Source organism: Arachis hypogaea, chromosome 12, assembly GCF_003086295.3.
Source record: "Arachis hypogaea cultivar Tifrunner chromosome 12, arahy.Tifrunner.gnm2.J5K5, whole genome shotgun sequence".
NCBI classification, from domain to species: domain Eukaryota; kingdom Viridiplantae; phylum Streptophyta; class Magnoliopsida; order Fabales; family Fabaceae; genus Arachis; species Arachis hypogaea.
The window spans coordinates 31,566,455-31,638,543 of NC_092047.1; the positions used below are offsets into that span (position 1 = coordinate 31,566,455).

At 36.5% G+C, this 72,089-nt stretch overlaps 1 protein-coding gene and 1 non-coding gene across 3 annotated transcripts; both read left to right on the forward strand.

Moving 5' to 3' along the window:
• Nucleotides 1-25,004: 25,004 nt before the first annotated feature.
• Nucleotides 25,005-35,784, forward strand: LOC112727270 (ABC transporter G family member 24). Of its 2 annotated transcripts, none has more exons than XM_025776948.3 (14): nt 25,005-25,635; nt 26,598-26,674; nt 26,979-27,251; nt 27,603-27,666; nt 27,761-27,907; nt 28,548-28,582; nt 28,694-28,767; nt 29,278-30,200; nt 30,374-30,670; nt 31,648-32,136; nt 32,377-32,525; nt 33,887-34,176; nt 34,294-34,427; nt 35,456-35,784. In XM_025776948.3, the coding sequence occupies exons 1-14, from the start codon at nt 25,418-25,420 to the stop codon at nt 35,610-35,612; spliced, it is 3,327 nt and encodes a 1,108-aa protein (XP_025632733.1). In that variant the 5' UTR covers nt 25,005-25,417; the 3' UTR covers nt 35,613-35,784. The 2 variants fall into 2 exon arrangements, 1 of the variants encoding a protein (XP_025632733.1); XR_011868456.1 differs by having other exon boundaries at nt 25,041-25,635; nt 32,377-32,521.
• A 15,106-nt stretch (nt 35,785-50,890) lies between these two features.
• Nucleotides 50,891-50,998, forward strand: LOC112730771 (small nucleolar RNA R71). The gene has a single exon (XR_003166581.1). It is a non-coding gene; the product is annotated as a small nucleolar RNA R71 (small nucleolar RNA).
• The last annotated feature ends 21,091 nt before the right edge of the window (nt 50,999-72,089 follow it).

Genomic DNA, 72,089 nt, shown 5'->3' on the forward strand with positions numbered 1-72,089 from the left:
AGGATGTTTATGTCAAATACAGTCCTACTTAATTAGGTGTCATCACCAATATCCAAAACATTCCCTTCACATAACTTTACTAGAAAAATAAATAACTACAATACATGGACTGTTGAAAAATAATTGTGTTAACTCGTGATTAGTGGTCATACGCATCACGTAATCGCTCGGCACCTATACCAAACAAAAAGTGATAAAAGAAGCAATACCTTTTGTAATAAAATAATAACATAATATAATAATAAAAAATGTCATCTATGAAACATAAAATAATAAAACAACTAATTACACGCTATGTAAAGATTTAGTAATATATACAAAAATCAGTTGAGCATATCTAAATACAATAGATCTATTTTGGTCAAATATTATTTTTCCGTCATAATAAATCGATAACAACAATATTTTAGATGCTTTAAAAATATATGAATAAGAAGTAAAGAGATGAATAGAGTAGAAATGAATGTAATTTTTAGCGTGACTACTACCTTTCACGTACTGAAATTTATAGGATAGAATGGTGCTTTTGCCAAATCGCTTCTAAGGTGGGCAAAATGCATCAGAAGAAGCCAATTCGCCTCTGCCTTGTTCGAACTGCTTAAAAAAACTAATTCGCCGGTCACTTAGGCCCACTGCTACAAACGACCAAAAAAAGGATATTCCTATATAAATCCTCTTTGTTTTGTTTTAGGAAATAATAATTTTTATTAATTTATTTAAGAAAAATCCTCCCTATCTACGAGGAGGAATCTTTATCTATGAGAATAAATATAAAGAAAGGAAAGCAGGCAATAGATGAGATAAAGATTAAGTGTAAGGTTTGGAGAAAGAATTTTCCTATAAGGTGGGAGCATTATATGAAGATCAGTTGGTAGTATATTGTGATGTGAAAGTACATGATAAAATTTGTAATTTAATTCTTAAGACATACACCGTATGGAAACTCAAATTATGTGAAAGATTTAAACTCAACAAAGTGTTTCCAAGATGATAGAAATATAGAAGAAGTCACTGAAGAAACTCAATTGATTTCCAATATGACCCAATTAAGGAAACTGTAGTGAATGATAAAATTAATAGCAAGGAGGTTCATGATGACATAAAAAACGTATCCATCTTGAATCTTTTATTTCCACCGAGTTTTGAAAAAGTTATTCGGAAAAACGTTAACTCAACCTATTCTAGAAAAGTAAAGACAATACAAGTGAAGATGAGAAATGTGAGAAAGTGCGATGTGAAGGGAAAAAAGAGCCTTTGAGCAAGACCAAAAGATAGAAAAGGAAGATCAAAGAATAAGAAAATGTTGTTGATGAAAAAGGGTCCACTCAAAAGTGGATGCACAAAATACTGATGCGTCCGCATCTTTACTAGTTTTATTATATTTTTCTTATGTTTTTCTCTTATTTTCATAGGTTTAAATGAATAATCTTCTCTTAATTTCATTAATTTCAAATGTCAGTTTTTATTAAACATTTTCAAAGTATTTTAAAGAAAATATAGGATTTAAAAAGATGAAAATCAAATAACAAAAACAGAATGATCAAAGAATAATACAACAGAGTTTCTCAAAAAAATAGAATGTTGTGTATACGCATGCTTTATGCGTACGCACAAGTTCCAAAATTGTCTTGTTGTGCGTATGCATGTCTTGTGCATACGCACGAGTTCACCGCAAGGAAGGGAGCCTGCCACGCTAGGCAAGGGCGTGACACGCCCTATGAATAAGCCAAGCTAAGGTGTGTAACGTGAAACCAAGGTTTGGCACATCCAGTAATGAAGAAGGCCCAACGTGCAATGTGCCTAGGAGGGCGTGCCATGCTTGAAGAAAAACCAAACCTGGGGGCAACCAAAACTAAGGCGTTACACACCTAGGAGAGGGCATGCCACACCCCAGGCTTGCCAGTGAGGGCGTGCCACGCCACTAATGAGCGTGCCACGCCAAGCCCGAAACACAAAGCCCCAGTGCAACACCAATCAGTTTACGTGCAATACCCATTATGATCCCTCCAAAGTCCAACCTTGAAGATTAAATTTCTGTTAGAAGATTATAAAAGATTCTATTTTGATTATATTTGAATTCAATTTAATTCTATTTTGATTCTATTATTTGAATTATGAGCTATCTTAATTATTTTGATTAAGATAAGATTTAGTTTTGAATTTGAACTATAGAAAATACTAGTATTTAAATAATTGAAGTTGTTCATAGAGAGGAGGTAGGCCGTGGGGAGGGGGTCTTCAGATCCAATTCTACACCCTCCTCTTCTTTTTTTTCTTTTGTTTTTCAATTTTTTCATGAGTCACTAATCATCTTGTCAAAGGGTTAAAAGCTCTGTTTATGTTTCAATAGTTTGTTAATCTAAGTTTTTTTTTGTTTTAAAGCTTTGCATTAATCTATTTATGATTGAGTATTTCGTTCTTCATCACTAAAGGATTAGTAGTATTGACAGGTGTATTAATTCTGTCTTGAATTTGTTTACTGATTCGACATAACTGATTTTTAAATCATGCTTGAAAACTCTTTCACGTGACTTTTTAAATCAACTAGATATAATGATTTTCTAAGTGTGTGACAATACATGATTTTTTATTACCCTAATTTTAAATACGTGACATATTATTCAGATTAGGACAATTATTGAAAATTGTGTTTTTTCATTGAGGAACTGAATTGGATTTTTTAACTTAACTTTTTTTTATTAATCAATTGGCCAAGACATTGGCGGTTGGTTAATTAAAGAGAAACCAAGGAGACGAGACATTAGAAAATGGTTACTTTAGATTCGTCATGATAGAGATTTCCAAGCTTTAGAATTAGGTTAACAAAGTTTGATTCTCCTGAGAGCATCAACATCTCCGAAATTCTAGACATTCACTACCATTGATTCCTCTCAGTTCAACAATTACTGTCTCTGAAGCATTCAACCTTCAAGACTCCAACATTCAAGCATTTTAGGGCTTTTCAGCATTCCTCAATCCAGCTTCTATTGATCTAATTAGTAATTTAATTTGATATTTACACGCTCAACCCTTTAATCCTCGTGGGAACGATACCCACTCACCTTGGTATTACTTGAATGATCCGGCCATTTGCCGGTATCCGTGAACTTCACTTTTCGCTCATTAAATTTTTGGAGTCATTATCGGAGATTAATTAAGATTGACATCATATATTGGGTTGAATTACTAAATTAGATCCTCTATTTTATTTTTATTTTATTTTTTTATTAGTATCTTTTTTCTCGTTGAAAATTTTTTTTCTTCTTCTCTATTTTTCTTTTTTCTCTCTTCTTTGTTTTCTTTTTTCCTTAAAGTGATTTTAATCAAGTTTGGTATTTGTGTATAAGAAAATAATAGATCCCATGAACACAATTTTTATACTCAACAAGCACATGCTTCAACAAGTTTCTTTACTCACAACACAAGTAGAACAATTGCATACCTCACAAATCCCTGACTATGATTTTTATAGAGGAGCACACATGGATTATTCCTTAAGGTAGGGGAGTAATTCCTATCCCCTCAGACAGAAAAATTATCATGATGATGATTAGTTTGGCCATGGCTAAGGGTGTTCCAATTTCTACTACCAACAGTAAGGGGAGTTAATACAATCACAAACTTTTTTTGAGCTTGCCATAGAAAGTTTGTCTCAATCCACTCAAGATTTTGTTTAACAAACTCAAGACTTCATGAAAAAGACCAAGGAAAACTTGCAAAATCAAGGCGTATCCATCAAGAGTATAGGGATTCAATTAGAGCAAATTGCCAAGCAATTAGCAAAAAGACAAAGAAAATTTCCTCACAGTGATGAATTAGAAAAAGGCAGGCAAAGTTGTGTTATTCAACAAATCCAAGATTTTATGCGTAAAACTTTAGATTTTGAAAAATTATTGATAAATTATTTATAATCTATTATATTTAATTAAGATTATATTTTTAGAGATTTTTGTATACAAGTAGAGTAATTCCGCTTTTTATTTTTATTATGGAAAAGGGATTGGGATAGGACCTGTATATGGAGAGCATGTGAGCTTTACAACGGTGTGGGATCAGGTAAGGACAAATTGGACGGTCCGAAATCTCCATTACAAATCGGACGGTCCGCATTGAAAAAAAAAAACAAAACGAACGGTCCGATTTGTTACATCCAAAATTCGAATTTTCCTCTATGCAAATCGGACCATCCGATTTGTCCCTATTATTTTCCTTCTCATGCAATTCACATGGTTCGTTTTGTGAGCTTAGCATGTCAGAAAATTCTGCCCCACATTGATGTTAAGCACCATCATAGTAACATAACTCAACACAACACATTCATTACTCCAATATGAAAAAAATGAGCCGAGTAATTCTTATAATAATAATAATAATAATAATAATAATAATAAATATTTTTATATGTCTTAATTTAATATCTATATTTTTAACCTTATTTTATAAATAAAAGAGAATTAATTTACTTATCTTTAATTTTTATTAAATTAGCATTTGAATGAAAATAATTTACAAATTGTAATTAAAAGGTATTTTAAAGATGAAAATTTTATATTTAATTTAATTTTTAATTATTATTTTATCTTTTTAATTATTTTATGAAATTACACTACTAACCCTATCTTTAATAAAAATACCTAAACTAACCCACACCACCCTAAATCCTAACACTACACTCATCTCTCTCACCCACAGTCACCCTCACCAACACACACACACGGTTCTGAAGAAAGAAAGAAAGAACAGAAGGAAAGAAAGAAGGAAAGGAGAGGAAGGAGAGGGGGATCCGAGAGAGAGGAAGGGAGCACCGGGCCATGTTCGATCCTGTCGCCGCCACCATCGCGCTGTTTCCACCGTCACCATCGTGCAGTCGTCATCACGAAGCTACCTCGCGTCCGTTGTCGTCTTCGAGTGGATCGTGTTGCCGCGGTCGCCCTTGCCGTGAAGTCCGTCGCCGCCGCTGCTGTACCCGTGCCATCGTCGTCCTCGTTGTGGAGTCAGTCACCGTCACTTATGGCGGAGCCAGAGAGAAAGAGAGAGCTCGGGAGCAGAGGAGAGAGAGGGAAGACCCGTGCTCAGCCACTACCGTGCCTCTGCCGCCAATGAACACAGCTGCCACCCGAGACCCGCTGCCGTCGCCAGAAAAGCACTGCCGGTAAGGTTTTAAGTATTGGGTTTCATTTCTTTTGAGTTTTCAGAAGCGTTACAATCATAGTTTTAGTTGTCGTCGCCGGAGTCCAGTCGCCGCTGCCGCTTGAGGTGGCTGCCGGGGCTGCCGCCAAACTGGTTCAGAGACCGCCGCTACTTCGTTTTATCATTACAATAAGTATTTTTGTTTCAAAGACCCCGCGTTAGTGTTCTATTACGTTTATTAAAGTATTTGCAATGTTAATGGTTTTAGGAATTAGAATCCGAGTTTGCATGTGGCGTTTGAGGCTGTTTCTGCAGTTGAGAAAGCAAGCGGAGCTGAGGTTTTGGTTGTCGTCGATTCGGGTCAAGAGGAAAGTATTTCTGTGAGGCGTTTGGGTTATGGTTTTGACTTATCGAGGTAGGGGCTTTTTTTAGAAACTAATTTATTTTAAATTAGAATTGTTATAAATTGATATGATGTGAAAAATGTATTTCTGGTGATTATGTAAGTCTTATGAATTGTCTGATTTGTCTTGGATGAATATGGTTGTCTGTTTGATTAAAATATTGTCTAATTTTGTTAAATTGGAGATTTTCAATTGGTTTGATTTGAAATGATTTTAATATTTGAAAGTCAGAGTTCTGTTTTATTGGAAACTGATTTGGTCTTAAATTCGTTGGAAAAAGTTGAGGATTGGTTTGGTTGGAACCCAAAAAGGGTGGCAAAGTCTAAGTTTTTGGGAGGTGCTGTCGAAATTTTTATAAAATTCGAGACTTTGTTTAAAACGTTATTTTAAAAATAATGAATGATGCTTTGAATTAAATTATTGATAAATGAATTATGCTTGAACTTATTTTATTAAGAAAATTATTGTGTTTTGAATGTGATTTATTTAAGCAGACTTGGAGAAGTTTTAGTGGATTTAAAAGAAACTTGAATTTCGATTGACTAATTTCACTTTACGACTTTTTAAGAAAAGTTTGAAGTGTTCTTTGAAATTTTGATTTAGCAAAACTAAAACAATTCCGAGCCTTTGGAAACGCTACAGCTTTAAGAATGAAATTGAAATTGGTTTTCGGTTTAAATAATTTGGTTTTGGTTTAAGTAAGTTGGTTTTGAAATTGGTTCGGAATATTTGGATACTTGACTTGGTTTTGGTTTAAATTCTCTTTTCTTTATTCAAATAAAAAAGCTAAGGTTTTAGAGGTTTTCAATGAATTTAAGAAAATGAGTTAGGTGAATCTCTCCAAAAGTCTTGAGACTCTGTTGAGGAATTTTATGACCAAATTCTGATTTAGAACGAATGATCTTGAGTTTTTAGAAGAGAATTTAAATTTGGCTTGGTTTTGAAGTCGTTTGGGAGTTTTGGATAGATATTGTGCAAAGTGGCTCTGTTTTGAAAGGAAATTAAATTGAGGAAAAATGGTCCTTGAATGTTTGTTATTGAAAGTAAATGGGTCAAGAATGATTTTTTTTGAAATAAGATTTTAAACCTGATTGATTGTGGATATTACTGAGAATATGATGAGGGTTTCTGGCCTGGCAAGGATGGTGGTATAGTCCCGCTTGCTCAGTGCGTAAACTGTTATACAGGGATGGTGGTTTTATCTCGCCTGCAGTGAGGACGGTGGTTTTATCCCACTCACGTATTGATGAATTGTTTAGCAAGGACGGTGGTGTGATCCCGCTTGCATATTGTTTTGTGTGCCTAGTAAAGATGGTGGTTTAATCCCGCTTACTGTGGAGGCAAGGACGGTGGTTTAATCCTGCTTGCATGTTCTGGGCAAGGATGGTGGTTTAATTCCGCTTGTTTATGGAACCTATGGATAAAGATGGTGGTCTAATCCTGCTTATCCGAGTCAGGTTTGACAACATAACCGACGCGTGAGCTCATGGCCAGTAGGACAGGCATGCATCATTTGCATCTATGTGACATTGATTGGGTGTGCCTATTGTATATGTGGTTTGCTTATGTGAATAATTATGTTTAACTGTTAATTGCTATACTTGATGTAACTGCTTTGATTGTGTTTGAACCTCCTTACTTGTGTTTGTGACTGAAATTGGTTGGATTATGGTGGATTGGATGTTGATTGAGTTGTTTGGGCCTGAGGCCATGTTTGATTTTGGATGGGCCTGAGGCCATGATTGGTTTTTTTTTTAGGTCTAGTTTTGTATGAAAAATCAAACTGGTTCAGCATAGACTTAATGAATCTATGTGTGGAACAGGTTGGTCATTCATACTGTTTAGGAAAACTTTTAAGTTTTTACAAGAAAGGAAAAAGGGTTTTGAATTTTAAGGAATTAACCAAGTTCTCTTTAAAAAAGGACTTTTAGATTTTTGAATGTGAACATTTGGCTTTTGAAAAGGCACATAAGACGAGCAATGATTACTGTACTTAAAAAATAGTTTTATTTTACATATCTTATTATAGCAAATTCTGTAACCCTATAGTGAGAACCAGCGAGGACGATGTTCTCACTCCCCTACAGGTCTTTTCTTTTCAAGTTATGGACGACGAAGTTCGGAAGAGCCTATTTTATTTCTTTTCTATTCAAACGATGTTTTATGTCGTATTAGTTACTTTTTTTCTCGCCTTTATCTGTACAAGTTTTTATCAGAGGGATAGGAATTTGATTATGTAATGCTGGTAAATTTATAATATGTATATATATGTGTATTCTTTGTAAGTTTTGTAATTTGTATTTTAAGTATAGATATATGTTTTGAAAAATTCAGTTTAAGTTTCAAACAGGCTCATATTTTAGTACTAAATATTTTAAAATTCATCGTAATACCCAAGCGATCAGAGTGGCGCAGCCAAAAATGTGACATTTTGATGGTTAGGGTGTTACATCATGTAAGAAACAACAACAAACTTCAAAATTCAAGAAGCATCCATAAAAAATATAGAGGTGCAAGTAGGATAAATTACTAAGCAATTAGCAAAGAGACAAGCAAATCCCTCCTCAAATGATACCATATATAACTTTATGGAGGAATGCAAGGTAATCAATAACTCTATACAACACCCAAATTTTGAAAAAGAAGAAAAACTAGAAGAGGTGCAGTCAATAAAAGAATTCACTGAAAAAATGATCTTATAGTCAACAAACAAAAGTCACTATCTTGGAGAAGAAGAAAGTCAACAAAAATTAATATATCTGCTCTCCTAGAAAGCGGTATGAGTCAGGCTAGTGACATTAAAAGAGCATTTGTTGGTAGACAACCTAGTCGGTTAGTATCATTTTTCTTTCCTTCTCCATTAAGGTCCTTTCTTTTAATTAATTGGAAAAAGAGAAAAAAATATTTTAATAAATAAATTAGATCTTAGTTGATTTTTGCTTTCTGCTCATAGTTTTTCTTTATCAATTTTAATATTTAAAACTAGTTTTCAAAAATTTCACTACCATCACTATTTTCTTTTTCTCCCCCTGCATGTATATTCAGTTCATCATTCATGTTTATTCTCTACATCATCTTTCGTTTAAGCTAAATTTTATTTTTATATAAAAAAACCTCATGTATGCATCACGTAACATAACTTATACTTAGCATTCTATGTTCTTCCACACTCTTCGCTACTTTATCATATGATCAAACCCTAAGTTTGGTGTTCACCAATCTGTATATAGCCACACTCTAAGTTTGGTGTTGCAACTTAGACCAAGAATGAGGATGAAGAGGCCAACAAAGAACAAAGAATGAATCTAGTAACAATCGTGTATGGTGGTTAGTAATTCTTTCATTCTTTAAGTTCTCTTTCATTTTTTTTTCCTTTCTTTGCATGGTGTCTGTTTCCTTGTTTTATTTCACTACCCATGCTTAACACTACGCTTATCCTCTAAGCCTTCTATTCACATAGAAAGGAAGTGTTTTGGTGGAAAAAAGTTGAATCTATTAAATAAAGTTCGGTTATATAAAGTGATGGTGCATAAACCGGTGATCACATTCCATGGAATGTGGTAACATGTTGACGGTCTTGAATGAAAGGGAAGAATGATCCTTTATGAATAGAGGTTTAGAGAAATATTATGAGATCCTTAAACAAACTGAAGATCCTTGGATTAATGTGAAAAAGGGAAAGAAAGACAAGAAACAATAAGAAAAGAATGAAAAATGAAAATATCAAAAGAAATTCAATGTTACAAAGCTCTGAGCAACAATGGTTAGAGCCCGGTTATGTGCATGTCATGTTTATTGTCCAAGAAAAGGCTTCGGTGATTAGATCAGAGGAGTGCTTCGTCACTCGGTAACCTGGACCAACTGGTTTAGGATTATCGATCAAAAACCCACAATCAAAAGCCGCCTTGAGACAAAATATTTAGAAATCCAAAGAGGCTCTGGGCATCGATGTCTGGGATCAAATCTTTAGCTACATGATTGTGGCGCAACCGTGTCAAGGAGAGACTTGGGTAATTAGATCCAAGATGTGCTTTATCACCCGGTAACTTGGGCCAATTGGCCTGGAATTATCGATCGAAAGCCTATTATCATGAGTTGCCTTGAGACGAAGTGCTAAGAGTTGACAACTTAAATAATCTCTCTCGGTTGAAAAGAAGAAACTAAAAGATTCAAGGATCAATCAAAGGCTAAGAAAATAAGGATCTCATAATATCATCTGAGCCTTAGCTCTTAAGAATTCTTCACGCCCAAGATCTCAAGATTCATTAAGAAAGAAGAAAGAAGAGAATCCGTTTAAGATCACAAGGTTAGTAAACATCATTATCAATATGGACATGAGCTTCGTGTATTATGTATGCATATATAATGACTGCTCTAAACATATATCTCGTCCTTAGTAAGGTTAAGATTGTTATGAACGTATCTCGTCCCTGTGATAGACGAGATATATTCAAAAGGATCGCACTATCTTATCTTTTTTGTAAACTAAAAACACTGCCAATAATTTCTTACATATCTCGTTTATAGTAGGGATGGGATACGTTTATAACAATCTTATCTTTACCAAAAATGAAATATGTAATAAGATGTATAAACATTAATTTACTGACTAAATTCTCATTTTGGTCCTTGAGATTCACGCAATTATCTATTTTGGTCTCCGAAATTCAAAATTACCTATACTGGTCCTCCAGATTTAGATACGGACACCAACGTGGTCCCTCGACTATTTCCGGTGGTGACTACGTAAACAAAGTGTTGAGATGGCACCCTTCCTGCCACGCTGGACGATGAATAAATGGCGTCGTTTACCCTTTGGCTCCCAAAGAAGTAAAAAACATCGTCGCTTTGCATATGAAGGGAAAAGAAACGGTTTTGACCCAATATAAAATATTCATCATCTTCTCTACCTCCATCATTCTTCTTTATCTCTAATCAATGGTGCCAGTGAAGGGTTTTTGAAATCATTCATCACCCAGGTTGAACTAACGCACGGCTAGGTTAGAGTGGAAATCAGAGTGTTTCAAAGGAAGGAGATTGTTTTCCTCTCATTCTTAGCCAAGGTAATCGTTAATGCTAGAGTTTAGTGGTTTTAATTTTTTTAATTTATTTTTGAAATGCATGTATGATTGTGCTCTATAGTGATGGTGTTCTTGTGGATGGAGAACCTTTATGCTTTCTTGCTACTATTTTTTCTAAGGTTTCTTTGATTGCTTATACGTTTGGTTGGGTTATTGGGGGTGCTTTGTTTTAATATTTATAGTGTTTGGACTACTTTTTCTTTTAGTATTATTATCTCAATATTTTCATATTTGCTAGATTGTTGTAGGAATTCCCTGTGTACATGCATGTGTTTGCCTTGTTTAGGGTGAACATGTCACCAGAAGATTTTTGTCATTCATTGGTGACCATAGAATCATACAAGGCAACATATAACCACCACATAAATCCAATACCTGGACAACCTTTGTGGGAGGTTTCAGAGTTCAATAAGCCACTTGCACCAAAGGTTAAGAGGCCACCAGAAAAATTGAAGATGAAAAGAAGAATGGACTCTGATGAAAAATATGGAAGCGGAAAGAGATCGAGACTTGACACTAAGGGAAACGATAACACTCATTTGAAAAGACAGCTTGAAAAATTTACTTGTAGTTACTTTGGTGATAAAGGTCACACCAAGAAGGGGTGCAAAAAGAAGAAATTGGTTGATGCAGTTGCTGCAGCTACTGTTGTTGCTGCGGCTGAGGCTGCTGAAAAAAAAACACAAAGAACGAAGGGGGAAGTGATCCACTAGTCGATCAAACATGTGCTGCTGCCTCTGATGGAACCAACCAAGAAGCTGAAGAAGGAAATATGCCACCTACTGATGCAACACCTATTGCTGAAGCAGCCAGTGATGTCCAACCAATAGAAATTTAGTTGTTTCAACCCATCTATTTTGAACAAGAGGACTCTCAGCAGGTAAAGATATAAATGACATTATTATATCATAACCTATTTCTGTAAGCTGACTTCGAAACCTGAATATTTTTACATCATATAAGTTGCTGGAAATATAACGCCTGCAAAGTTGTCGACAAGAAGAAGAAGTTCTCCACCGGCAAGTTCTGCCACAGTCAATCCGTTGCAGGGTGCTAGCTCAGGAACAACATCAAGAATGGCAAGTATCATGAAGTTCGTGCCTACTCCCGGTTTCAAGGCACCAAAAAAGAAAATTTGAAAAAATTAATTAAATGTATTTAGGAAAGTTATGAACATTAGTATGTGGCACTAGACCTTTGATATTTTGTTAAAATTTAGACAATTTAGACAATGACTACTTATATCAGCCCCTCTTAAGATATGATTGTTTTGTTATCACACTAGATCTTTCGATGCTAATACTCATGATGTTTGTTTTTGCATCTCTTTTGTTCAACTATAATAATTACTTTAATATAAGTCAGGATTGGTGATTTAAGTTGCTTTATATAATCCTATTGAAATATAAGTTAGCTTTGTTAGTTTATGTATCTTTTTTGCAATTTTGTTAAATCATGTGTGAGTCACAGAAATTGCACAAATTAAACTATTCATTCAATTCAAATATTCATCATACAATACACTTTTTATTACATTATATTATACATGAATCTCTCCATCACTTTTACTTCAAAATCTTTAACAAATCAATAACAAAAACACCACCATCATGAACACAGCTACCAGCAATAAATGGATCATGAATTTTTGACTCCTTACATCAACTTTCAAACTCCCAACCCTTCATGCTAGGTTCATCTTCATTTAACCATTAACTCTGTCAGAATCTGCTATCAGCACCTTCATCTTGTCTAATATCAGTCCAAACAAACATACCACACAAAGTCTTTCCTCTTGTCTGAAATTAACCAACCAAAGATGAAATGAAGCAGACAAGAACAAACAAACAAAATTCACATATGTTTAACTTACATTATAATTGGGACATCCAAAAAATGGCTTGTTTAGATTTGATTTTGTTTCAGACCATCACAGAATTGGACGGCTGCCGCACTGATGAGCGGATATTTATACGCTTTTTGGCATCATTTTCATATATTTTTTAGTATGTTTTATTTAAGTTTTATTAAGTTTTCATAGGTTTTAGTGCAAAATTCACATTTTTGGATTGTACTTTGAGTTTGTGTGTTTTTATGCAACTTTAGGTATTTTCTGGCTGAAATTGAGGAGCTGGAACAAAAGTCTAATTCAGAGGCAGAGAAAGTACTGCAGATGCTGTTTGGATCTGACCTCCTTGCACTCAAAAGAGCATTTCTGGAGCTACAAAAATCCAAATGGAGCGTTCTTAACGGCTATGAAAATCTAACTTCCAGAGCTTTCCAGAAATATATAATAGTTTATACTTTGCTTTTGAATTGAAGGCTCAAAACTGACGTCCAACGCCAGCCTCCTGCCCTATTCTGGCGTCCAGCGCCCACAAGGAGGAGACCAGCGTCCAAACACCCATAAAGGACCCCCTAGGGAGCGTTCAACGCCCTAGAGGTCCCCTAGCATGTGGATCTCAATCAATCTCAGCCCAAACACTCACCAAGTGGGCTCCGAAAGTGGATTTTAACACTAAAAGACTATTTTATCCTTTTTATATAATCCTTAGTCAGTAGATTAGTATATATAGAACAAGGATGACCCTTGTTCAGGACCTTTTGACCTTTTGACACTTTACATGTTTAAGATTTTATTTTCTATCAGTATGAGTTTTTAAACCTCCTAGGTTGAGGAGAGGAGCCCTGCTGAGTTTTATGGATTAATAAAAGTATTACTGTTTCTCTTCAATCCGTGATTGATTCTCTATTCTAAGATGTATCTTCATTCTTCATTTCAAGACCGCATGCCTGAAAACCACCCGTGTTCTTCTTGGGTTCGTGTGACTACGTAACTGGAAAGCATTGAACCACTAGCTTGATTATACATCTCTTAGACGGCTAATCCATGACTTCATTGGGGACTTCTCGAGACATCAGTTTAGCCGAGGTATGGGGAGATTAGAGTCTCTGTGGTAGAGGCTAGAATCCAAAGGCGCAGCATTCTCTGATCCGGAAGATTCAACCTTGTCTGTCGCGTTTTGAGTAGGATCATTAAGGAGAATGGACTGCAGGAGCTTCACCCTCAATCAGAATGGATCCACACTAACCCTGGGGTTCAGATCTGGAGGAGTATTGACGACCTGTCAACCGGCGTTGATCACATACAGCCTGCCATAGAAGAAGTCATCACAGTTGAAGAAGATAGTAAGACCAGAGTTAATCCAGAAGGACAAAGCATCTCCAAGCCTTAACCATCTTCTTATCATTGCAAACATATCAACCTAGTTAAGTTCTCTTTATTTTCTTTTATGCATTAAACAAAATACCTACTTCTCCTATTCACCTGACTAAGATCTACAAGATAACCATAACTTGCTTCAAACCACAATCCTCGTGGGATCGATCTTGACTCGCTCAGGTATTTCTTGGACGATCCAGTGCACTTGCTGGTTCAGTTGTACGAAGTGTGGGAATTCGTGCCACCAAGTTTTTAGCGCCGTTGCCGGGGATTGTTCGAGTTTGGACAACTGACAAATTATCTTGTTGCTTAGATTATGTATTGTCTTTAATTTTATTAGAGTCTTTTATTTTCTTCTTCTTTTTTCGAAAAAATAAATTTTTTTTTTCAAAAACCTTTTCTTTTCTTTGTTTAATCTTTGTTTTTGATTTGAGTCATTTGTTTTTGTTCTTGTTGAATTTTCGAATTTCTTTGAGTCTTTTTCTAAAAAAATTTCAAAAATAGTATTCTTTGTTTGAATCTTGTGTCAATCTTTAAGTTTGGTGTCTTCTTGTGTCTTTTCTTTTAAGTTTTCGAAAATTTTGTCTTCAGTTTTTAAAATTCTTAAGTATGGTGTCCTTTGCATGTTCTTGTTTTCTTTGAATTCTTTGACTTTTGTTCTTGGTGTTCTTCTTGATCTTCAAAGTGTTCATGTTTTTTCTTTTGTTTTGATCTTAAAATTTTTAAATTTGGTATCTCTTTGTGTTTTTCTTTGCAATTTTTGCACACTAGGTGTCTTTAGATCTAAAAATTTTAAGTTTGGTGTCTTCTAGTTATTTTTCTCTTTCTTCAATAAATTCAAAAATAAAAAATATCTTTTCTATCTTTATTTTAATTGATTTTCGAAAAATCAAAAAAACTTTCAAATTTTAATTTCAAAATTATTATCTTATCTTATCTTAATTTCAAATTTCAAATTTCAAATTTCAAATTTCAAATTTCAAATTTCAAAATCAAATATTTTTAAAAAATCATATCTTTTTCAAATCTTTATTTTACCTTGTTTCAAATTCAAAATTCAAAAATTTAAAATTCAATTTTCAAAATCTTATCTTATCTTATTTCAAATTCAAAATTTAAAATTTAATTTCAAAATTAAAAAAAATTTAAAATTTCAAATTTCAAAATCAAATCTTTTTCAAAAATCAAATTTCAAATTTTATCTTCTTCAACTTCTTTTCAATTCTTTTCTTTTAAAATTTGATTCTTTCTTATCTTATATTTCTTTTAAAATTTAAATTTCAAATATTTTTAAATTAGAAACTAACTTTTTCCATTTTGATTTCAAATCTTTTTAATTTAAAACTTATCTTTTCTTAACTTCCTTATCTTATCTTTCTTACCTAACTTATCTTATCTTTTCTATCTTATTTTCTTTTAAATTTTAAAATTAAATCTTTTTAAAATCTTTTCAATTCTTATCTTATCTTGTTGACTTTTTCAAATATTTTTAAAATCAAACCTTTTTCTAATTTTCTATCTTATCCTGTTTTCAAATCTTTCTTAATTAGTAACTTGTTTTCTCTATCTCTTCTTTTTCAAAACTTCCTAACTAATTCCTCTCTCTTCTAATTTTTGAAATTTTTTCTTCTATTTCTCTCTCTTCTTTTTTGAAATTAATTAATTAATTTTCAATTCTTTTTAATTAATTAACCTTTATTTTTGAATTAAATAAATAAATAAAATAAAAAATAAAAATATTTCAATTCTTGTTTATCTTTTCTACTTCTAATTATCGAATTTTTCTCCTCTCTTTATTCAAATTCTTCTTCTCCTTCTTCTATCTGCATTCTTATTTCCTTTCTTCTTCACATCTCACAGGGAGTCCTCTGTTCTTGAACATAGAGCTCCCATTCTCCTTCTTTATTGGTTTCTTTTTCTTGCTTATGACCAGAAACAGGGATAAAGAGCCTCTCTTTAATCTTGATCCTGAACTTGAGAGGACTTTAAGGAGGAGCTTACAACAAGTTAAGGCACAAAACTCCATAAGAAACCTCTCAGAAAATTTCGAACAGGAAATTGACAACATGGCAGCCGAACCTAATCAGGAAAGAGAGGCAAGAAAGGTTCTTGGTGACTTCACCATGCCTACCTCTAACTTCTATGGCAGGAGCATCTCTGTACCTGCCATTGGAGCTAACAACTTTGAGGTTAAGCCTTAGTTAGTCTCTCTTTTGTAACAGAATTGCAAGTTCTATGGACTTCCACTAGAAGATCCACACCAATTCATGTCGGAATTCTTGCAAATCTGTGACACTGTTAAGACCAATAGAGTGGATCCTGAGGTCTACAAACTTATACTTTTTTCCTTTGCTGTAAGAGACAGAGTTAAGATATGGTTAGATTCTCAACCTAAAGAGAGCCTATACTCTTGGAAAAAGTTGGTCAATGCTTTCTTGGCTAAATTCTTTCCTCCTCAAAGGACGAGCAAAATCAAAGTGAAAGTTCAAACCTTCAGACAAAAAGAAGGTGAATCTCTCTATAAATCTTGGAAAAGATACAAGCAACTGATCAAGAGGTGTACTCCTGACATGCTCTCAGAATGGTCTATCTTAGGAATTTTCTATAATAGTCTGTCTGAGATGTCCATAATATCATTGAACAGCTCTGCAAGTGGATTACTTCACTTGAAGAAAATGCCTGCAGAAGCAAGAGAACCCATTGAGATGGTTGCAAACAACTAATTCATGTACACCCCTGAGAGAAATCCTGTGAACAATGGGGTCCCTCAGAAGAAATGAGTTCTTGAAGTTGACACTCTGAATACCATATTGGCTCAGAACAATATGATCTCTCAGTATTTGATTGGAATGCAAGCTGCAGCTGGCAGCACTCAGGAAGCTTCATCTGAAGAAGAAGCTTATGATCCTGATCAACCCACCATGGAGGAGATGAATTACATGGGAGAATCCTATGAAAACACTAACAATCTTTCATGGAGGAATCATCTTAACCTTTCATGGAAGGATCAACAGAAGCCTCAACAAGGCTTCAATAATAATCAAGGTGGAAAGAACCAGAACAGGTTTAACAACAGGCCACCATTCCCATCTTCTCAAGGGAATATGGAGACTCCTAAGTAGAGTCTTTTTGACGTAGCCATTCTAGTCTCCAGCCTCTCTAAGACCACTCATAATTTTATAACTGAAACAAGATCCTCCATCAGAAATTTGGAGGTACAAGTTGGTCAACTGAGCAAGAGGATCCTTGAGACTCCTCATGACACTCTTCCTAGTAACACTGAAGTGAACCCAAGAGAAGAGTGCAAGGCCATCACCACTGAGGTTGAGGCCGAATTTGGAGAGACTGGGAAGGCATTGAATGCCAGTGAGGAAGATCTCACTGGGCGTTTAATGCCCAAAATGGATAAGAGCCTGGCACTGAACGCCAGTGAGGGCTTCCTCACTGGGCATTCAACGACCAAACAAGCAGGGAGGCTGGCGTTGAATGCCAGCAAGAACAGCCCTGCTAGGCGTTCAACACCTAAAATGGTAAGGGAACTGGCGTTGAACGCCAGTAAAGGTGTACATCATGGGCGTTCAACGCCCAAAGAGCCACCAGAATTGGCGTTGAACGCCAATAATGGCACACCCTCTGCTTGTTCAATACCCACTCAAGAAATCTCTATCCAAGAACTAAAGGAAGCCAAGGCTCATGTAGAGACCATAGAGGTTCCTTTGCATGCACTCCTGCAGTGCATGAGTTCTGATGAACACTCATCCTCTGATGAGGATGAGGACACTAGGGAAGAGCAAGTTTCTTAGTACCTAGGAGCTCTCATGAAGCTGAGTGCCAAGCTATTTGGTACAAAGCCCTTGGAGGAAGAACCTCCAGTGCTTTCCAAAGAACTCAATGCTTTGGTTCAGCAGAAGCTACCTCAGAAGCTTCCAGATCCTAGACGCTTCCTAATTCCTTGCACCATAGGCTCCATGACCTTTGAGAAGGCTTTGTGTGACCTAGGGTCAAGCATAAATCTCATGCCACTCTCTGTAATGGAGAAGCTGTGAATCTTTGAGGTACAAGCTGCAAACATTTCACTAGAGAAGGCAGACAAATCAATGAAAAAAGTATATGGCTTAGTAGAGGATGTATTGGTAAAGGTCGAAGAGGTTGAAGACCTTTAGATCCCTGCAAACTTTATAATCTTAGATACTGGGGAAGATGAGGATGAATCTATCATCTTTGGAAGACCTTTCCTAGCCATAGCCAATGTTATCATTGATGTAGCAAAGGGAGAACTGATTTTATAACTAGGGAAGGATCACATCTTGCTCAAGATGCCTCACCCCAACTCTCCCTCTAAAAATAGAGAGAAAACTATGGAACACTTAGTGTTCCAACCATTTCTTTCAGTGCAGAGCTTTACTAAGCCCCCAAACATCAATTCTAAGTTTGGTGTTGGGCAGCCATTAATAGGCACTGAGAACAAAGGTACTAGAAAGAAAGTACCTAAAGGCTGGAGGGACAAGAAAGTCCCAACTGAAGGCCTCTCACCTGGCATGAGAGTTGTCTTCACCAAGAAGTCAGTCATACCACATACAGTGAGTCGTGTCCTGTCTCTAGAGCATGTGGAGCTCATTCATGAGAAGACAGGAAGAAAGTTCACTGTAAGGTGCAAAATTCTGAGCCCATATCCATTTCTGTAAGGAGCTAACCGTCAAGCTAATAACGTTAAAGAAGCGCTTGTTGGGAGGTAACCCAACCCTAATTAATTATTTCTATTTCTTTTGATTCCTTAATTTTGTTTATCTTTAAGTTATTTCTTTAGGTTCATGATCATGTGCAGCAGTCAGAACAGAGACAGAAAGGTTCAGCAGTGAAAATAGAACACTCTGGATGGAGTGTGTTGCTGGCGTTGAACGTCAGCCAGGGGCAGACCCTGGGAGTTCAACGCCCAAACTGGCAAACTTGCTGGCGTTGAACGCCAGCTAGGGAGCACTGGCTGGGCGTTCAACGCCTCAAATGACAGCAAAGCTAGTGTTAAACGCCAGCCAGGGAGTAGACCCTAGGCGTTCAACGCCAATGCAGAGGGCAGAAAATCTGAATTTCCTAGCCTCTCAGGACCAGTGGGTCCCACAGCATCTTTACCTACCCCACTTCTTTCTTCTTACTTTCACACTTCCCCGTACATTCTTTCCTATAAACCCTAGCCCAATCACATCCATATCACTTCCCCAAAACCATCCTAAATCCCACCAACCCCCACCCACTTCAAAATCAAATTTTTCTCCCATTTACCCCACCCATGACCGAACCTAACCCTAGCCCTCTTCTATAAATACCCCTCATTCTAACCCTTCATACACGCACCTCTCATACACTCTAAATCCCCCTTGGCCGAATTACCTTCTCCCTTCATCTCCATCTATTTTCTTCTTCTTCTACTCCATTCTTCTCTTTAATTTATTTTTGCTCGAGGATGAGCAAAGCTTTTAAGTTTGGTGTGGGAAAAGCGTTGCTTTTTGCTTTTCGTTACCACTTATGGCACCCAAGGTTGGAGAACCCTCTAGAAAGAGGAAAGGAAAGGCCGTAGCCACCACCTCCGAATCTTGGGAGATGGAGAGATTCATCACCAAAGTCCATCAAGACCACTTCTATGAAGTAGTGGCAGAGAAGAAGGTGATCCCTGAGGTCCCTTTCAGGCTTAAGAAGAATGAGTATTCAGAAATCCGAAGAGAGATCCGGAGAAGAGGTTGGGAAGTCCTAACCAATCCCATCCAAGAGGTTGGGATCTTAATGGTGCAAGAGTTCTATGCTAACGCATGGGTAACAAAAAACCATGACATTAGTGTGAACCCAAATCCTAAGAATTGGAGCACCATGGTCCGAAGGAGAATCTTAAATTTTAGCCCAAAAAGTGTGAGGTTGGCGTTCAACTTGCCTTTGATGCAAGGAGATCCACATCCTTACACTAGAAGAGTCAACTTTGATCAGAGACTGGATCAAGTGCTCTCAGACATCTGTGTGGAAGGAGCACAATAGAAAAGGAATTCTCATGGCAAGCCCACTCAACTAAGAAGGCTTGACCTTAAGCCCGTGGCTAGAGGATGGTTGGAGTTCATCCAACGCTCTATTATCCCTACTAGCAATTGGTCAGAAGTGACCATTGACAGAGCCATCATGATTCATTACATCATGATTGGGAGTGAGGTGGAAGTACATGAGGTGATACCTTAAGAATTGTACAAGATAGCTGAAAAGCCTTCTACCAAAGCAAGGCTGGCATTCCCTCATCTTATTTGTCATCTATGCAATTCAGCTGGAATTGTCATAGGAGGAGACATCTTCATTGAAGAGGATAAGCCCATCACTAAGAAGAGGATGAAGCAAACTAGAGAGCATGCACATGAGCCTGTGCAACCGCCTCAGCGTGAGATCCCTGAGATGCCTCAAGGGATGTATTTTCCTCCTCAAAGCTATTGGGATCAGTGGCAGACTTCCGTGGGAGAATTAAGCTCTAACATGAATCAGTTGAGGATGGAGCATCAAGAGCATTCCACCATCCTCAATAAAATTAGAGAAGATCAAAGGGCTATGAGGAAAGAACAACAAAGACAAAGGAGTGCATTGAAGAGATCAAGTATTACATTGGATCCTCAAGGAGGAGCACTAGCCGCCATCATTAAGGTGGATTCATTCTCTTAATCACTTTTCTTATGTTATTTTTCTGTTTTCTGTATGTTTTATTATCTGTTCTCTTGTTCTTATTGCATGATCATTTCTATCTATGTCTTAAAGTTATAAAATATTCCATATGTCTCTCACCATTACTTAAAAGAAAATTTTATTTGAAAAGAACTGAGAGATACATGAATTTCAAGTTATATAACAAGAATAGTTCAATTATCTTGATGTGGTGGCATTGCTTTTGTTTTCTGAATGTATGAATAAACAGTGCATATTTGAAATTGAAATTAAGAATGTTGGCTCTTAAAAGAATGATGATAAAAGTGAAGTATTATTGGTAATCTGAAAAATCCAAAAATTGATTCTTGAAGCAAGAAAAAGCATCAAAAAGAAAAAAAAAAAGAAAAAGCATGTTGCAATAAAAGAAAAAAAAAATATAAAGAGAAAAAGCAAAAAAAGGCAATAGCTCTTTAAACCAAAAGGCAAGAGCAAAAAGCCAATAACCCGTTAAACCAAAAGGCAAGGATAAAAGGACCCAAAGATCCTAAGAGTGTGCTTAAGAACTTTGGACACCTTGATAAACTACTATTTTATAGTTTATCTTGTGCTAATTTGAGTGGTTTTTATCAAGTCTTTGCACACTTATTCATACAATTTGCATGGTTTTATAAATCCTTCCCAATCTTATTCTATGATTGAAAACTTACTTCCTAAGCCTTTAAATTGTGTATTTTTAATTCCCCTTTATACCGTTCGATGCCGTGATCCATGTGTTAAGTGTTTTCAGGCTATATAAGGCAGGAATGACTTAGAGGATGGAGAGGAAGCTTGCAAAAATGGAAGGAACACAAGAAACAAAGGAGATGACCAGCGAACATCGACGCGCACGCATGGCTCACGCGTGCGCGTTGTTTGGAGATTACAGTGACACGTGCGCGTACCTGACACGTACGCGTGATAAGCGAGACTGCACAGCGATGCGTATGCGTGACTGACGCGTACGCGTGACATGCGCCATGTGCAGAAAATGCAGAAAATGCTGGGGGCAATTTTGGGCTGAGTTTGGACCCAGTTTTCGGCCCAGAAACACAAACTAGAGCCAGGGGACAAGCAGAGACTCAAGAGACATTCACATTTACACAGTTTTAGTTTTCAGATTAGAATCTTAGAGAGAAATTCCACTTCCTCTAGGTTTTCTTCACATTCATAGTTTTAGAATTTTATGATTTTGATTTGGATATTGAGAAGAGTTACTCCTCCGTTGAAGTTTCTATCATTCTAGTTTGTTTCCTTATTCCTTTACTCTTTTAATCTCCCATTAACCCTGTTCAGATATGGATATTTATGGTTTTGGAATTTATTAATGCAAAGAACTATTTTTACCTTTAATTAATTTTCAGTTATTGCTTTATTTAGTTTACCATGTCTCCTTTTTATTCCCTTTATATGTCTATAAGAATGGTATTCATGTCAATGGAGTAGACTCCTAACTTGACTTGGGAGTTGATTAATAGGAGACTATTGAGTTGGAATACTCAAGTGTTGATTTTAATTGGAAGTTGTTGGCTAATTCTTTATTCACTAATGCTAATCCTTCCATAGGAGAAGACTAGGACTTATGAATCAGAGTTAACTCAATTACTTGACTTTCCTTTATTCGGTAAGGGTTAACTAAGTAAAAACAACAACCTCTTACTATTACACTTGGAAAAATTCAATAAGGATAGAACTTCCAATTAATCTTCTCCCGGTCAAGGCTTTTTAATTTGATTATATAAACTCTTTGTTAATTTTCATTGCTCTGATTTACAATTATTTATTTTTCTGTTCTCTAACTCTTAAAATTTCTCGGGAAATTTTTGACCCATAAAATAGCACTCTTTTTGTCAACTCCTTGAGAAAAGACCTGGAAATTCTACTTCCAGTATTTTATTCGTAGTTTGTGACAACTCTTTCTAAATTGATAAGCGGAATTTTAGTCGGTTAAGAAATGTACTTGCAACTCTATTTTCACTATAAATTCTTAATCGGCAATTTTCTGCCCGTCACACCTCTATTTGGGGATTCTAGCAAAGCTGAATCACAATCCGAAAGGGTTCACCCAATTAAGTATCTGTGGCATTAATGTATCCGGTGGTAATACTAGAAAACAAAGTGCTTAGGGTCACGGCCAAGACTCTAAAAAGCTGTGTTCAAGAATAAAAAAGAACTAAACTAGGAGAGTCAATAATATCATCTGGATTCTAAGTTTCCAAAGAGACCAGCACTTCTAAGTTTCAATGGATAGTGAGATGCCAAAACTATTCAGAAGCAAAAAGCTACTAAGTCTCGCTCATCTAATTGAAACTGAGCTTCATTGGAAACTCTGAGATTTATTATATCTTAATCTTCTTTTTATCCTACTTTGTTTTTTGTTGTTTAGGGACAAGTAACAGTTTATGTTTGGTGTTCTGATGAGCGGATATTTTATACGCTTTTTTCATCATTTTCATATAGTTTTTAGTATGTTTTGTTTAAGTTTTCATAGGTTTTAGTGCAAAATTCACATTTTTAGATTTTACTTTGAGTTTATCTATTTTTATAAAATTTTAGGTATTTTCTGGCTGAAATTGAGGAGCTGGAGCAAAAGTCCGATTCAAAGACAGAGAAAGTACTACAGATGCTGTCCGGATCTGACCTCCTTGCACTCGAAAGAGCTTTTTTGGAGCTACAGATATCCAAATGGAGCTTTCTCAACGGCTATGGAAAGGTAACTTTCAGAACTTTCCAGAAATGTATAATAGTCCATACTTTGCTTCAGAATTGAAGGCTCAAAACTGGCGTCCAACGCCAGCCTCCTACCCTATTCTAGCGTCCAGCGACCACATGGAGGAGACCAGCGTCCAAACACCCATAAAGGACCCCCTAGCACATGGACCTCAAACAAGCTCAGTCCAAACACTCACCAAGTGGGCTCCGGAAGTGGATTTTAGCACTAAAAGACTGTTTTACCCTTTTTATGTAATCCTTAGTCAGTAGATTAGTATACATAGAACAAGGATCACCCTTGTTCAGGACCTTCTGACCTTTTGACACTTTACACGTTTATGATTGTATTTTTTATCAGTATGAGTTTCTAAACCTCCTACGTTGAGGGGAGGAGCCCTACTGAGTTTTATGGATTAATAAAAGTATTACTGTTTCTCTTCAATCGGTGTTTGATTCTCTATTCTAAGATGTATCTTCGTTCTTCATTCTAAGATCGCGTGCCTGACAACCACCCGTGTTCTTCTTGGGTTCGTGTGACTACGTAACTGGAAAGTATTGAACCACTATCTTGATTATACATCTCTTAGACGGCTAATTCACGACTTCGTTGGGGACTTCTCGAAACATCAGTTCAGTCGAGGTATGGGGAGATTAGAGTCTCTGTGGTAGAGGCTAGAACCCAAAGGCGCAACATTCTCTGATCCGGAAGATTTGACCTTATTTGTGGCGTTTTGAGTAGGATCATTAAGGAGAATGGACTGTAGGAGCTTCACCCTGAATCAGAATAGATCCACACTAACCCTGGGGTTCATATTTGGAGGAGCATTGGCGACCTCTCAACCGGCGTTGATTACATACAGCCTGCCATAGAAGAAATCATTCACAGTTGAAGAAGACAATAAGACCATAGTTAATCCAGAAGGACAAAGCATCTCCAAGCCTTAACCATCTTCTTATCATTGCAAACATATCAACCTAGTTAAGTTCTCTTTATTTTCTTTTATGCATTAAACAAAATACCTACTTCTCCTATTCACCTGACTAAGATCTACAAGATAATCATAGCTTGCTTCAAACCACAATTCTCATGGGATTGACCCTGACTCGCTCAGGTATTACTTGGACGACCCAGTGCACTTGCTGGTTCAGTTGTACGAAATGTGAGAATTCGTGCCACCACGCACCCACACCATTCCTGTACTTTTGCACTTCTGTTCCGGCTTTGCGACCTGACCCAGTTACCATTCGAAGGAGAGCAAACCGAGCTTCCAGATGCGGTGCTTCGACCACCCGTCATGGTGCCTCAACTAATAGCGACGAATGACAAATCTTTAACAAGGAGAAGGGCAACAACAAGAACATAAAGAGGAATAAAAAGACAAGAGGGAGGAAGAGGAGGTTGAAAAAGAATCTAACTCAGATAAATAATAAGATAATTAAGGTTTCAAAGACTAAATTGAGTACAAATATAACTTTTGCCATGTCAGCTAGCTATTGCAGTGTCTAATGTGGCAAGGAGAGTGCCATTTCAACACTCCATTTACTTAATCATCGTTGGAAAGAGTCGAGAAATCACATTGATGTCCGGATCTAAATTTAGAAGATCAATATAGATAATTTTAAATTTTGAAGATCAAAATAGGTAATGACATAAAATGTCAGAGACCAAAAGGAAGATTTAGTCTTAATTTACTCGTAGGTGTTTATAGGCGTAAATTTAATATTTATTTTATTTATTAAAAAAAACTTTTTATTGATCATAGATCAAGACATTCTCAAGTCTCGACTAGACGACTAGTGGCAAGAGTTGTGTCCGAAGTCAGAACCGAAGACTGCGTGATTTGATATATTTTATCTGCTGCATTGGGGAGATGGTCTACTTGCCCCAAGTTGGACGCGGTCCGGGTCTCCCATCCTCGCAAGTCCCACTCACAAATCACCATCTTCCAATTTCCACATGCGCCAGCCTGCAGTACTAACGTTTAAAGCAGCTTCTTGGAATTTCAAAACACTCCCCCTGTTCTCCTTCCAAATGGCTCCTAATCTCAACCATCATTGACTCATTGACTCCATCCACCGAATAGAAATAAGGCCCCCCCGGGCGTTCTCCACATTTCCAATTCCCAAACGCCTGTTCGGTCCCATTCTTTTCACATTCCAACAATATGCCCAGCTGGAGCACCAAGGATTTGTTAGTGGTTCTTGCTTTGGCAGTTACGGCCTCGAGCTTATTGAATGGGGTGAAGTGCCAGCAAATGAGTGACCTTGACAACCCTGCTGTTCTCTCTGTTTTGACACAGCTTGTTTACAGCCAAGTCTCCAACGTCACCTCTTTCCTCAGTCACGAAATTAGCAACCGCTCCAGTTTCTGCGTCGAAGATCTGTTAGTTTATTTGTACTCAATTTTGGTTTTAGAATAATTGTTTTAGTAAGGGAACACTTTTTTATGCTCAAAAGAAGCTTAAGTTTGTAGTTTCGTTAACTTCCATGACTAGTTTTAAACACTGCATTAAATTTTGAAAACTGAAATTATTTTTGGAGTTTGTTTAAAGCAATTAATGATGCATGTGCATTTGTTTCCTTCGTTTTATTCCCCTTCTAATTTAATCCTGTTTAATCAGTGTCAGCGAAACAGTTTCATTTCACCTCAAACTGAATTTGCTTTATTGGCGCAATCATAAATCAATGAATTTGTGTTGTATACAAATAGCATCCAAATACATCAATTTATAATTGTATTGGAAAAGTCATGACTCTTTTTTATGGTTAAAAGAAGCTTGAAGTTTATAGTTTCATGAAGTTTCATTTTACTGAATATTACTAGTGTTGATGAGAAACTGCAGTTGATGTTAATTGTTAAAGCAACTTATTTGAATCAGTTCTTAGTTTTAACTTTTAAGCATTGTGCTTCAAATTTTCAATTGAGATCATTTTTTAAGTTTATTTAAAGAAATTAATGATGCGTGTGTATTTATTTTATTTCTTTTCTCTTCCAATTTAATCCTGTTTTGACTGCTTATGTTAGTGCCCTTAAATGAGCTTGCGCAATTGTCTGAGTAGTTAACTTCTTCTATTATTATGGCATTGGTTAAAGAATCAAATGAGGAAAGTTTATCCTTGAATAGTAAGGCACTGGTTGAAATGCCACTGTTGAAATTAAAGATTTTTAAAACTATTATGTGATCTGATTCATTGAATGGTTACACTATCTGATAACACAAGCTGGCTTGCTGTTGGTGATGTGCATTTATTACTTGAAATTATAAATCTTTTTCTTAGCCAACGGCACCTTATAAAATCATTTAGAAACTTATTTTGATATTAAGCTCGATTTTCTTATTCTAGGAATGCTGATTGGAATAATGCATTTAACTTTTCATCTGACTTGGGCTTCTTGACTTCTTGCATTCAAAAGACGAAAGGTAAGAATACTAACATCATATATTGTGATAAGAATTAGACAAAAAGAAATGGCACAGGTTTTATCCAGCAGAATATAAACATGTTGGTTTGGAAAATCTGGATGTTTTCATCTTCATTGTGCTAGATGTTATGAATCTACATACCATCTATTAATGCTGACTATTTCTATTCTGTTCATACCAATATTGTGCCTTTTCAACTATCATTCCATTCAATAATTTTCTGTTATTTACCGGAAATCTGTTTTACTTCTAATATGACTCTTAATGCTTTTGGATTCTGGTGGTTTTGATGTATTAACAGGGGACATAAAGCAACGCATATGTAATGAAGCCGAAATAAAGTTTTACTCAAATAGTTTATTGGATAGATCTAATGGTATTAACTATTTGAAGCCTAACAAGAACTGCAATTTAACCTCATGGGTATCTGGTTGTGAGCCAGGATGGGCCTGTAGTGCTCCCTCGACCGAGCAGGCTGAACTCCAAAATTCACAGGATATGCCTTCAAGAACTACTGACTGTGAACCATGTTGTGAAGGTTTCTTTTGCCCTCATGGTATCACATGCATGATACGTAAGTACATCAAGAACGTCTGAGATGGTTTTTTCGTCACTGATTTAAATAGCTTAGTGTAGTTTTCCTTTGATTTAAACAGCTTAGTGCAAGCTCAGTTGACTCATGTAGACCAGTCGACCTCGTCTAGAAAATTTGTTGTTGTTTTTCATATGTTTCTGGATATAGATGTGATGTTATTCTAGACAAGAAGGTAGTATATTTCGCTCGGTGGTTATTTCAGCAATACGTTGGAAGGTTGAAACATAAGGAAAATCCGTGTAATGGTGATATTTGTTGCCAATTTTGATGCTAAAAGATATCTCTAATGCTTTTATCTTTTCATGGTATTTGAAATATTTGTTCTGGAAGCTTGCCCTCTTGGATCCTATTGTCCTCTTGCAAAACTCAATAACACAACTGGTGTATGTGAACCGTGAGTTCTAATTTTCAAATCTCTCTCTTTTTATTTATAGAATAATCGCTTGCATGCTTTATTTATAAACTAATCCTTTGACACTTTTTTGAAGATATCGTTATCAATTGCCTCCAATGCGGCCAAACCATACCTGTGGAGGTGCAAATATTTGGGCTGATGTTGATAGCGGTAGTGAGACATTCTGTCCAGCAGGATGGTATTGCCCAACAACTACAAAACGTATTCCTTGCAGTAGTGGGTATTACTTTATTCATTGGTTTACTCCTTATCAACTGCTAATATATAATGAAATAGCATTTTATAGTAGCATTTTAATGTCCATACCTTTTTTTAATTATTATTTGTGTTTTTATTTATTTATTTTTGTGATGAAAGAAGAATAGCATTAAGACGGGAAAATGGATGATACAAGGAGCAGAGGAAAATAGATCCTCCCACAAAAAGAAAAAATAGAACAAAACATTAGTGAAGTGATGCTTATGATCTCTCAACATGTCCGAGAAGGAAAGTCCTCAAAAGAGATCATGAGCTTTACATCGTACAGAGTTGAAATGCCTAAATGTATCCCATAAAACTTGTTTATCTGAAAACCTATCATTAAGTTGCATTAATTGTGCTATGCCATGTACTCCAACGAGTGGCATATACTGCATAATGGTACAAAGGTTTTGCCTCTTTTCTGCTACCACAACCCTTGTGAACCTAGTCAATAAAAACTGATCCAAGGATGTGGGGCACAACCAAGATTCATGGAAGACACCAAACAAAGTATTCCCCAAAGAATCAGTTATTGAATCCTATAAAAACAGATATAATAATACTTATGTCTTCAAAATTTGTTACTCTAATACTTTTAATGTTCTCTCTTGGAATTTCAGGCATTACTGTAGGATGGGTTCTATATCTCAGACAAGTAAGATCGCATGAATTGTGAATTATTATAGCAACAAACTGGTGTCATTATTTTCCTCAACTGTTTCTGACCCATGCTGAGACATATTACCATTTACTGATTCTCTTGTAGGATGCTTCAAGTTGACTTCATGTAAATCGAAAGCTGAGACCCAAAACATGGGTGTGTACGGAATTATGCTCATTGTAACTTTCTATACCTTAACCTGATTATGGATTAGTAATAATAGTGCCTATTCATATATTTATTTAGGTTCCCTTTTTATTTGGACATCATGATGATTTTTGTTTTGATGACTTGGGGCCTACTTGGTGCTTTTAGAAGTTTGTTTGCTTTCTAATATTCCTCTTCCTTGCTGTTTTGTTTCCCTTTTTCTTCTCAGTTATATGTTATATGTTCAATATTTGATCTTTCATTCAGTTCCAATTGTTTGCAATTGTTCAATGAGGAATTTGTACCTATAAGCCATATCTTGTAACAAAAGTAGCCATATTGGATATATGCTCAGCAAAAAATTAAGAAATGAAAACAGATAAGATATTTTATGGTCCTTTTTATTTCTTAATTTTCTTTATCTACATAGGTGATATGGTTGATGCTTAACACCATGTCACATTTAGAAACATAGAAGTTATAATCTGTGATACAGACCATGATCATAGAAGTTAGTTAACACTCTTCAACTACTAATGCAGGCTGCTTTGAGTACATTGCTGATTATCATTTACAGCTGTTCTGATCAAGTTCTCAGTACTAGGGAAAGGAGAATGGCGAAGTCCAGAGAAGCAGCAGCTAGATCTGTAAGGAAGACTTCAAATGCACGACAAAGATGGAAAACTGCAAAAGATGTTGCTAAAAAGAGTGCAAGTGGACTACAAGCTCAACTATCACGAACATTTTCGCGTAAGAAGGACGTAGCAGATCCAGAAAAAGTTAAAATATTGGGTCAAGCAACTTCAGAAACTGATATAGAATTGCTTTCACATTCACACCCTATTACTCCAAACATTGCTTCCAGCTCATCAGCTGTTCAAAAAGAAAAGGCTAAAGAATCCATTGATACGATGCAGATGATGCATGAAATTGAAAATGACGATAACCTTCACTTAGAAACTAAAACTAGAGATAAAAGTGTCCAAGGCAAAGCTTCTAAGGAAAAGCAACCTGAAACTCATAGCCAGATTTTTAAGTATGCATATGCTCAATTGGAGAAGGAGAAGGCACAGCAACAAGAAAACAAGAATCTTACTTTCTCAGGAGTAGTTAACATGGCTACCAAAGGTGAACCAAGGAAACGGCTGTTAATGGAAATTTCTTTCAAAGATCTAACTCTCATTTTGAAGGTGCAAAACAAACTTATATTGAGATGTGTAACGGGGAAAATTAAACCTGGGCGCATTACTGCTGTCATGGGTCCATCAGGGGCCGGTAAGACAACATTTCTTTCAGCAGTAGCTGGAAAAGCATTTGGATGCAAGATGACTGGTTCAGTTCTTATAAATGGAAAGACTGAATCAATCCACTCCTATAAGAAAATTATTGGTTTTGTGCCACAAGATGACATAGTTCATGGAAATCTGACAGTAGAAGAGAATTTATGGTTCAGTGCACAGTGCAGGTAAATAACATGGAATCTGACAGATTTTTGCAAACCATATAATTTTTCCCTTGTCTAAATGTAACCTCAGTTCCCTTTCTCTTGTTATAGCATTTGTGCCTATATCGTTTCTGTGATAGCTCTTATATGTTTGAATATCTGGTTAAGAAATGAATTTGTTGTTCTGTTAATAGGCTATCTGCTGACTTGCCGAAAGCAGACAAAGTTCTGGTTGTAGAAAGAGTTATTGAATTCTTGGGCCTTCAATCTGTGCGGAATTCTTTGGTTGGAACTGTAGAAAAACGAGGGATTTCCGGTGGCCAAAGGAAGCGTGTAAATGTTGGACTGGAAATGGTCATGGAACCTTCACTTTTATTGTTAGATGAACCCACATCTGGTTTGGACAGTGCATCATGTCAGCTACTTCTTAGAGCATTAAGACGGGAAGCTCTTCAAGGAGTGAACATATGCATGGTGGTTCACCAACCAAGGTGACTTTTAATTTCATGATTGTTTCATTTTGTTAAAATCTGATAGGCTGCATAAACCTTTTGACACTGAGAACCTTTTGATTAATAATAAAAAGCAAGACAAATAAGAAGGGTCCCCCTGTAAATGATTTGAATTAAAGATATATTGAATTCAAGCAGCAGCTGCACGAAGAAAATAAACCAACTGAGCAACCTCTCAATATTATAACTTGTCGACAGTGAATGAAATCGATCATATTATTTAGCATATCGAAAGGTTTCTATGTTTCTTTGCTCTTTAGCTTTTATGTTATATTTCTTTAATATTCTGTCACAGAATAAAGTGCGATAAGTTTTGTTTATATGTTGTAAGTGTTGAAAGTTAGCATGTAGTTGGTTGTTAGTAGCTTAGCTTTTATGAATGTAGTTGATAGTTAGTATTTTAGAATTTATGCTAGTAGTTGATAGATATCTATATGTGCACCTCTCTTTGGATGAAATGAAAATGCAATGAGTTCTTTCTCCTATTTACCCTACATTAACCGTAAGTAATCTCCCATTTAGCCACCAATCCATTAGCTTCCAACATATGTTATTGTTTGGTCACTTTGGTGGGGAAGGCTATGAGGATACGAAAAGAATAAGGGAACTAGTATGGGATCACCAAGTGTCTTGAATGGCTGGGTTATCCCATTTTATTTTGGAGTTTTATTTATTTATTTGAGAATCCTATTACTTATATATATTTACAAGACCTTACTGATCTGATTTCACTTTGATAGCACAAGAGCGGATATTTACATTTCCTTTATCTATTGATTGTGTTTATCATCTAGTTTCTGTTGTCCTTCTAGCGTTGTTGATCGCTGCATGTGCACTCCAAATAAGAAACCATTTTGAAGACTGATCTTTTTTATACCCCATGCTTTTAGTTTGAACTTGTTAAAAACAATATAACTCTCCCTTTGTTTAATTGATGACTGATCTTTTCGCTGTAGCTATGCATTGTTCAATATGTTTGATGAGTTGATACTTCTGGCGAAAGGAGGTCTTACTGTGTATCATGGACCTGTCAAGAAAGTTGAAGAATACTTTCTAGGACTTGGGATCTGTATTCCGGAGCGGATCAATCCTCCTGATTACTTTATCGACATTTTGGAGGGCATAGTAGAACCTGGTGGAAGCTCGGGAGTCAGTTATAAAGACCTGCCAGTTAGATGGATGCTTCATAAGGGATACCCAGTACCTCTTGATATGCAGAAGAATGCAGTGAAATTTGGTAACTTAACTCCAAATCCAGCTAAAGAAACTGATCCCAATGGCTCTGGACATGACGAAAGAAGCTTTGCCGGAGAACTATTGCATGATGTTAGACACGTCGTTGAATTGGAGGGGGAGAAGATACTATTCAACTTTTTGAAATCCCAGGATTTATCTAACCGGAAAACTCCTGGGATATTCAAGCAATACAAGTACTTCCTTATACGGTAAACCATGCAATGACTTCAGTATTTTTGTTCACTTTGATGTCTAAAACTTCAATGCCTTGTTGAAAATTTCCATAATATGGATTAGTTTCTCCCAGAAGCATCACAATTTCTAGTTCTGAATGCTGATTGGACAACACAGCATATAAATATTTAATGACGAGCATGTCTATTAGATTTTGTGTCTACATATTGCTTTGTTATCTGTTTGTTACCTTACTCATGCCAATGTTATTTTAGGATTGTGAAGCAGCGACTAAGGGAGTCTAAAATCCAAGCTATAGATTATCTAATATTATTACTTGCTGGAGCTTGCTTAGGAGCGCTGAGTAGAGGAAATGATCAGAAGTTTGGTGGAGATGGATACATCTATACAGTGATTTGTGTATGTAAGTTAACTTCTTATAGTTAGTTTAATGTGCAAATGATCAACATGGTCCCTCAAATTTCACTCGTTAGTCAAATTGGTCCTCCTAATTTTACTCAAATCAAATTAGTTCTCCAAATTTTCCAACGTCAATCATGTTTGTTTCTACCTAATTTCAGTTCACACTCCGTTGTTTCACTCACTTGTGGGAGGTGAATCCACAGAAAAATGTTGATAAATTGTGATAGTTATACTTTCCTGTTAGTAGGGATTTGAAACCGCTACAACCTGGAAAGAAAAAAACACCGCCGGTGAGCAAAAATAACAGAGTATGGACACAAAACTGGGTAGGGATGAGCATGATTGACGTTGAAAATTTGAGGATTTAATAAAAATCGGGAAGACCAATTTGAATAATGGGTGAAATTTGATATACTACTCTGACCTTTTATTATTAATTTAGTAGGTCCCTCATGTTATGTTGTTAACTAGTCGGGAGTTGTGTTAGCATGTATATTGCCATATATGACATGTTAAACTCAATGGGGGATAATAAATATATAGGATACAGCATATTAGGACAAGGTCTGATGGAAAATTAATCTCATATTTATTAGAATTAACAAAATAAGTTTGAGTAATTTAAGGAATGGATTTTAAACTATGCACAATTGAAGAATTCACATCTTATGATTTGATAATATACTTCTGAGTGTAAGTATTCTCTTATCAAAATAAGCGTCACTTGTACTTTTTATGTTCATTGAAAAATTAGTGAATCTTGACAAAAAGATTGCCAAATACATTATTTTTTCAATGAATCTAAAAGGTAAAAGAGATACTTATTTTGAGAAGGAGGAAGTAAAAAACTAGTTTCTCAAAAATAAGTATCAATCCAATTTTATTTTTCCTCTTTATATCTAAATAATCTGTATTGTTGTTTGCTGCAATCAAAATATGACTGCAAGCTAAGATCGTTACCTTATATAACACCCAAAAAATGTGCGTTTTAGATAGAGAAATGTGAAATGATATTAATTGCATTGGTAACATCCAATATGAAAATAAGTATCATATACTTGACTTGTAGGTTTGTATTTTTCACTCACCTTGATTTCCATCAGACGTAAGTAAACACGTGTAATCAAACAAGGTTTAAGACTTTTAAGCGATTATAACCTAACTTCTGTTTTGTGTTTGTCCCCCATTCATGTCTTATGATTGTTGCCTTATTGGTTTGATCCATGGGGCATAACATGAGTATTAATATGATTTTCATTCTAGAATAGAAAATAAATTTAATAGTATTTAAAACAGTTCAGCTTAATTCAAATGGTCAGTGCTTCTATTTCGCTCATTGTTGTTGTTCATTCCTAATTTCAGCTCTTTTATGTAAAATTTCGGCCTTGAGATCATTTTCTCTGGATAAATTGCACTACTGGAGGGAGAGGGATTCTGGGATGAGCAGCTTGGCTTACTTTCTTTCTAGAGATACAATGGATCATTTTAATACTCTGGTTAAGCCTGTGGTGTACCTCTCTATGTTCTATTTCTTCACCTATCCAAGATCAACTTTTGCGGATAATTACATTGTGCTGCTCTGTCTAGTATACTGTGTGACTGGAATAGCATATACATTGGCAATAGTATTCAAACCTGGCGCGGCACAGCTAGTAAGTATCACTGCATTAGATTTAGATTTATAATATAAAACTTTTATCAACAAACTGAAAACATTTGCTCATCATTATTTTGCCCCATCCGGTCCAACATGTGATTGTTTGTTGCAGTGGTCAGTGCTTCTTCCAGTTGTTTTAACCCTTGTTGCAACACAAGCTAAAGACAGTAAATTTTTGAAGGTTCTAGCAAATTTATGCTACCCTAAGTGGGCTTTAGAAGCATTCGTAATCGCAAATGCTGAAAGGTATGTTATGGTTAATAATGGTTGTTGATTAGACTACATATGTGCTTGTTTAATACATCCAAAAGCAACTCATGAATTGCCTGGATATAGAGAGAAGCCAGCTAGAGCCTGCATCTCCATGTCTCCCTTGATATTGTGCAAACTAATCAAGTTTTACGGCCGTGTACTTTCTCAAACTTAAATTCGCATTGCGTGGCCTAAATGCAGTGAAAAATAAAAGAATAAAAAAGTAAAAACTGTAGTAGCTAAGAAATTTCTCTTTGGGTTAATAGTAACTTTAGTCCCTATAGATACAGCAATGAGTTATTTTGTTCCTTGTAAGTTTTGATAGGACGGTAGTCAGTAAACGAGTCAAATTAGTTTCTTGAGTAATTTGACTCACAGGACTATGTTGACCTATCGAAATCTATACAGACCAAAATAACTTACACATGAACCTGCATTGACCAAAGTGAGCATCATCCTTTTTCTTCTTGAGTAAATAGTCATTTTGCACCCGAAAGATTACAATTTTGACAAAATAGATCTCAAAATATGCAAATGATATAACGAACCCCAAAAGATGTGTTCTACTTGACAAAAATGAACCAAATCTGTATAAGTATGTAAGTAAATGGACTAAACATTTGTTCAGTTTGAGCATATATTTAGGGGATCATTTTGTCATTTACATCTTTTAAGGTTTATTTTGTCAAAAGCGTAATTTTTTACGGGTCAAAATGGTTATGCTCTCTTCTTTCTTTCTTTCCTTCCTCTTGTTTTATTTGATTTAATTTTTGATAAAAGAACTTTAGTAACATGAAGAGGAACAATGCAAACTCACAGGAGGAGTACAGATCCACTTTGCAAAAATAACTATTAGAAAAAATTAAATATAAGTAAAGCATTTTAAAGGTACTGATCAAGATAGCTTTGTTTCCAAGAACTGAAAATGATAAGGCAATTTATATGTGATATTTGAAAAATTAAAAGAAAATATAACATGAAGGAACACCACAAGGTACTGATCAATAATGCATAAAATGCAGGTACCATGGAGTGTGGATCATAAGTCGTTGTGGTTCACTAAAGAGAAGTGACTATAATATTCATGATTGGAGTTTGTGTGTTTCCATCCTAATTCTTATGGGTGTAACCGCTCGGGCAATAGCTTTATTCTCTATGCTTACCTTTCAAAAGAAGTGAGGTCAACATTATAGCTGCCACAGTTCTGTCGTTGACCAGTTGTTAGATACATTCACTAGAGTTAATCTACGGGGGAATAATTCCCTATTAAATTATGGCAATTTACTGTTAATATTATTGTTCATAATTTGTGTTTGATAGAATATGCTCTTAAGGATTTTTTTTTTCTTTCTTTAGTTGTTTCTACTTTCTTTATAACGGCTTGAGAATATGAGTGTTGAAATAGTTTAGTACAAACATTTTAAAATGGATCACACTTACAAAAATAGTAATTAGGCATTACTATTCTATAATTCATAAACTCTAATTGATATAAAATAGTATTTTCATGATATATATACATATACCAAAATAAACCACTAAAAATTAACTACTATATATTTTTGTATAAATATATGTATAGTTTAACTCATTTTTAATGTATATTTTTTATTTTAATGTATATTCTCTATTGATATCTGATTTAATTATCCTTCTAATATATATATATATATATATATAAACACTCACATTTTGTTGTTAAATTATCAAATCTAATTAAGTTGGTCAAATAATATATAATCTCGTAATGCGCACTTTTTTCAAGTAATATCATTTTGACACTTGACACTAATAGAAAAATAATTAAGTAGAATTCACCAAAATAATATTCACTCGGAAACATTTTTTTTTAATATATATTGGAAGTATACCCTCTTCAATTTAAATAAAACTTTTTATGAGATCACCATAAATCTAGAAATTAAATTTTGACAAACTCACAAATAAAACCACCAAAAAATCTATCATCAAATTCATAATTTGCACTGATGAAATCTAAGGGTAGCAAACAACCTATAGTTAACTCACTAAAAAATACAGAATAGATTAAACATTTGGGACCGCAAAAAAATGCATGTTTAACGCGCACCATTTTATCTGCGGGCTTTGCCGGAATTGAGACGGGCAAGGTCGGTGGTTGCACACCTATAGTTTTTCGTTGAACTATAGAATACACAAGGACTCAGCACAATGCCTCATTCCCTAATTCATTTAAAAAAATAAGAGAAAGTACAGGGTCAACTATAGTATAAGCTAACTCAGTCAACTCCTCTTAATCTTAATTTTAAAATTCAAAAAATCATTTTTGCGCTCTCTATATCTGCCTTGTACAACTTTAAGCTACAAACTACTCCTTATATGCACTCTTGTACTCTCTCTCTCTCTCTCCTACAATACCTTCGACGTCTGCCTTCTCCCGCGTCATCGAGCCGCTGTCGTGTCTCCATTGTGTCACCTTCGTTGTGCTAATCGGCTCCCGCTTTGACCACTACTGCTCCCTCTCTTGCGTCACGCAGCCCAACCGACCACCGCGACTCCCTCCTCACGTCGCGCAGCGTCGCATCTCCCTCTGTCACGACGTGCAGAGCCTCCCTCCTCCACTCCTCCTCCTCCTTCTTTTGTTTGATTTTGGAGTTTTTTTTTTCTAAATTTTGAATGTTTCTTTTTCTTATGTTTTGGATGTTTTATTAGTTTTTGGATGATTTTTTTAATAGTTTAGATGTTCTTTTCTTAATTTTTGGATTTTTTTTTAATATTTTTAGATGTCTTGTTTTATTAGATTTTGGAATTTTAAAAATAATTTTGGATATTGATCCGTCACCTTATAACTCGGTCTTTATTGTGCATTATGAGTTATAACTCGGCGTTAATTATCATTTATTCTTTACTTGTAACCGACACCTTCATTACCGACTTAATGACCATCATTTCAATCTTAATGATCAAACGGTCATAACATGAATATCATTCATCAATTCTATGCCTATAAAAGGAACCTTCTATATCTAATCTCAAGAGGCAACATGATAAGTTCTATATCATGTCTTACATTCTATATTCATAGAATTATTACACACAACACATGATAACTTCTATTTCATGTCTTACATTCTATATTCATAGAATTATTCTTATACCTCTTAAACACTTACTGACTTGAGCGTCGGAGTGTCTTTTGCAGGTACCCACCCCTTGTTCTCTCCTTGCCGACGTATAACTCATTCCGACGAGAAGTTTGAAGAAATTCATCGACGGACGAGCTATACACCGGCTAATCTCCACAAGAACAATTGGCGCCGTCTGTGGGGAAGAGTAAAATAATTCTTACTCCCCTTAGGTTCATAAAATTTTATTTACATTCAAATTTTTGAACCAATCTCAACAATCTTCTTTAAGATTTTATTTAATACCTCTTATCAAATTTTAATCTATCGTAACTTTTTATAAAGTATGTACTTTATACATTTGAAGTGCTTTACTTTTACGTATCATAATCTTTCACATATCATAATCGATCAATGAACCAATCCGAAAACAAACTCGGTTCTCAATCAATCCGAGCACAAATTCACTTATCAATTTTGCTTACTGTTTCAAAGTTTTCTATTTACACAAGTAAAATTATATATATTATATATTTTATTCAACATACTTTTGCATTTATATTTTGTGTAACTAATATTTACTGATTTATTAGTTATATTCAAACCTCAATATATGTTTTATACAATAATGACATATAACAACAATGTCAATTGCATTTTTATTTCATTATGTATTATATTCTTATTGCTTAATGATTATATTTATACAATTAAATGACGGTAATGATGAGTTCAAATCTTAAAATTGGATTCCATCAAAATTTAATTGTATATTAATTGTATATAACTATTACACTATTCACTTTATGCTATTAAATTTTATGTTACTATCTGTTTAATGTAGAAACTTAAACAGGCAATTTATTATTATTGCACGAAGAATATCCCTTGTCATATTGTAACTGCTAGAAACATTATACTAAATGTATAATTCAATAACTGTTATCTTATTGCTTTATTATCAAATTAAAGCATGTCCTACAAAACAAAATTCAAATATTCACATTTGGCATGTATGACATTCATATATGTCGTCTTCTTCTCTACAATTATCAACTTTCAAGGTATATTTTTCTATTTTGAATTCTTTTACTTTTACAATATATATTATTCAATATATGTTACGATTTTAGACATATTCATTTTCTCAATTTATCTTATTCATGTTGTATGACCTTCACTATAAATTGTAAGAATTCAATAACTAATTGCTTTGAGCGAGAAATTTATCAATAAGTTGTTGTGGGCCGAAAAAATTTCCAAGACAATTAATCATTATATCTTCGGATCATACAATCGATTCCGTCAATTGATATCTATCTCTGAACTTTTCAGTTCACATACAATCAAATGCTAAAATTGTTCTTAAGCGGAAAAGTATCCCCCACTAAACTATCTTGATTGAATGACTCTTATCACTCAATTATTTTTTGAATAAGTGCCGACATAATAACCCGGCTAAGCTTGGGGGCTCACTGTATCATTATTCACTTATCTTTTAGAGTTATAACTCATTTTATTTTTCAAGCTTAGCCTGGATCATATGATCGGCAGACAAAGCTTGGGGGCTGTGATCCGTCACCTTATAACTCGGTCTTTATTGTGCATTATGAGTTATAACTCGGCGTTAATTATCATTTATTCTTTGCTTGTAACCGACACCTTCATTACCGACTTAATGACCATCATTTCAATCTTAATGACCAAACGGTCATAACATGAATATCATTCATCAATTCTATGCCTATAAAAGGAACCTTCTATATCTAATCTCAAGAGGCAACATGATAAGTTCTATAAGTTCTATATCATGTCTTACATTCTATATTCATAGAATTATTACACACAACACATGATAACTTCTATTTCATGTCTTACATTCTATATTCATAGAATTATTCTTATACCTCTTAAACACTTACTGACTTGAGCGTCGGAGTGTCTTTTGCAGGTACCCACCCCTTGTTCTCTCCTTGCCGACGTATAACTCATTCCGACGAGAAGTTTGAAGAAATTCATCGACGGACGAGCTATACACCGGTCAACCTCAGCAAGAACAGATATCTTTTTTTATTAGATTTTGGGTGTTTTTTTTTTGTTACGTTTCGGATGTTTCTTTTTAAGATGGTTTTGGAAATAATTTTGGAATTTTTAAATGAATTTTAGAATTTTTAAAATAATTTTGAATGTTTAAAACAAATTTTAGATTTTTCAAAATGATTTTGAAATATTTAAAACAAATTTTAAAATTATTTTATAATGATTTTTGATGTTTGTTATTATTAGAATTTAGATGGTTTTTTTACATTTTGAATTTTTTCATGAAGTTTTAGAAGTTTTTCGTGATAATTTGAATTCACGTTCCTTCTAAAAGAATTCAAAAGAAAAAAAAATTGCTAGTTAGCTGCAATTGACAGCTCTTGTTAATTCCCTAGTAGAACTGAAAAAAATAAATATCGAATGTGCCCAACCCAACTCTATTGCCCTTTGTACTCTTCACAATCCTAAATTTCAAGATCAAAATCCTCTAAAGTGAGGAAGTTGGTAAAGTGGTAAAGTGAGGAGTTAATCATTCTTAAATTAAGACAATGAGATACACATTTCATGAAAAGTGGCAAAATCAATGGTGATTTGTAACGGCTTATTTTTTGGCAAAACAGAACCTTTTAATGAAGAAATGGAATTTTTTGAAATTACAATAAAGCAAACACCTCACTGCGTCATCAGCTACTAAACTAGCGCAGATTGCATTTACGAGCCACTTCAACTAGGAATTTTAACAGTTTGATTGTCATGGTGAGACTCGTTTCGACAAGCCAAATCTGAATCTCGAGAGAACAAAAATAAGAATATAACAATATTATATATTATTATATTACCTGCTTTAATTAAACTGGATATAAGTTTTATAATATAATAATTGAGCCCAAATCTACCGACATGAGTTAATGCTAGCATTTTTCGATGAGCCTAACTATGTAAATGTATCATCATAGATCTTTTATTTTTGGGATAATCATGTTACTAGAATCATTTATATTAATAGCTCATATATTTACTCTAGGAGTATAATTACTTATGATATAATATATCTAGCTTTAGTAATTATCTCCTTAATGGTATTTTATTAATGAATTCTGGTGACTAACCACCTTCGGGATTCGGCCAGCCTTGATTCCAGCCACCGTCTGCTTCTTTTCTCTTCTTCATACTTGACCTTGAGAACTATCTCCTACTTTCTTTCTTCCGTATATGACTTTGAGAGAGAAGAACAAGAGGGAAAAGTCGAAAAGACTTCATAACCGCTAAGCTTTCAAGGTTCGACCCTTTTGGTTCTAAAACTCTGATAAAAAATTTTAAACCGATTAAAGTATTCACCTTTTTTACTTCTTCACACCCATATGAGATTTGTCGAGGTGAGTTGAAGTATTTCTGTTGTATGCTCCTCTTGACGATTCGGCCCTGCTAAAATCATGAAAAAACTTGATATCTTTGATGTTCTTGCTTAGAAACTCTTAAAAGAGTTTCAAGGAGCAAGAATCCATCAATTTTCACTTGAGAAAGGTGAGAAATTCCTTCCCAAACTTGTGATGAAGACTCGGTCATCATATATATCTTGGTTTAAAAGTTGTTTTTGATTGAAAAATAGAAAAAAAGTGAGCTAGAGATTGTAACACCCTACCACACAGGATCTTATGCTTAAGTTATAAGACAGAGGTGGAGAGCTATTACAACCTCTAAAAGTAAGATTATATATATAATATAGTTGAAAAAGAGATATATATCTAGGAGCCTTTGAAAAAAAGTTAAAGACAAAAGCGTTAAATAAAAAAGACGCAACACTCACGTCAATGATAGCGTAACCGAAACAAGATAAGAGTAAGCTAAACATGCTTATATATTAAAGAGTTTCAAGATACAAATAACAAAGCTCAAGACTCGACTTGCAAAGATAAACCGATCAGAGCACATAAGTATCTATACATATATATAAGAGAACCCAAAATAAGCCCAAAATACAGAGTTTATAGAACTTGTTTCTCCAAAATAACCTCTAAGAGGAGCAATACATCATATACATAAGTAGTGGAGATAATAAGTATCTACATATATAAACATAACCAATATAAAGTCCCAAAATGCAAAATATCTTCGCTGTAAGGAGCTCCCAGAATGCCTCAGCGAGGTGCCTCATGTCCTGCATCTGAAAACCACAAAATATGTATAGGGTGAGAATCAAAGGTTCTCAGTATGGCAACAGTGCCCACATCTCTAACATATAATGTTCCGAAAAAGCCGAAGGTGATCCTAGAACTTCTGACATAAGATTTAATCTTATAAAAACATAACTAAACCAAAACTAAGTAAGGCAACTAACTAAGGATCTTCGTTCTATCTAATACTCCCCTTTCCAACTCTTTCAAATCTTCCAACCTTCACAGGATTCATTTGTTTCAAACATAATTATTACATGTAAGGAAATCACAATTATTATAGATACAGCAGATAAACAGGTAGCAAGTAGTTTATGCAATCAGTTGGGCATTCCAAATAAAGCACACCAAACAAACCATAGATGTATATGATGCATGCCTGTCCTATAGCTGATGATATCATCTGTCGATTATCAAGCCAACCCGACATGTTCGGTAGCTAACCCGGGCACAGTCTTTCTATTGCGCATAAACACCATTAGAGGGGATCCGTGCCCTGTCACCATTAGAGGATATATGTGCCCTGTCACCATTAGAGGATATCTGTACCCTGTCACCATTAGAGGGTATCTGTGCCCTGTCACCCTTACAAACAGAGAGAAAATACAAGCATACTCACATCCAGCATTTTCCATTCATGATTCATTTACTACATTCATTCATTACTTATATATGCATCTCCAGCATACTCGCCACATTTTCACGCTTCCTTAATTTATCATAACCATTTAATCATCAATCATATTTTAGTAATACTTCTTTATTCATTTTCACTTACATTCATTCATTCGATTTCATTAAGGCTAAAATACCTCATACATACCCCATTCCTACACTTCCCATTCATAATTCAACATGTCTCAAGCTTCTCCTCACCTCCAAGTACTCTCTTATTATGACTTAATCTCTTCACTATACTTAAAACTAATATTTAGGGTTTAAAGAAGTAAAATTAGAGGTTTAGAGGTTCAAAAGCATGTTAAGATCGTAAAAATACAATTTTGCTGAAAACAGGGTCACGCATATGCATGGTGAGTTTTTTCCATGCTCCCGTATGCGACCACCTGCACGCGATGCGACTAACCCGAATGGGAAAAATGCTAAGTGCTACAGAATTTTCAATTTTGCACACCGAATTTTCGACGCCCATAACTTTCTCGTTTTAAAACATTTTTCATCTGTTCTTCAAACGGTGTAAACTTCACAGACCCAATTTTCATATGAGATAAGTTTGAAAGAATTTGGGAGTCGGGAAGCCGAGTTATGGCTCGTTGAAATTCGAGCAAAAATCAGATTTTCACAAAAATCCTCAAAGATTGCTAAACCTCAATTTTCATAATTCAATTCAATTCCAACCCTTTTTAAAAATTACCAAACCACATCAAACCAAGTCCCAAAATTTCTCAACACTCCTTAATTACTCCACGAAAAACCAATTCATAATTATAATCACTTCACGCAATATTTTATATCCAAATAACATCATACATTGTCATCCACTTCTACCCACCGCCATCAACTTTCTCATGCCATTATTCATGAACTCAACTATTTCACAACAATTCAACACAATATACATATCAATACATGGTTCAACCCTTCACATACATTAATACACATCACAACATTACTAACCCTCATACATATCCACCAATTTCAATCATCAACATCACACTTATTTCAATCTCATATTCACTCATCAAATATCATCAATATTCATTCAAATAATTATTTCATCAATTATTTATATCAAATATAATATCAACTTCACCACCAATATAGTACCAACAACAACTTTAAATTTACTAACCATTATACATATACCAAGTTACACATACATCATTCATACAAGCATCTATCACAACCTCCAAAACCATCAACCACATACATAATAATCAAACTCAACCAACAACAATATCACAATTCAATTCCTATCTTAAGGTCACTAGCCTAAGTTTTCACGCCACATTATATTTTAGATACGAGAAACCGAATCCATACCTTGGCCGATTCCTCGTAAAACCTGGAGCGTCACAATTTTACCACTGTTCCACAAAATTTGCGGCTGCAAATGCACACCAACAGAAAATCCCAGCCTCCAAGGTCCAAGACCCAAGCTCCCAACATCATCAATATACTCCAAATCAACAATCTTCAATCTAATCCCATACCGTATCACTATAATCAACATTCAAGCTTACTAATTCACTAATTAGCAAAAGGTTTAAGGTTCTTACCTTCACCCACTGATCCTTGAGCCATACCCATAAGGAATCAAGGCTAGTGAACCCCTAAAACATGAGAATCATCAAGGAATTGAATTCCTCAAACCCTAAACCTGAATTTAACACACCAGCAGAAATGTAGCTAGGTAAACACAAGTTACTTATAGTTTTTTTTAAATAGAATTGAAGAGCTCGACGATCCCGACGCGTGGTCACAAATGGCACGCAATTTCGATCACCAGAGCAAAAGTTATCCCACTTTGAAGGTTAGGTTTTCATGAAACTCTCCTTTCCCTCTCTCACACTTGCCCAGCATGTTTTCTTCTTTGTGTGAGGAAGAAGAGCTGTGCTCTTCACTTAAATGTGTGTTGGGTTGATCCTTGGGCCCGGTTCAACCGATTTGGCCCGTTTGACCCAATCTTCGGCCAAATCTTTTAAAATTAGTGTCAAAATTCTTATTTTAATTAGCTCTACCTCATTAAACTATAAAATTCTATTTTCTAATTTCTTGGATTAATAATTAATTTATTGACTAATTATTTTCTAATTTTGTGGGTTTTACAGAGATCACCTAGAAGAAACCAGTTTTTGTGAGCTGAAACAAAGAGGTAAGATTTGGTAAATTAATTGTGACTTGATTGTGTTGTTGATGTCTAGTTGTTGGTTGATTGCTTGATGCTTGAAATTATGTATTTGCGTGGTGTTTTGATGTATATTTGATGGCTGAAATGCAGGACGCTAGGCTCCCTTTTCTTGAAATTTTATGGGCATTGGGCTGCCTCTTCTTGAAACTCCTTGGGTGCTGGGCACCCTCCCTTTGGAACCTTATGGGTGCTGGGTGCCCTATTTAAATTTCATGGCCACTGGGCACCCTCCCCTGGGAACTCCATGGATAAAAAGCGCCCTCCTCTTGAAACATCATGGGTGGTGGGCGCCCCACCGTTTAGTCCCCTGGGCGCTGAGCACCTACATTTTGCTATGAAGTTCACTCTTCGAAGGCGTTGAGCGCTGGTTATGGGCACTAAGCGCCATGCATTATGACTTGTGGCACTGGGTATCCACCACTGGTGCTAGGCGCCAAGGCATAAGAAAACAGAGTTTCGAGAATAACAAACGAAAAAATGTAATTTGGTGAAAATTCAGAGGTAAAAGTATAATTAGTTTAGTCAAAATTTGGGGATTAAAATATAATTAACTAAAGCTTAAGGGCTAATCTATAAATAACTAAAGTCTAGGGATTAAAGTGTAATATTCAAAAGTTAAAGAATATAAAAATAATTAAAGTAAATGGCAAGGACATAAAGACAAGTAACGTAAAAGTTTAAGGACTATAGTAATTATAGTAAAAGATGTAGTGGTATGCGAAATTGTTACTCAGGTTGTGAATTGTTGTTCGAAATTGATTCCCTGGCAATGGCACCAAAAACGGATGCACAGAACCATGGTCTAAACATATCTTCACAACTTCGCATAACTAACCAGCAAGTGCACTGGGTCGTCCAAGTAATACCTTACGTGAGTAAGGGTCGAATCCCACGGAGATTGTTGGTATGAAGCAAGCTATGGTCACCTTGTAAATCTCAGTCAGGCAGATATAAAATAGTAATGAGGTTTTCGAAATTAAGTAATAAAAGAAGGATAGAAATACTTATGTAAATCATTGGTGAGAATTTCAGATAAGCGCATAGAGATGCTTTCGTTCCTCTGAACCTCTGCTTTCCTGCTGTCTTCATCCAATCAGGCTTACTCCTTTCCATGGCTGGCTTTATGCAAGGGCATCACCGTTGTTAGTGGCTACATCCCCTCCTCTTGTGAAAATGGTCCAAGATGCCCTGTCACGGCACGGCTAATCATCTGAGGTTCCCGATCATGCTGGAATAGGATTCACCCTCCTTTTGCGTCTGTCACTACGCCCATCACTCGCGAGTTTGAAGCTCGTCACAGTCATTCAATCATTGAATCCTACTCGGAATACCACAGACAAGGTTTAGACTTTCCGAATTCTCTTGAATGCCGCCATCATTCTAGCTTACACCACGAAGATTCCGATTAAGAGATCTAAGAGATACTCATTCAATCTAAGGTAGAACGGAAGTGGTTGTCAGGCACGTGTTCATAGGGAATGATGATGATTGTCACGTTCATCACATTCAGCTTGAAGTGTGAATGAATATCTTAGAAGCGAAATAAGATGAATTGAATAGAAAACAGTAGTACTTTGCATTAATCTTTGAGGAACAGCAGAGCTCCACACCTTAATCTATGGAGTGTAGAAACTCTACCATTGAAAATACATAAGTGATAATGGAGTTCATTGGTCTCGGTCCCAGAGGGGAACCGGAGTAACCAAAGCTACTATGATCCAAAGATAAAACTCAGGATGTCTAATACAATAGTAAAAAGTTCTATTTATACTAAACTAGTTACTAGGATTTACAGAAGTAAGTAATTGATGTATAAATCCACTTCCGGGACCCACTTGGTGTGTGCTTAGGCTGAGATTGAATGTTACACGTGCAGAGGCTCTTTCTGGAGTTGAACGTCAGGTTGTAACGTATTTCTGGCGTTCAACTCTAGTTTGTGACTTGTTTCTGGCGTTTAACTCTAGACAGCAGCGTAGAACTGGCGTTCAACGCCCTTTTATGTCATCTAAACTCGGCCAAAGTATGGACTATTATACATTTCTGGAAAGCCCTGGATGTCTACTTTCCAATGCAATTAGAAGCGCGCCATTTTGAGGTCTGTAGCTCCAGAAAATTCACTTTGAGTGCAGGGAGGTCAGAATCCAACAGCATCAGCAGTCCTTTTTCAACCTCTGAATCTGATTTTTGCTCAAGTCCCTCAATTTCAGCCAGAAAATACCTGAAATCACAGAAAAACACACAAACTCATAGTAAAGTCCAGAAATGTGAATTTAACATAAAAACTAATGAAAACATCCCTAAAAGTAACTAGATTCTACTAAAAACATACTAAAAACAATGCCAAAAAGCGTATAAATTATCCGCTCATCACAACACCAAACTTAAATTGTTGCTTGTCCCCAAGCAACTAAAAATAAAATAGGATAAAAAGAAGAGAATATACTATAAATTCCAAACTATCAATGAAACAGAGCTCCAATCAGATGAGCGGGACTTGTAGCTTTTTGCCTCTTGAATAGTTTTGGCATCTCACTTTATCTATTGAAGTTCAGAATGATTGGCATCTATAGGAACTCAGAGTTCAGATAGTGTTATTGACTCTCCTAGTTCAGTATGATGATTCTTGAACACAGCTATTTTATGAGTCTTGGCCGTGGCCCTAAGCACTTTGTTTTCCAGTATTACCACCGGATACATAAATGCCACAGACACATAATTGGGTGAACCTTTTCAGATTGTGACTCAGCTTTGATAAAGTCCCCAATTAGAGGTGTCCAGGGTTCTTAAGCACACTCTTTTTTTGCTTTGGACCTTGACTTTAACCGCTCAGTCTCAAGTTTTCACTTGACACCTACACGCCACAAGCACATGGTTAGGGACAGCTTGGTTTAGCCGCTTAGACCAGGATTTTATTCCTTTAGGCCCTCCTATCCACTGATGCTCAAAGCCTTGGGATCCTTTTTATTTGCCCTTGCCTTTTGGTTTTAAGGGTTATTGGCTTTTTGCTCTTGCCTCTTGGTTTTAAGAGCTTTGGCTTTTTCTGCTTGCTTTTTCTTTTTCTTTCTATTTTTTTTTCGCCTATTTTTTTTCTGCAAGCTTTGTACTTTGCTGCTTTTTCTTGCTTCAAGAATCATTTTTATGATTTTTTAGATCATCAAATAACATGTCTCCTTGTCATCATTCTTTCAAGAGACAACATATTTAACATTCTTAAACAACAACTTCAAAAGACATATGCACTGTTCAAGCATTCATTCAGAAAACAAGAAGCATTGTCACCACATCAATATAATTAAACTAAGTTCAAGGATAAATTCGAAACTCATGTACTTCTTGTTCTTTTGAATTAAAACATTTTTCATTTAAGAGAGGTGATGGATTCATAGGACATTCATAACTTTAAGACAAAGTTACTAAATACTAATGATCATGTAATGAAGACACAAACATAGATAAGCACTTAACATAGAGAAAACGAAAACAGAGAATGTAAGGACAAGGAATGAGTCCACCTTAGTGATGGTGGCGTTTCCTTCTTGAGGAACCAATGATGTCCTTGAGCTCTTCTATGTCTCTTCCTTGTCTTTGTTGCTCCTCCCTCATTGCTTTTTGATCTTCTCTAATTTCATGAAGGATGATGGAGTGCTCTTGATGTTCCACCCTTAATTGTCCCATGTTGGAGCTTAATTCTCCTAGGGAGGTGTTGATTTGCTCCCAAAAATTCTGTGGAGGAGAGTCCATCCCTTGAGGTATCTCAGGGATTTCTTGATGATGAGCTTCTTCATGTGCCTATTGAGATCCATGAATGGGCTCTCTTGCTTGCTCCATCCTTTTCTTAGTGATGGGCTTGTGAGATGAATCTTTCCATCTCCCATGGCTCAGAGATGGAAGCAATTGTCTTCCCTTTTCTCTTTCTTAAGGTTTCTCTGGCCTTAAGTGCCATTAATGGTTATGGAAAAACAAAAAAGCTATGCTTTTACCACACTAAACTTAGAATGTTGCTCGCCCTCGAGCAAAAGAAGAAAGAATAGAAGAAGAAGAAGATATGGAGGAGATGGAGGGATGTGTGTATTCGGCCATATGGGTGGGTTTGGGTGGGAAATTGATTTTGAATTTTGGAGGTAGGTGGAGTTTATGAGGTAGGTTTATGGGGAAGAGTGGATGGATGTGAGTGGTGAAGTTGTGCTAGGGAAGAGAGATTGAGGTGATTGGTGAAGAGTTTTGGGGAAGAGTGTTTATGGGATTGTGTGAAAGAGGGGTGAGAAGAAGTGAGTGGAGGTAGGTGGGGATCCTGTGGGGTCCACAGATCCTGAGGTGATCCTGTGGGGTCCACAGATCCTGAGGTGTTCAAGGATTTACACCCTTGCACCAAATTAGGCATGCAAAATGCCCTTGCACACAACTCTGGGCGTTCAGCGCCAGATTGGTGCTTGTTTTGGGCGTTGAACGCCCATTTGTTGCCCATTTCTGGCGTTGAACGCCAGAACCATGCTTGTTCTGGGCGTTCAGTGCCAGCTCTTCTCCAGGGTGCGTTTCTGGCGTTCAAACGCCCAGATGCTGCCCATTTCTGGCGTTCAGCGCCAGAACCATGCTCTGTTCTGGCGTTGAACGCCCAAAACATGCTTCTTACTGGTGTTTAAATGCCAGTAAGGTCTTCCTCCAGGGTGTGATTTTTCTTCTGCTATTTTTGATTCTGTTTTTAATTTTTCTATTTTTTTCGTGACTCTACATGATCATGAACCTAATAAAACATGAAAAAAAATAAAAATTAGATAAATAAACATTGGGTTGCCTCCCAACAAGCGCTTCTTTAATGTCAATAGCTTGACAGTGGGCTCTCATGGAGTCTCACAGATGTGCAGAGCTTTGTTGAGACCTCCCAACACTAAACTTAGAGTTTGGATATGGGGGTTTGACACCAAACTTAGAGTTTGGTTGTGGCCTCCCAACACCAAACTTAGAGTTTGATTGTGGGGGCTTTGTTTAACTCTGCTTTGAGAGAAGCTTTTTATGCTTCCTCTCCATGGAGGCAGAGAGAGATTCTTGAGTTGTAAACACAAGGTTGTCCTTATTCAATTGAAGGATCAATTCTCCTCTGTCCACATTAATCACAGCTCTTGCTGTGGCTAGGAATGGTCTTCCTAGGATGATGGATTCATCCTCTTCCTTTCCAGTATCTAGGACTATGAAATCAGCAGGGATGTAAAGGCCTTCAACCTTTACTAACACGTCCTCTACTTGTCCATAAGCCTGTTTTCTGGAATTGTCTGCCATCTCCAATGAGATTTTAGCAGCTTTCTCTTCAGTAACATCCTCATTCTCTTCAGAAGAGGAATACTCATCAGAGCTCATGAATGGCATAAGGAGGTTCAATGGAATCTCTATGGTCTCTAGCTGAGCCTCAGATTCCTTTAGTTCCTCAGAGGGAAACTCCTTATTGATCACTGGACGTCCCAGGAGGTCTTCCTCCTTGGGATTCACGTCCTCTCCTTCCCTTACAGGTTCGGCCATGGTGATTAATTCAATGGCCTTGCACTCTCCTTTTGGATTCTCTTCTGTATTGCTTGGGAGAGTACTAGGAGGGATTTCAGTGATCCTTTTACTCAGCTGGCCCACTTGTGCTTCCAAATTTCTAATGGAAGACCTTGTTTCATTCATGAAACTCATAGTGGCCTTAGATAGATCAGAGACTAAGCTTGCTAAATTGGAGGTATTTTGTTCAGAGTTCTCTGTCTGTTGCTGAGTGGATGATGGAAAAGGTTTACTATTGTTAAACCTATTTCTTCCACCATTATTAAAGCCTTGCTGAGGCTTTTGATCCTTCCATGAGAGATTTGGGTGATTTCTCCATGATGGATTATAGGTGTTTCCATATGGTTCACCCATGTAATTCACCTCTGCTATTGCAGGGTTTTCAGGATCATAAGCTTCTTCTTCATAAGAAGCCTCTTGAGTACTGTTGGATGCAGCTTGCACTCCATTCAGACTCTGAGAAATCATATTGACTTGCTAAGTCAATATTTTGTTCTGAGCCAATATGGCATTCAGAGTATCAATTTCAAGAACTCCCTTCTTCATAGACGTCCCATTACTCACAGGATTCCTCTCAGAAGTGTACATGAACTGGTTATTAGCAACCATGTCAATGAGTTCTTGAGCTTCTGCAGGCGTTTTCTTTAGGTGAATGGATCCACCTGCAGAAGTTTCCAATGACATCTTTGATAGCTCAGATAAACCATCATAGAATATATCCAGGATGGTCCATTCTGAAAGCATGTCAGAAGGACACTTTTTGGTCAACTGTTTGTATCTTTCCCAAGCTTCATAGAGGGATTCACCATCTTTTTGTTTGAAGGTTTGAACATCCACTCTAAGCTTGCTTAGCTTTTGAGGAGGAAAGAACTTGGCTAAGAAAGCCGTGACCAGCTTATCCCAAGAGTTCAGGCTGTCTTTGGGTTGAGAGTCCAACCATATTCTAGCTCTGTCTCTTACAGCAAAAGGGAAAAGCATGAGCCTGTAGACTTCAGGATTTACTTCATTAGTCTTAACAGTATCACAGATCTGCAAGAATTCAGTTAAGAACTGAAAAGTATCTTCAGATGGAAGTCCATGAAACTTGCAGTTCTGCTGCATCAAAGAAACTAGCTGAGGTTTCAGCTCAAAATTGTTTGCTCCAATGGTAGGGATGGAGATGCTTCTTCCATGTAAATTGGAATTAGGTGCAGTAAAGTCACCAAGCATTCTCCTTGCATTATTGTTGTTGGGTTCGGCTGCCATCTCCTTTACTTGTTCGAAATTTTCAATAAGGTTGTCTCTGGATTGTTGTAATTTAGCTTCTCTTAGTTTCCTCTTCAGAGTCCTTTCAGGTTCTGGATCAGCTTCAACAAGAATGCCTTTTTCTTTGTTCCTGCTCATAAGAAAGAGAAGAGAACAAGAAAAGAAGAGGAATCCTCTATGTCACAGTAAGGAGGTTCCTTATTGTTAGTAGAAGAAGAAAAGAAGAAAAAAATTCGAACACAGATAGAAGAGGGGGTTTGAATTTGGTGAGTGATGTGAGGAAGAGATGTTAGTAGGTGAATAAATAAATAGAATAAGATGAGAGAGGGGGAGGATTTTCGAAAATAATTTTTGCAATAGAGTTAGTGATTTTCGAAAATAGTTTTTGAAAAAAAGGTTAGTAGTTTTTCGAAAATTCAATTAAAAAATAAAATAATTAGTTAATTAAAAAGAAATTTTGAAAAAGGTAGAAGATATTTTCGAAAATTAGAGAGAGAGAGTTAGTTAGGTGGTTTTGAAAAAGATAAGAAACAAACAAAAAGTTAGTTAGTTAGTTGAAACAAATTTGAAAATCAATTTTTGAAAAGATAAGAAGATAGGGAGTTAGAAAAGATATTTTGAAATCAAATTTTGAAAAAGATAAGATAAGAAGATATTTTTGAAAAGATATGATTTAAATTAGTTTTTGGAAAAGATTTGATTTTTAAAATCACAATTAATGACTTGATTCACAAGAAATCACAAGATATGATTCTAGAACTTAAAGTTTGAATCTTTCTTAACAAGCAAGTAACAAACTTGAAATTTTTGAATCAAAACATTAATTGATGATGATATTTTCGAAAATTTGATGAAAAATTAAGAAAAATATTTTTGAAAAATATTTTTGAAAATTTCTAAAATTACTAAGAAAAATGAAAAAGATTTGATTTTTGAAAAAGATTTTGAAAAAGATAAGATTTTTAAATTGAAAATTTGATTTGACTCATAAGAAACAACTAGATTTTAAAAATTTTTGAAAAAGTCAATCCAAATTTTCAAATTTTATGAGAGAAAAGAGGGAAAGATATTTTTTTTATTTTTGAATTTTTTAATGATGAGAGAGAAAAACAATGAAAATGCTCAATGCATGGAGATTTTAGATCAAAACAATGAATGCATGCAAGAATGCTATGAATGTCAAGATGAACACCAAGAACACTATGAATGTCAAGATGAACACCAAGAACATATTTTTGAAAAATTTTTAATGCAAAGAAAACATGCAGGACACCAAACTTAGAAATCTTTAATGCTTAGGCACTAAGAATTCAAGAATGCATATGAAAAACACCATACAACACAAAACAAAAAATCATCAAAATCAAACAAGAAGACTTACCAAGAACAACTTGAAGATCATGAAGAACACTCTGAATGCATGAAATTTTCGAAAAATGCAAGATGAATATGCAATTGACACCAAACTTATAACATGACTCAAGACTCAAACAAGAACACAAAAATATTTTTTATTTTTATGATTTTATGATTTTTTTTTGTATTTTTTTTTCGAAAATTATTTGAAAAAAGAAAAATAAGGATTCCAAAATTTTTAATATGAATTCCAGGAATCTTATGCTCTAAAGCTCCAATCAAAGGGTCAGGCATGGCTTAATAGCCAGCCAAGCTTTAGTACGTAACTCAGACATGACACATCTAACATGCCCTACAGTCATGGCTTTACAGCCAGCCATGCTTCATGAAACACTAGAATTCATTCTTAAAAATTCTGAAGAAAAATATATTTTTGAAAACATTTTTTTTTTAGATTTTTTTCGAAAACAAGGGAGAAATTTTTGAAAGAATTTTTTTTGAAAAATTTTTGAAAATAAAACAAAAAAAAATTACCTAATCTGAGCAACAAGATGAACCGTCAGTTGTCCAAACTCGAACAATCCCCGGCAACGGCGCCAAAAACTTGGTATGCGAAATTGTTACTCAGGTTGTGAATTGTTGTTCGAAATTGATTCCCTGGCAATGGCACCAAAAACGGATGCACAGAACCATGGTATAAACATATCTTCACAACTTCGCATAACTAACCAGCAAGTGCACTGGGTCGTCCAAGTAATACCTTACGTGAGTAAGGGTCGAATCCCACGGAGATTGTTGGTATGAAGCAAGCTATAGTCACCTTGTAAATCTCAATCAGGAAGATATAAAATAGTAATGGGGTTTTCGAAATTAAGTAATAAAAGAAGGATAGAAATACTTATGTAAATCATTGGTGAGAATTTCAGATAAGCGCATAGAGATGCTTTCGTTCCTCTGAACCTCTGCTTTCCTGCTGTCTTCATCCAATCAGGCTTACTCCTTTCCATGGCTGGCTTTATGCAAGGGCATCACCGTTGTCAGTGGCTACATCCCCTCCTCTTGTGAAAATGGTCCAAGATGCCCTGTCACGGCACGGCTAATCATCTGAGGTTCCTGATCATGCTGGAATAGGATTCACCCTCCTTTTGCGTCTGTCACTACGCCCAGCACTCGCGAGTTTGAAGCTCGTCACAGTCATTCAATCATTGAATCCTACTCGGAATACCACAGACAAGGTTTAGACTTTCCGGATTCTCTTGAATGCCGCCATCATTCTAGCTTACACCACGAAGATTCCGATTAAGAGATCTAAGAGATACTCATTCAATCTAAGGTAGAACGGAAGTGGTTGTCAGGCACGCATTCATAGGGAATGATGATGATTGTCACATTCATCACATTCAGGTTGAAGTGCGAATGAATATCTTAGAAGCGAAATAAGATGAATTGAATAGAAAACAGTAGTACTTTGCATTAATCTTTGAGGAACAGCAGAGCTCCACACCTTAATCTATGGAGTGTAGAAACTCTACCGTTGAAAATACATAAGTGATAATGGAGTTCATTGGTCTCGGACCCAGAGGGGAACCAGAGTAACCAAAGCTACTATGATCCAAAGATAAAACTCAGGATGTCTAATACAATAGTAAAAAGTTCTATTTATACTAAACTAGTTACTAAGGTTTACAGAAGTAAGTAATTGATGTATAAATCCACTTCCGGGGCTCACTTGGTGTGTGCTTGGGCTGAGCTTGAATGTTACACGTGCAGAGGCTCTTTCTGGAGTTGAACGCCAGGTTGTAACGTATTTCTGGCGTTCAACTCTGGTTTGTGACTTGTTTCTGGCGTTTAACTCCAGACAGCAACGTAGAACTAGCGTTCAACGCCCTTTTACGTCATCTAAACTCGGCCAAAGTATGGACTATTATACATTGCTGGAAAGCCCTGGATGTCTAATTTTCAACGCAATTGGAAGCGCGCCATTTTGAGTTCTGTAGCTCCAGAAAATCCACTTTGAGTGCAGGGAGGTCAGAATCCAACAACATCAGCAGTCCTTTTTCAACCTCTGAATATGATTTTTGCTCAAGTCCCTCAATTTCAGCCAGAAAATACCTGAAATCACAGAAAAACACACAAACTCATAGTAAAGTCCAGAAATGTGAATTTAATATAAAAACTAATAAAAACATCCCTAAAAGTAACTAGATTCTACTAAAAATATACTAAAAACAATGCCAAAAAGCGTATAAATTATCCGCTCATCACGTAGCAAGATATTTCAAAAGTCTAGAATCTAGAGATTTCTTCATAAAACACTTAGGGAGAGGTATGAGGAGAGGATTATAATTAATTGTAGCTCTAAAAGGATACTAGTAACATTGAGAAAAGTATTAACAAGAAAGAGAAGAGATACGAGATTGATGAAAGTGGGCTTGGCCCTAAAAGATTGAGAAAAGTAAAATCTGTAAGCTAAAGGTTGCTTACAAAGACTGATGACTGTTGATTGGGCCTTTGGGCTAGATATAAAAGGCGGGAATACCTGTAAACTGAATTTGGTTTCCAAACATACATCAGCCCTAGAAGTGTTGTTCATGTAAGGCAAGGTCACTACAAAGGTTAAGACATGCATGCTTGGCCCTAGAAGTGTGATTCCTATAGGCAAGGTCACTTACAATGGTTATGCTATACCGTGCTTAAACTCTACTTAGCTCTAGAATCGCTATATCTGGCCATGTGTGCCAGGTTACGTCGGGTGTGGGTAGAAACCAACATATGAACTCATGACCTGCAGTAGGACTAGACATGCATCAAACTTGTTTATGCATAATTTTCTGTTATGTATTCTGTATGAATGTGTGTGTTTTCTGTATTGTTACTATGTGATGATTTTTGTATTCCTTGTTTGTCTATTATTTTCTATACTTTCTATTTACTATTTTCGTATTCTCTGTTTATACACTGTGATATGATATTCTTATGATATGTGTTGCATGATTGTATTCTCTTTTCATGCTTTATTACATATTCTGTTGTGTGTCTCATACTGATAGGTGATGAACAGATTTTTGCTAGTAAAAAATTCACAAATAATATCTCGTTGAAAGTATAGCTTCTAAACCAACAGAAAATCCTTTCGTACAAAAACTTGTTTGTCACTAAAGCAAACCCAATAAAATAATAACCGAAGTATTCAAACCTCGGGTTGTCTCTCAAGGAATTGCAGGGAGGTGTAGTTATTATTGGTTATGAGAAAATATATTTTTGGGTTTTTGAAAGATTGAACAAGGAATGTAAATGACAAGAAAAATAAACTAATAATTAAGAAAAGCTCTTGGCAAGGTATGAGAACTGGAAGTCCTATCCTAGTTATCCTTATCAATTGTGATGAGAATTGTCTATTGCTCCCACTTCGTTATCCTCTAACTCTGAAGGAAAGTCAAGTGGACCAATCAATTTGATTCCTCAAGTCCCAGTCAATTCCTAAGGAAAGACTAACTTAGAGGGATCTAAATCAACCAATAAATTCCAATTTTCAATCAACAAAGGAGTTTGATAACTCAAGCGTCTCCAATTACTCAACCAAAGCTAAGAATGTAAAAGGTAAATTAAAATCATAAATATGAAATACCTCAAATTGCATTAAATGGAAAATCAAATCAAACATGGAGTTCATAAATTAAATTGGAAAAATAAATAACCAGAATACTAGAACAAATAAAAGTAGAAGAGAAACTAAATTAAAGGAATATTGAACCTGGAATTGAGAAGGAATAAACCTAAACTAAGAGAAATCCTAAAACCTAGAGAGAGGAGGGAGCCTCTCTCTCTAGAACTATATCTAAACCTAAAATTGAATAATGAGAAGTATGATGAATCACTTCCTGCATTCCCCCACTCTGTAGCCTCTAATCTGTGTTTTCTGGGTCGAAAACTGGGTCAAAATAGCCCAGAAATCGCCGCGATTTCTGCAGTTGCAGTACGTCGCGCATGTCGCGCGTACACTCCAGGTGCGCGTGCGCGCTGATGGACTTTTCGCCAATGTGTGCGTGCGCATCAAGTGCGCGTGCGCGTCGCCTAGCTGCATGGACACTATGGCAAATTATATATTTTTGCGAAGCCCCGAATGTTAGCTTTCCAATGCAACTAAAACCGCCTCATTTGGACCTCTGTAGCTCAAGTTATGATCGATTGAATGCGAAGAGGTCAGGGCTGACAGCTTTGCAGTTCCTTCAATTTCTTGTATTCCTTCCACTTTTGCATGCTTCCTTTCCATCCTCTAAGCCATTCCTGCCCTGTAATATCTGAAAACACTTAACACACATATCATGGCATTGAATGGTATTAAGAGAGGATTAAAATTAGCTAAATTAAGACCAAAGAAACATATTTTCAATCATACCACAAAATCAGGAAGGAAAATATAAAACATGCAATTTACATGAATAAGTGTGAGAATAGTGGATAAAATTCACTCAATTAAGCACAAGATGTACCACGAAATAGTGGTGTATCAAATCTCCCCACACTTAAACATTAGCATGTCCTCATGCTAAGCTCAAGAGAAACTATAAGAGTGAAGAGGAATGGTAGAAAGTATGAAATGCAACCTATCTATATAAATGTAACTACATGCAAAATGTCTCTACCTACTTAGTTAAAAGTAAATAAATCCTTCAAGAAGAAATATGAACTGGATCTCACTAATTCAAATCATAAAATAAGATACAAGTAAACTTGCAAAAGAAAATAGCTCGTGAAAGCTGGGAACAAAGAATCGAGCATCGAACCCTCACTGGAAGTGTATGCACTCTAATCGCTCAAGTGTTTAAGGTTCGATCTCTCAATTCTCTACTAATCTTGCTTTCTAAGGCTTGCTCTTCATCTAACAATCAACAAAAATTTAATGCACAAAATACACATATCAAGAGGTCTTTTAAGGGTTGTAATGGGGTTAGGGTCAAGGTAGGATTGTATTTGGTTAAGTGGACTAAAATCTGAATCCTTAATTAACCTAAACTTTCCACCTAACTTAAGACAATCCATGTAATCAGAATATAAAATCTAACTACCCATTAATTATGTTTTCCACATATTCATGCATCCGAATTTGAGTACAACTCATATGCATTGCTATCATTTACTTTGGGGCATTTTGTCCCCTTTTTATTGTTTGCTCTTTTTCTTTTCTTTTTCTCTTTTTTTTTTGTATTTCATTTTTTTTCTTTTGTTCTCTATTTTTATTTTTTTTTCAATGCATATTATTAAGGTATTGAATGCATAGACATGTCCTCAACATTCTTTTTCACATTTTCTCAAGAATATACAACATCCAATTCTCAAACCAAATGTTTTCAATCCCAATTTCCCCACACTTAATTCGTGAGCACTCTCACTAGTCCAAGCTAACCAAGAATTCAAATTAAGGACATTATTATTTTCTGCTTAGTGTTAATGATGTGCTAAAGTAAAGAACAAAGGGGTAAAATAGGCTCAAAATTGATTTGCAAGGGATAATGAAAAGTAAGGCCATATGGGTATGTAAGCTTAATGAAATAAGGCCTCAATCATGTAAGTGTATGCATACATCAAATAATGGAAATATAGAATTAAGCAAGACAAAGATCACAATTTTAGAGAAAACAACACACACCAAAAATAAAATATTGGTTGATAAGATGCAACCAATCAATTAGGCTCAAAATCTCACTGGTTTTGTGTGTTCGAGATCTAAAACCATGTTCAAAAAATAAATTTCTTCAAGCAAATTTAACAAAAATTTTTAATTCAAATTAGTGAAATACTCTAAAAAGTTTCTTGAAAAAAAGAAGATATCACTTCAACCAAGTAGTTGGTAAAGTATGCACAAAATCAAACAAACATGCAATCAAACATGCAAATGCAACAATTAATTTAATAAAGAAAACTAAACATTGGTGTTGAGAAGGGACTAACTAACCCGCGGAGATCGGTATCGACCTCCCCACACTTAAAGATTGCACCGTCTTCGATGCATGCTGAGATGTGCGAGTGGGCGGGTGGCTACAACTGATGCGTTTCACCAAAGGTTGTGTAGCAGACTTGTTTATTGCTCTAGTTAGAAACTTTTCCTTTACCCTCTTGGTGGCCATCCTGAAAGAAGAGAAAAAGGAAGGGAAAGAACCCACAAGCAAAGATATGAAAAGAAATAAAATATATGTGGGCTAGTGCCAAATAATAAGGTTCTCAACTATATGGTAGCTACAACATATAAGTGAGAAAATAATAGAAGCACATGGCATGTCAACTAAATAGCAAACAAGTCAAGAAGCACCCAAAATTATGCAAGAGATATGCAACAGGTGAGGGCAAAAATTTTAACACCAATGTGAAAACAACAAATATAGAAAAGAAAAGGAGAAGAAGTAATGAAGTTAAAATGCTATGAATGCGAGTATGCAAAGGTGAAAATAGAAGAAAAGAAAGGGAATAAGGAGGAGAGGGTGGGAGAAGAAAGTGGGAAATGAAGAGGAAAGAAGAAATAAGTAGAGAGAAGTAGGATTGGGGGGGGGGGGGAGGGGATAATTGAAACTGGGCGGCGCGCTGCTTTAGTGATACGATGCATGCAACGTGCACGCGTACGGCACGCGTACGCGTGGGTCGCGCAAAAGTGAAGGGACGCGTGAGCGTCCAGTGCGCGGACGCGTGCCGCTGGTCGTGCCAATCGCGCGAGTCCAGTTCCGCGCACGCACAACTCTCGGGTAAAATATGGTTTTACGCCAATCTCCCCAACCACGCGAACATGCCTTAGGCGTGGACGCGTGTGTCGCCAAAAGTTAAAACGGCGCGCACGCGTACAGTACGCTTGCGTGTGGGTGGGATTGTGCCTAAGGCACGTTTTTCGCCCAACTCCCGCGCCACTCTCTGTTCAATCTAACCCATTTCGCATCCACAAAGGACGCGGACGCGCACTAGGCACTGGCGTGTCGATCCCCGTTCTTCTTTTTTTTTTAAACATGCAGAATGCAAGTGATGATGCAGAATGTATGCATGACACTGAGAAAAATAAAACAAAATAAAACTAAGAAAGAAAATGAATGATCATACCATGGTGGGTTGTCTCCCACCTAGCACTTTTAGTTAAAGTCCTTAAGTTGGATATTTGGTGAGCTCCTTGTCAGGGCGGCTTATGCTTGAACTCATCCAGGAATCTCCACCAATGTTTGCAATTTCAATAGTCTCCGGGATCCCAAACTAGGTGCATAAAGCCTTCAAGCAAGTTAAAGCAAGTGACAAGGTCCCAAGAGTGTTGATTTCTAGACTAAATTCCGGGGTCCCAAACCTTGCTTTTGCACTCATCTTCTTGTTGACCATCTTTGTTCCGATCGGGTGGTAAGCAATCCGAATTCTCACTGAGGCATCCAAACAGCTTCCTAGACCCATACAATTTGGGATTCTTCCAACCATGATAATTCAACCGTGAGCTTCCTACCACAATGAACCTAGGATTGTGTCGCCAACCACTAACCATCTCCCTCTTACTCTTAAAGTCACAAAGAGCTCGAAGCTGACCATCTGTCTCAAGTAGCCCATATTCAAGTGGGAAAGTAAAGGTTAAGGGTAAGTATTTTACCCACTTGAATGTTATATTGGATGGTAATGGCTTTGGGGGAGAGGTCTCCAACAGCTTTGGCAAGGTGATTTCAAGCTCCATTCCCTTGTGCTCTCCCTTGACAACTTCCACCTCTTTGCAGGCCTCTTCAATTTTAACCTCTTTCTCTTGGTAGCTTTCTTCCAATTCAGTCTCTTCTTCATTGCTTACCAAGGGCATGAAAGGTTGTGCCTCTTCTTCTTTAATCTCCATCTCTTGATCAACCTTCTCAAAGTCTTCAACCATGATATGCCTTGGAGGTTGTACACCTTCCTCGACATCAACATCAAGCATCTTGGAAGGAGGCTCTATGACTGAACTTTCCAATGGAGGTTCAGCATCTCCTAAGTCTCCAACCACTTCTTCCTTTTCAATAATTGCTGCTTTGTCCAGTTGTTTAAGTATAAAATCGTACTCTTCCTTCATGATTTCCTTTTCATGACAACTCCTTTCAACTATTCTTTCATCTTCAAGGGTCTCTCCTACCACTACCTTTAGGGCCTCCTCTAGCTTCTTATGAAGTATGGATTCACGAAGATGATTCATTCTCTCTTGTTCCATGTTGATAGCATAACTGGGATAATCTTACTCTTGGATTGATGGATATGGGCATTATTGCACGGAGGGTGGTGGTGTGCTAAAGCTTGAGGGTTGAATATTGGAGGTAGAAGGCTGGTTCATGCGGGATATAAGATTTTGGAGTATAAAGGTGAGACCAATGATATTAGAGATGAGTGTGTTGTTATCCAATGGAGGTTGGGATGGATAGGAGGGTTCATTTGTTGGGAGAAAGGGCTCATAATACGGAGGTGGTTCTTCTTGATAAGGATATGGAGATGGTGAATATTGAGGTGGTGGTTCTAGGTGTAGTTCATATGGTGGTTGGTGTGGTGGATAAGGATTAGAATCATATGGAGGTGAATGGTGGAAAGGGGCTTGTGAGTATGGTGGTTCAAAGTTATGTTGAGGAGGGGGTTCATAGGCATATGGTGGGGCTTGTTGGTAACTACAAGGGGGTCCACCGTATCCATTGTCTTGATATGCACCCTGGAATGGTTCTTGACCATAGTAATTTGGTGGAGGTTGGTTGTCATGAAAGGGTCCACCATAACTATTGTCTTGGTATACATCATAGGATGGTTGTTGGTTATAGCGCATTGGAGGAGGTTGTTGCCAAGAGGGTTGATCAAATCCTTGTGGCCCCTCCCATCTTTGATTATTCTAACCTTGATGCCTGTTCTCATTATAGCTTCCATTCCTTACAATAACATTGGAACCAAACTCATAGCGACAGGGGTTAGAATTCATAGTAACTAATAAAAATAAAAAAAACAAAAACAAATAAACAAGCAAAAGCAAATATTTACAATAACCAATAATAAGGCACACATTTGCAATTCCCCGGCAACGGCGCCATTTTGACGAATGGATTTTTGTTAGTAAAGAATTCACAAATAATATCTCGTTGAAAGTATATTTTCTAAACCAACAGAAAATCTTTTCGTACAAAAACTTGTTTGTCACTAAAGCAAACCCAATAAAATAATAACCGAAGTATTCAAACCTCGGGTCGTCTCTCAAGAAATTGCAGGGAGGTGTAGTTATTATTGGTTATGAGAAAATATATTTTTGGGTTTTTGAAAGATTGAACAAGGAATGTAAATGACAAGAAAAATAAACTAATAATTAAGAAAAGCTATTGGCAAGGTATGAGAACTAGAAGTCCTATCCTAGTTATCCTTATCAATTGTGATGAGAATTGTCTATTGCTCCCACTTCGTTATCCTCTAACTCTGAAGGAAAGTCAAGTGGACCAATCAATTTGATTCCTCAAGTCCCAGTCAATTCCTAAGAAAAGACTAGCTTAGAGGGATCGAAATCAACCAGCAAATTCCAATTTTCAATCAACAAAGGAGTTTGATAACTCAAGCATCTCCAATTACTCAACCAAAGCTAAGAATGTAAAAAGCTAAATTAAAATCATAAATATGAAATACCTCAAATTGTATTAAATGGAAAATCAAATCAAACATGGAGTTCATAAATTAAATTAGAAAAATAAATAACCAGAATACTAGAACAAATAAAAGTAGAAGAGAAACTAAATTAAAGGAACATTGAACCTGGAATTGAGAAGGAATAAACCTAAACTAAGAGAAATCCTAAAACTTAGAGAGAGGAGGGAGCCTCTCTCTCTCTCTAGAACTACATCTAAACCTAAAATTGAATAATGAGAAGTATGATGAATCACTTCCTGTATTCCTCCACTCTGTAGCCTCTAATCTGTGTTTTCTGGGTCGAAAACCGGGTAAAAAATAGTCCAAAAATCACCCCCAGCGATTTCTACAGTTGCAGTGCGTGCGCGCCGATGGACTTTTCGCCAATGTGCGCGTGCGCGTCAAGTGCGCGTGCGCGTCACCTAGATGCATGGCCACTATAGCAAATTATATATCGTTGCGAAGCGTCGAATGTTAGCTTTCCAACACAACTGAAACCGCCTCATTTGGACCTCTGTAGCTCAAGTTATGATCGATTGAATGCGAAGAGGTCAGGGTTGACAGCTTTGCAGTTCCTTCAATTTCTTGTATTCCTTCCACTTTTGCATGCTTCCTTTCCATCCTCTAAGCTATTCCTGCCCTGTAATCTCTGAAAACACTTAACACACATATCATGGCATCGAATGGTAATAAGAGAGGATTAAAATTAGCTAAATTAAGACCAAAGAAACAAGTTTTCAATTATAGCACAAAATCAGGAAGGAAAATATAAAACATGCAATTTACATGAATAAGTGTGAGAATAGTGGATAAAATTTACTCAATTAAATATAAGATGTACCACGAAATAGTAGTGCATCAATAGGATATCCTTCTGATATGTGTCTCATGATCGTCCTTATGCACTCATTTTCTAAATATTTATGCTTAACTTGAAGTGTTAAGACTGATCACCTTATTGTTAATTATTTGGTATGAACAGGGCAACGATAAGTTCACAGAGGCTGAGCACTCGAGGAAAAACTCCCAGTACTAATCGGCGAGGAATGAGGGGGCCTTTATCGCTATGATAAACACCATGGCTGAGACTGTGCGTGAGACGGCGATTGCGGCTACCCGCATAATTGACCTTCTAGGAGAACAAAACGACACTAATAGCGAAAATGACGATACAAACACGATGCATCACGATAGACCTTTGTCGTTAGCTTCTTTTTTGAAGATTAATCCGCCACAATTCCAAGGTACGACTGTTGCAATAGAAGCTAATAATTGGTTCCATAGCATCGAGAGGTCTTTGCGAGCTCAACATGTTCCCACGGTGTAGTATGTGGAGTTTGCATCCTATATGCTGGAAGGGGATGAACAATAATGGTGGCAGGGCATATAGCACCTGCTACAACAGGAAGATGATGAGATCTTGTGGGCTTTTTTTAAGGAAGAGTTCTATAAGAAGTACTTCTCTAGGTTTGTGCACGATACGAAGGAGATGGATCTGATGTAGTTAAGATAGGGGAGTATATCTGTTACTAAATATACCAGGAGATTTAAGGAGTTGTGTCATTTTTCCAAGATCTATCAAGGGAGTCTGGCAAAATTGAGGAGTGGAAGTGTTTGAAGTTTGAAGGAGGACTTCGTGAAGATCTGAAGAATTCGATGTTTCTGTTATAGATACAGAACTTTGCAAAATTGCTTAATAAGAGTCAGTTGGTGGAAGATTGTGCAAAGAAGGTGGAGGTACCAAGGATTAATCACCAAGGATTTCCATCAAGGATTTTTTATCGGTGTGCGGTTCCACAGAGAAGAAATTTTAAGCTGACTGGAGCACCTCCACATAGGAATCAACAAACTAGGAATGCTTTTACTTGCCTTACTGGTAGGAACACTAGTAGACCGAGACAAGATACTAGCAAGCGACCCAGCAGGCACAGATGAATCTGGTATGTCGGTAGTGTGGAAAGAATCACGGCAACATACCTTGTCCATTCGGGTCAAAAATTTGCTATTCTTGCGGTGAGCCTGGGCATATAGCTAGAAATTGTCCAAAGAAGTTCGCTCAGGAGTTAGCTAGACCCCAACAGCAAGGACAAGTGTTCGCTATGACTACTGAAGATGCTACACATTCAGACTCCCTGATCCAAGGTCAGTGTTATGTCAAGACTCGACTCTTAACTATACTGTATTGCTCGGGTATGTCGCATTTATTTAATTCTATAATTGTTGCACGTGAGTTGGGATTATATTTTTCTGAGTTGGATTATGATTTCATTTTTCATACATCAACCTCTCAAAATGCTTTAACTAATCTAGTGTGTTGACAAGTATCTTTTGTTATTAAAGGTAGAATTTTCATACATGATCTAATCTATTTTGCCTTTATGTGGATTAGACATTATCTTAGGATTGGACTGGTTATCAAATTATCATGTTTTTCTTGATTGCTTTGAGAGAACTGCCACTATTCTGTCTGACAGTATGCATACTAGACCAATTATATCCCGAGCATTTTATTCAAGTTATGTAAGAATTACCCATAGAGGGAGTGAGTGTGAGAGTTACATTTTGTTAGCGGCTAGCTCAAGTGGTAATGAACTAAGCTTAGAGGGAATCGAGTAGTGAAAGTATTTTCTGACATTTTTCTGGAATAATATCTGAGTTCCCCCCTCAGTGAGAGATAGAATTCAGCATCAATTTGGTACCAAGAATCGGACCAATTTCTATTGCACCTTATTAGATGTCACCAATGGAGCTTGTAGAATTGAAGAAGCAATTGGACGAGTTTTTGGGAAAGAAATTCATTCGTTCGAGCGCATCACCAAAAGGAGCTCCGGTATTGCTTGTGAAGAAGAAGGATAGTGGAATGAGATTGTGTGTAGATTAACGACAGCCGAACAAGATCACTATCGAGAATAAGTACCCACTTCCATGAATAGATGACATGATGGACCAGTTAAGGGATGCAATAGAATTTTCAAAGATTGATCTGCGATCTAGCTACCACCAGATCTGGGTAAAAGAACCAGATATATCTAAGACGAGTTAAGTCTCAAAGTGGTCCCTGAAGTTATACTCGAGGCTCAAAATAGTCTCTAAAGTTAATAATTATTCATTTTGTCCCTTAAGTTGTACTCTGGGACCCAGAGGCCAGAGACTACCTTCAGGCACATTTCGTCTATCTAGCGCCACCGAAAAGCTGATTCGGACTCCTCTGTGACACGCTGGACACGTAATGGCTAGCTGATGTGGATTAGTAAACTTTTTTGGTGTAATTTGGTCCCTAAATCAAAATTAAAAATCCGAATTCCCAAATTTAAAAATCACTCTCTACAGTACCCCTCTCTTTTCTTCTCTTTTCTTCTCTACAGTACCCCATTCTAATTTCTAGGTACACACTTTAGTGATTGTGACTTATAAATAAAGGACATTATAAAGGCATTTAAGTTCTTCACTTTTGTAGGTTCTTATCATGTTAGGCATGAGATGGACAAGAACACAAGGGTAGAAGTTGAACATGCATGTTATATTTATAGTTCCTACAACGATGTTCCACCCATTCGTGGAACTCCCCTACAAAATTCTGGATGTATACACAAACAAGTAAGCTTTTAGAGTGCGTAAATACATGATGGGAAGTTAACATGATATTTGAAATTTGACGAATTAAATCAAGGGACTTAACATGATTGGCAACTAGAATTTTGGAAGTATGCTCATTGATATTATCTATATCATCAATCTTGCCAGAATCTAACCTCATCTATTCATCAAGACTCAATGATAAGCTCATTATCCCATCAACAACAATGCTATCTTTTGTTTCTATCAACCCCAAAGCAACAGCTTCATTGGACTCATTACTGTTATTTTCCTTAGCATGCAGAGCTGAAATATCCCCAAAGGATTGCGCGGTGATGTTTAATGGTGCATCTGTCTCCTCCATCCTATATTGTATTCTCAAACTCTCCATTGCAAGTGCTTTTATTTTATCCATAGCCAATGGAGTTAGAGCTTCAAATGCAATAAACTCTGAGCATGTCTGGTTACCAACTGAACCAGATGATGTTCCCTTTAATCCTCTTAGCACACAAGTTGTATCTTCTTGTGTTACCAAGTTAAGTTGCAAATGGCATTGTCTACATAAAGTAAAGACAATTCATTTAGTAAAACATTTCGAGGGAATGAACGATAAACTATATATACAACTCCAAGACTAGTGATCAGTAAAAATGACAAACCTCTCTTTTTCCTTTATTGTCATAGCTTCCCATTCTATTTGTTGTATTGTCTTCCCTGTAATATCTTTCAGAGGCATTAACTTCTTTGCTAGCATCGAAAGCTTTTTAATTACCATAAATGCCAAACATTGTACAATCTCCATCATCCCAGAACCCATTTTTGCAAGTACCACAACAGGGTGAGAAATCTACATGACTAGTTTCCTCACCACTTCAACTATTCTTGAAAAGTGAAGGACTCATAGATCGTAGAAAGTAGAAACCCTCTGTTGCTTGTCTGAAGATAATGGCCCGAACCCTCTGCCAAAGGAGGTAAGCGTAAAGGTTCTTCAATTAGTGCATGAATCGGACTTCATAGCTAGCATAGTTTTTTGGTGGAGAATGTTGAAAAGCCTTCTCATTCAAACCCAACTCACACGTTAAGGCTTCTATTTCCATCTCTTCTAATGTCCATGCCTTTTCTTTGCTCATATACTGGAGCTGAACTAGATGTCCTGCATGCAGATCTTTTGAAAAGGATGATGACTTGATACAATTAGAGAAGTTCAAGGGCTATGATCCAATAGAAGTTTTGTGAGCATCATCTACTTCATTATTACTTCCCTTATCAACATCAAACAATGAGAAGCCCTCAGACTTACTGTCCATCTCAAATTGCATTACAAGGCACTCTCTTGGAGATTAGAGCCTACTTTCAGAATGGAGGTACTGCAGAGAAGAGAATATAAGAGAAGAGAAGAGAAGAGAAGAGAAGAGAAAGGGTATATAACACCCTACCACACAGAGCCTTACACCTAGGATATAAAACAGAGGTGGCAAGGCGCTACGACCTCTAAAAGTAAAATATATATATACATAATATATTTGAAAAAGGGTTATATCTAGGAGTCTTTGAAGAAAAGGTTTAAAACAAAATGGTAAATAGAAAAGCACATCACTTACATAAGCAATAATCGTAAGCCGACGAGATATGAGGGAAAGACATATACATAGGAAAATAATTCCAAAGATATAGATAACAAAGCTCCTGACCTGGCTCATGAAGTTAAGACCGGCCATGAGCCTATAAATATATATACATATATACATGAGAAACCCAAAAATACCCAAATTACTATTTACAGAACCTGTTTCTCTAAGTCAACCTCTAAGAGGGATAAAATGTAAGACCCAAAACTTTTGAAAAAGGGCTATCATGAACTAATTTCAAATTCAATAATTTTGTAGCTTTAATTTCAGAAATTTCTTTATTAAAGATAATTAAAGCAAGTTTTGATTAATTGAATTTGAAATAAATTAAGATTATTATCCAATTTTAAAATTATTGAATTATTTTCTATATTTAAATTATAAAGTTGGTAGTTATGAAATAATAAGAATTTTATATGATTTGGACTAAATAATTAATATTTTAAAATATTAATACTGCTGTTTGGGAAAATAAAGAATTTAATTATATTATTTATAATTATTGGATTTGAACATTTTAATGAAAATAATTTGTGAAATTGATGAACAAATAGTATTTTTATACATTATTATTGTTGGATTAAAATTTATTTCTAATTACTATATTATCCCTATTTTTATTTAAAATTACAAAATTACCCTTGTACCTAATTTTATCCTATTCCTAAAACTCAACATACACAACTCTAACCCTAATTTCCCTTTCTAGCCGCCACCCCATCAGCAAACACTCCCCACCCCCTAAGATTGAAACACACGCGCAGCCACCAAAACCCCTCCAACGCAATACAGGCTTCAGAAACAGAGAGAGAGAGAGAGAGAGAGAGAGAGAGAGAGAGAGAGAGAGAGAGAGAGAGAGAGAGAGAGAGAGAGTGAGGAGTCAGATGTAACCAGGGAAGGGGGAATCGGAGAAGAGGGACGGTGCGGTGCCAGCGAGGAGTGCCGTCGCTATTGCTGTCGCCAGGAGAGGAGAGTGACACGGAGGAGTGGGAGATGCGTCGCGGCTAGTGGGCCTCACCGCCGTTGCCGCCATGCCATCGAGAGACCAGAGGAGAGGGAGATAGAGCGCGGCCTAGAGAGAGGGGGAGTGGCTAACGTCGTTGCAGAGAAGCCGCACTGCCACCGTCGCATCTTCGCCGCCAGCTTCGTCGGATCTTGCCATCGAACCCGTCCTTGCCGCCGCCGTTGGAATCGCGAACAGGAGGAGGAGAAGAAGATGCGAGCCATGGCCGAAGGGGAGAAGGCGCCATGTCTGGTAGCTGTCGTCGCGTCGCCGCCGTCGCCTTCACTGTGCCGCCGTCGTCCTCGTCACAGAGTCAGTCGCTGCCACTTATGGCAGAGTCCGAGAGAGAAAACTCAGGAATAGAAGAGAGAGAGAGATCTGGGGCTAAGCTAGGGGTCCAACCACCGCACCCAACCGCTGTTCGCGTTGCTGGCGTCGCCTTCACCGGAGCCGCCATCAACAGATCAACCATGTCTCTGCCTCTGATGTACCTTGTCATGCAATATCCTTTGGAACTGTCGTGGTTGGAGCATGTTATTAGAGAAAGCAATTTGCCGCCACCACCTTTCAGTCTAGCCAGCATCATCCTCTTTGTTCCAGTTCCAATGCCAATTTCTGTTTCTTAAGCCTATAACGTTTTCTTCCTTACTCTACTATCATTTTGTTCATCCGCTATACTCTGTCCTAATTATAGTAGCATATGGTTTTATTCTAGTTGTCAATTTTGTTCATCCGCTATAACTCTGTTTTTATTTACTTAAACCAAGAATCTATGATTTAAGAGTTTCAATGAATTTTTAAGAAATTGAGATAGGTTGTCCTTCCCTAAAGTCTTGAGACTCTGCTGAGAAATTTCTATTACCAAATTTAGTTTTGGGATGATTGATTTTTGGAGCTTTCATAAGAGATTTTTAATTTGGCCTAGTTGCCGAATAGTTTGGAAGTCTTAGAAGGATGTTGTGGAAATGTGACTTGTTTTGGAAGAGGAAATTTCTTTTGGGAAAGATGGCTTATAAGCTAGAACTGATTTAAGAATGCGGATTTTGAAGTTAAGACTGAGATGAATTGAATTTGATTTTCAAAGAAAAGTGCTTTGAGAAAAGTGATTTATGGCTTGAATGATGATTTTATGAGTTTTATGATGTTGCATGGTGGAAGTGCTATTATGTTATGAGCCGAAATGGCTGTATATGATGATGAATTATGACTGTTTGTGGAATATGTTATGAGATGGAATGGCTGTATATGATAATGAATCATGGCTGGTTGTAGAATATGTTATGAGCCAGATGGCTGAGTATGAATATGAATAGTTATTGAATTGATAAAGTGATTGTTGCACTTCCAATTATCTGAGATATGAGTTTCCCTGGGTAGAAGTAGTGGCTAGCCACCACGAGCTCCAGGTTGAGACTCGATACTCTGCTGACCCTATGTCGTAAGTGTGGTCGGACACTGTGAAAGTTCCGGATGAGCTCGCCCCTGTGAATATACACCAGTGAGGGTGTTGGATGTGTAGTGCACGAAATCACAATCACCTTTTTGCAATTCCGCACAACTAACCAGCAAGTGCACTGGGTCGTCCAAGTAATACCTTACGTGAGTAAGGGTCGATCCCACGGAGATTGTCGACTTGAAGCAAGCTATGGTTATCTTGTAACTCTTAGTCAGGATATCAATAATAATTCTGAGTTTTAATTGTGAAAAGTAAAAGAGCATGAAATAAATAATACTTGTTATGCAGTAATGGAGAACAGGTTCAGGTTTTGGAGATGCTCTGTCTTCTGAATCTCTGCTTTCATACTGTCTTCTTCTTCACGCACGCAAGGCTCCTTCCATGGCAAGCTGTATGTTGGTGGATCACTGTTGTCAATGGCTACCATCCGTCTTCTCAGTAAAAATGGTCCAAATGCGCTGTCACCGCACGGCTAATCATCTGTCGGTTCTCACTCATGTTGGAATAGGATCCATTGATCCTTTTGTGTCTGTCACTACGCCCAACATTTGTGAGTTTGAAGCTCGTCACAATCATCCCTTCCCGGATCCTACTCAGAATACCACAGACAAGGTTTAGACTTTCCGGATCTCAAGAATGCTGCCAATTGGTTTTAGCTTATACCACGAAGACTCTGGTCTCACGGATTCGCATGCTCTGTTGTCAGGAGATGCAATCGAACTCGTGAACCAAGAATCTAAGAGATACACACTCAATCTAAGGTAAAACGGAAGTGGTTGTCAGGCACGTGTTCATAGGTTGAGAATGGTGATGAGTGTCACGGATCATCACATTCATCATGTTGAAGTGTGAGTGAATATCTTAGAATAGAAACAAACGTGATTGAATGGAAAACAGTAGTAATTGCTTTAATCCATCAAGACACAGCAGAGCTCCTCACCTCCAACAATGGAGTTTAGAGACTCATGCCGTAGAAAATACAAGTTCAGATGTAAAATGTCATGAGGTATAAAATAAATCTCTAAAAGTAGTTTTTATACTAAACTAGTGACCTAGGTTTACAGAAAATGAGTAAACTAAGATAGATAGTGCATAAATCCACTTCCAGGGCCCACTTGGTGTGTACTTGGGCTGAGCATTGAAGTTTCCATGCGTATAGACTTTTCTTGGAGTTAAACGCCAGGTTGCTACTTGTTTCTGGCGTTTAACTCCATTTCTTATGCCAGTTCTGGCGTTTAACGCCAGAATAGGGTAGAGACTTGGCGTTAAACGCCAATTTGCGTGATCTCAACTCGGGCAAAGGATGGACTATTATATATTTCTGGAAATCCCAAGATGTCTACTTTCCAACGCAATTAAGAGCGCGTTAATTAGGCTTCTGTAGCTCCAGAAAATCCATTTTGAGTGTAGGGAGGTCAGAATCCAACAGCATCTGCAGTCCTTTTTCAGCCTCTGAATCAGATTTTTGCTCAGGTCCCTCAATTTCAGCCAGAAAATACCTGAAATCATAGAAAACACACAAACTCATAGTAAAGTCCAGAAATGTGATTTTTGCATAAAAACTAATAAAAATATACTAAAAAGTACCTAGATCCTACTAAAAACTAAATGAAAATACCCCAAAAAGCGTATAAAATATCCGCTCATCACAACACCAAACTTAAACTATTGCTTGTCCTCAAGCAACTAGATAAATAAAACAGGATAGAAAGAAAATCAAGAGGCAATGACATCTTAAAGTTTTATATGAAGCTTAAATTCCCATTAGATGAGCGGGACTTGTAGCTTTTTGCTTCTGAACAGTTTTGGCACCTCAATTTATCCTTTGAAGTTCAGAATGATTGGCATCTATAGGAACTCGGAATTCAGATAGTGTTATTGATCCTCCTAGTTCAGTATGTTGATTCTTGAACACAGCTACTTTATGAGTCTTGGCCGTGGCCCTAAGCACTCTGTTTTCCAGTATTACCACCGGATACATACATGCCACAGACACATAACTGGGTGAACCTTTTCAGATTGTGACTCAGCTTTGCTAAAGTCCCCAAT

Coding starts and splice junctions, on each gene's coding strand:
- LOC112727270 (XM_025776948.3), top strand. CDS start 25,418: ATGCCCAGCTGGAGCACCAAGGATTTGTTAGTGGTTCTTGCTTTGGCA. Junction 27,252..27,602: donor TGGTATCACATGCATGATAC/GTAAGTACATCA, acceptor TTGTTCTGGAAG/CTTGCCCTCTTGGATCCTAT. Junction 34,177..34,293: donor AACCTGGCGCGGCACAGCTA/GTAAGTATCACT, acceptor TGTTTGTTGCAG/TGGTCAGTGCTTCTTCCAGT.